This window comes from Diceros bicornis, chromosome 16, assembly GCF_020826845.1.
Source record: "Diceros bicornis minor isolate mBicDic1 chromosome 16, mDicBic1.mat.cur, whole genome shotgun sequence".
Taxonomy (NCBI): domain Eukaryota; kingdom Metazoa; phylum Chordata; class Mammalia; order Perissodactyla; family Rhinocerotidae; genus Diceros; species Diceros bicornis.
This window is the reverse complement of record NC_080755.1, coordinates 54,114,468-54,186,556: the sequence shown is the minus strand read 5'-3', so window position 1 is coordinate 54,186,556 and position 72,089 is coordinate 54,114,468. Positions and strand designations below refer to the sequence as shown.

Here is a 72,089-nt window from a genome sequence, read left to right as displayed (position 1 = left end):
AAGATGAATTATGCCTGTACCTGCCCTCTTGGCCCCATCACACTCAATAGATAACCATGAAGAAGTACAGTCTGGTGTCAATGGATTTCCCAGTATGTGGTCGGCTCAGATCACAAGATTCATGATCACATGGATACAAATACATGTCTTATAGTTATGGAAAATTAGCTCAACGGTTTCTCCTCAAACTGTTAAAAGTGATTCGTTTTGGCTAAAGGGATTGCTGATTATAGTGGGTTGAAGAGAACCACTCAAAAATTCATGTCCACCAAGAATCTCAGAGTATGAGCTCATTTGGGAATAGGTCAGAGGCATAATAAGTTAAGATAAGGTCACAATGGGTTAGGGTGGGTACTAATCCAATGATTTGTGCCCTTATACGAGGAGAAGAGACACACGGAGAAGATGGTCATGTAAAGATGGAGGCAGAGGCTATATACAGGAGCCCAGGAAGACTAGGAAACACCAGAAGCTGGAAGAAGCAAAAAAGGATTCTCTCCTAGTGCCTTCAGAGGGAGCGTGGTCCTAATGACCCCTTGATGTTAGGGTTCTGGCTTCCAGAAATGGGAGAGAATAAATTTCAGTCATATTAAGCCCCAGTTTTTGGTACTTTATGATGGCAGTCCTGGGAATCTAGCACGCTGCTTAAGAGTGGAAGAGGAGTCCCCAGTTGTACTTTCCTCCCTACATTTCTGAATTATCTTGTTTTACTAAAGAAAGGACCAAGTATTTCAGAAATTTTTTCCAAAAAATACTTTCAAAGAAGTAAAGGTAAGCATCATAGGAACAATATTGTAAATCAAAATGAATATTAACCAAATATTTAATTTAAGCTCCGGATTTCAAGAACAATTATTTTACATGAAGTACAGTTAATTAACACATGTCAAGTGAGCTGCTAGTGTAGGAAAGATATTAATGGGACAATTTCAGGTCAGGAATTTCTTGTGCCCTAACAGATAATTACTGGTACAAAAGGGAGTAGAGTTTATCAACCTTGGGCAGCTGGGAGACTGAAGGAGGTGATGATATATAATCCTGCCTGTCCTGGGAAGACACGAGTTAAAGACAGGATCATTTCCAGGAATACAGAGGCTGGGTCCAGAGGCAATGAGAGGGGAAATATATGGTGATGAGATGGGATGGGAACTTTGGTTCAGGAGATGAGTCTTAGCAAGTCAACTGTCGCCTAAAAGTAAAGGAACTTTGGCAAACATCCCTTGTCCATAAGTCCCTGATTCTGGCACTCTGCTAGAGACCTCTCACTTAGTCCACTACCAAGTCATAGAAAATAAGTAAGAATCCATTGTATGGAGAATGGATCACTAAATAAGCCTTAAAATTTGATGATCAAACACATGAGGTAACCATCCCTAACTTCAAAATGAATCTTCAGGAGCATTCATCCAAACGTAAGCAGCCAACAGGCATTCATTCCTGGTTACTGCCAGACTTGGTGCATAGAGTAAAATATCTCACTTTGTGTCCCAAGGACACACCTACATATTCTACTGAAATGTTAGCACAGCTGCATAACAGAAGTGGTGAAAGGCAGTGTAATTTTTCTAACATAAGAAGTTACAGAATAAAATTTTAACTAAAAACTGATTAAAACAATGTAAAATATCAACAATCATGTGTTAAATATCACTCCAAACTACCAGAGAGGAAGGGCTGTATGAATGGCCCTAGAGATGGGAGATGTCAGAGGAGGGATGGAGCAGAGAGCTGGGAGAGAAGGAAGGGAAGAGCCTTAAGCTGAGAGAACTGGACTAGGAAACTCCTGGGTTGACGGCCTGCCAGTGGACAGATGATGAGGTAGAATGTAGAGAGAAGAATGCCTGCGGTAGACACTAGGAAAAGCACAGCCTGCACTTCAGGGGTGGCAGTGGAAAGGGAGTTGAAGACAGGATTCAGAGGTAGAGGAGAACTAAAGATAGAATCCCAAGGAAGACAAATCAACAGTGACAAATAATGCAGAAAATTCCCAGGTAAGGACTGAAAAAGGAGTTACCAGGAGGCTATTAGGAAGACACTGATGGGCTTTAACAGGAATGTTTGAGAGGTATAATGGGGTTAGACCACAAGGTTTGCAGAAATAGACGTGGAATCTGCACTCATCTGGCTAAACCTCAAACATGCAAGGACAAACCACAGACACTCTTGATGTGACTCAGTGTTTCTAAGGACAAATCATACATAGGGCAGATGGCCCTCAAGCCTCATTATCATCAATCACAAACAGGCGTCACAGAATATCCAGCAACGTTTCTACATTTCTCAAGCAACCATGCCCTCTAGTTCCCCAGAATTACATTTCAATCATCACTCTCCCTATTTTCCCCACCCACACCGAACCAATGATAGCTACACATATTCTTTCAACATGTTTTTCTCCGCTGGACATTATGTTGGGACATCTGTGCTTTCTGAACCATGAATTTCTGGCTCATTAAAGTTCACTGCTGTAGGATATTCTATTGTATGAACATAGCATAATTTATTCTGCATATTCTTCTATTAATACACATCTAAGTTGTTTGTAATTCTTGCCATTGCCGACAGTACTGCGATTAATGCCCTATAACGTGATTAATGCTCAAGTCTCCTTGAGCACAGCATGTGAATACATCAAGGGTATATATTTAAATAGAGAACTGTTGAATAACCACACACTGCCAAATATTCCCAAATAAGTTGTACTAACAGTCTCAGTAGCATTTCATCAGTAATGCTCTTCTTCCACATCACACCAATCCTAAGTATTGAAGAACTGTCAGTATTACTGGAGTTAATCACACGGTTGTTTAATTGCATTTTGCTGACCTAGGAAGATCAATCATCTTGTCACTGTAAATGTATATAAGTCTTCAGAATTTATTTGTCAAGATCCACGAAAAATGTTTGTCAAATTTCAGTTGGAATTGAATTTCCCTGGCCCCTCATAAATATTCAGCAGATGCCACAGTCTTTGTAATCATTACTGTCACTATAGCAAGGAAGCAGCACAGCCACTTGATGTCCCAACATCTTTTCTTCTACCCACACTGCACATTTTGCCTCCATCACTGATAATCTGGCGCTACTGGTATCTGCTGATACCAATGTCCAATTTCCTCTCAGCATGCGCTTCTCAATATGTGAGCAACTTGATTCCAGAATTCCATTTGAAGATGTTTTCCCTAAAGCAATTTACTTATGGTATTAGTCAAGGGCCTAGCAGAAAATAAATGACACAGTCAAAATGGGGAATTAAGGAAAGTTTAATACAGGGACTGTACAAAGTATGGTTTGGCTAAGAGAAACCAAGAAAGGCTGGTGATGATCCCAGGGCTAGCAACAGTGGGACACATTGCTACCCTAGACCTAAATGGCAAGAAGTAGAGTGGTTACCAAAATCCAGAGAAAGTGGCTGTAGCTGCAGAAAAGGCAGCCCAGTAGGATCTGTGGCCTTTGCTAAAGGAAGGCAGCCACCCCTTGGCAACCGAGCTGAGAGAGAGCTGGGTGACTAAGCACCCTGAACTCCCTCAGCTGAGGATCAACTCATGTTGCCTCCCACGGGACAAATGCAAATGTTTGTCTGAGGACAAGACCTGGATTACGTCTCCCTGCAACTCAGCCTCCAGGGGTAAATAGGAGGTTCAAAGAGTGAAGGATGGAACAGGGGAAGCAAAACAAAGTCCCCAGGAAATTCACATCCCATGTAATCACATTTCTTTATCCCTCTAGAACTTTCATCTCCATGGGTTACAGACACAGTCATCCACAGTCAGTATTGCCTTTATATAAAGAGCATATTCAAATAGATAAGGAAACATCATGGATCCAGTGAAAAAAAGGGGAAAAAAATGACTTTTTTCACAAAAGAGGAGATTCAGCTAGAATAGAGATGTAAAATAAAACAAGAATGGAGTCCATTTGTTGCCTATGAAATGAAAGTTTTGAAGTAACCCAGAATACTGGAAGCAGCTAGGATGAAGACAAAAGCCATAAAACGGTGAAGAGGCAACAGATTAGTGAATATTAAGGAATAACATACAAGATAGTAGGTGGGCACGTAGTGATACACCTGTAATGGCCCAAAACTTGAAGTAAAGCATTGAAGACAGGGAAAGAACAATGAATAGAAAAGTCAGTGGAATAAACGAAAGAGAAGGCCAGTTTCCTGCTTCAGAGTTTGAAGACGGGGGAGTGAGGAGCTGCCCCTGAGAACAGATAGAGACCTGCAGTCTAGGAGAAATTCCACGTTTCAGATAAAGGAAAGAGGAAGAGGGAGAGTTCTAGGAATAAGGAGAGCCAACATTGGTCTTTCTTGGTGACAGAACAGAAATACCAAGATGAATCGTGGCGGTGGGGTGGGAGTTATAAGAGATCAGAAGGAACAGGGTTGGATATGGTTGAAAGCATCGAGTAGGAGGACTGCCCTGGCCGGTTTGGAGGCATGGGAATGGGGTAAGGGTGGAGGTAATATGCGTTTGTCTCAGTCTTCCGTGATTTACCTACATATGAGACCAATTCCCTAACTAACACCTTTCAAATCTTCATGCAACGAGTTCTCCTCTACAAAAATTAAACAAAATAAATTAACCCCATTCTCACATGATTCAATGTGCACATATGTATATCTACACCCATATCTGTAGGGAATAAAGTAATTGACAGATATTCTATTATTGGATGCTTGAAGAATCTTCTCCATTACCCATTTTCCATATAGACAGACACAACCACATACCTGGTAAGAAAGAAGAAATAAAATGTCCCCTAAGATTTGCAACTTAACAATGCTGATAAATCTTCACGCCCTTCACAAGGAAACACAGTTCAGGGAAGCCAAGGAGATATTTCTTAACCAACCTATAAAGGTATTATTAGTAGCAGGGTGGTTCCTGAAAATGTAATTTCCTCTTGGCTTTTATTGGGTATCTGGATTCCTGGAACCAATGGTGTTGGTTGTATATTTAGAAATAACTAAAGACATAAGCTGGCAAGTACTCACATGTAAAACCTCCTGAAAATTGCTGAGTCTTCTGTGACACTGTATGACATCAGGATGTCACAACCCTCCCTAGTAAATGCCAGGAGCACTTTTCAGAAACAGAAGAAAAGTATGAAATAATTTCTCATTTGAACAAACCCAAGCTCTTCTTCCACACCCAGGCTGAGCTTCTTGGTTCTGTCCTACGGGGTTTGGGTCCTTTTCTCTTTGAGCCCAAAGAAACTCATCCTGTTCCTGTTCTAGGAAACTCTGCTCTATTTGGAGACAGTGGCCTGTGACGCAGCCTTCACTGAGAAGCTCCTCTTCCTCATGTTTGTTAGTTTTCTTCCTGCACCTTTTCCCTCGTCATTTTCTTCTCCCTTTCAACTTACTCCTTAGTTGGTCAAAACTCCATTAGTCTACATCCTCCTCACCCCATCCAGTCTCAACGCAAGGATGTTTTATATAATAATCTGATTCAGGGATCACTATGCATATATTGTCAGAGAAGACCTAAGAGCAGCATGGCCTGGGGATGGGGGATCAGGCAGGGAAAATCTTTCAGCTTTAGAAACACAGATCATCTTCTCCCTTCTGCCTCCTACCTCCATCCTCTCTGCATCTGGGACCTTGTTGTTGGGGAATCTTCTAGTGGATTCTTGATGTTCTGGGACTGGAGACCCTGCTCATGCCTGATGTTAAAAAGGGCCACGACGATATCAAGTGCTGGAGAGGCGTAGAAAAATCAGAACTCTCATACATATTCCCACCACATTCTGGTGGGAACGTAAAACAGTCTGGCAATATGTCCACACAGATGGAATCTAAAAAAAATAATAATAACAAAATTTTTAAAATAAATAAAAATTTTAAAAATCAAACAGAGATATAGAGAACAGATTAATGCTTGCCAGAAGTAGGGGGCGAGGGATGGGCGAAATGAATGAAGGTGGTCCAAAGGTAAAAACTTCCAGTTATAAGATAAATAAGATCTGGAATGTAATGTGCAGCAAAATGATTATGGTTAACCCATGCTGTATTGTGTATTTGAAAGTTGAGAGTGGATCTTAATGTTTTCACCAAAAGAAAAAGTTTGAACTTCATGTCGTGATGGATGTTAGTGAAACTTATTGTGGTAATCATTTTGCAAAATACACATATGTCAAATCATTACGCTATACACTTTAAACTAGTACAATGTTATATGTCAGTTATATCTCAATTTAAAAAATAGTAGTAACCAAATAAATTTGTGCACATGAGTTCGTGTCAGCATTATTCACATATCCAAAAATTGGATGCCACTAAAATGTCCATTGATTCATGAATGGTTAAAAAAAAGTGTTATATCATACAAAAGAATATTATTTAGCCATAAAAAGAAACAAAGCACCGATACGTGCTACAGCATGGATGAACCTTGAAAACATTATTCTAGGTGTAAGGACCTTGATAGAAAAGGCCACAAACTGTACAATTCCACTTATAGGAAAAGTCCAGAGCAGACAAGTCCAGAGTGACAAGAAAGAGACAAGTGGTTTCCAGGGACTGGGGTGAGGGACAACTGTGGGGGAGTTTCTCTGAGGAGCTATGAATTGTTCTGGAACTAGGTCATGGTGACGGTCGCATAACCTTGTCAATGTACAAAAACGAGTGACTGGTACGTTTTATAAAGGTGAAGATTACCATGTATGAATTATATCTCAAGTAGAAAGTCGGTCCCAATACACACCCTCCTGTGATGGAGGAAGGGGACATATGGGGCTAGAAGACCTGGAACAACAGCCCTCTCCCCGACCACAGCCAGGCCTCAGGGGACAGTACACCCTGGGAGAAACAGTTCTTCTGTCCACCTCCTTTCCCTCTCAGAGTTTCTCATCTACTAAATCCCAGTTTGATACAGCTGTTTGGGGGAATGGAGGGTTGGGCATGGTTTCTCGCTCTTTCTGAGTCCCATGCTCAGAGGAAATCACCCCGATTCCATCCCCATTTACTGTTCTTGGTTGTCTTAGGATGGAGCCCTAAGACGGTGTCTGAAAGGCCAGCCTTCTCTCCTAGTGACCATGGGGCCCACAGAGGAGAGTTTAGGGGCTTAGTATTTGACCCATTCTGGCCGTTTTCCATTCTGGAGACTTGAAACAGGATGAAGGAGTTAAAATTTCCCTGGATTAGGCTGAAACTATGCCTTGTACCCACAAGGTTAACATGGGAAACAAAATAACCAAAGTTTCTGAACCTGCCTTGCAGAACAGCAGGAGCACTGCTGATAAGAGAGGGACTTGCTGACAGCCCCCGATCTGACTAAGCATCTTGTAGGAGCGTTGAGAAGCTAAAATGCCCGATTGTAAACTTTAGATGTCAAAGACTAAAAATCCACTGGATGCAACACAGAGAACACACAGTCACACCTGTGCGGAGGACTCTTAGAACATCAGCCACCGGGGCCACATGCTCCCCCGCGTCTACCTAAAATCCCAAAGGAAAATCCTTGATTCTAGCTTTTGGGAGGATTTCGGGACTACAGCGTTAGCTGAACATTCTCCTTGCTCAGCGCTTTGCAACAGAATTCCTACTTTCTTCCACTACACCCGGCGTCAGAGACTGGCTTACTGCGTGATAGGTGAGGGAACTCACTTCAAGTCCGATGAGATGAGGGAGAATGCTGAAGAAAAAGTTTTTTTGCATTTAAACATAAGGAGGTATGTCTTTTTAAACCAAGACTCTGTCTGACACAGCCTGGGTAGTGGATACACATGCAGGGTCTGAGCCAGACTATCTGCCTGGATATCTCACTGTGCACTTCCCTACCCATAGTAACCTGGGCTTCTATTCAACCGCTCTCTGCCTCATTTCTGTCATCTGTGAAATGGGGACAACAAAGGGACCTGCCTCAATGAGTTGTCAAAGATGTAAACAAACAAATATGTGTCCCAGTTTTTCATATTATTCTACCTATTGGAATACCATGCACATGGAGACAATAAGCCTCCAGTGATAAGAAATGTAACCATATATTTATCCAAAGAACACGAAAACACTAATTGGGAAAGAAATGTTCATCTCTATGTTCATAACAGCATTATTCACAATAGCCAAGACTTGGAAGCAACATAACTGCCCATCAAGAGATGAATGGATAAAGAAGTTGTGGTAAATATACACAATGGAATACTACTCAGCCATAAAAAAAGACAAAATCCTGCCATTTGCAACAAAATGGACAGACCTTGAGGGCATAATGCTAAGCAAAATAAGTCAGATGGCGAAAGACGATTACCATCTGAATTCACTCATATGTAGAAGATAAGCTAACACATCGATACAGAGAACTAATTGATTGTTACCAGATGAGAAGGGGTGGGTGGAGGGTAAAAGGAGTGAAGGGGCACATATATATGATGGCAGATGGCAACTAGACTTTTGGTGCTGAAGACAATGCAGTCTATACAGAAGTCTGAACACCTGATCACCTGTACACCTGAAATTTACAAAATGTTATAAAATAATGCAACCTCAGTGAAATAAAGAAAGAAATTTAACCAGAGCATTCAAAGAACACATTGTTCTCATTTTTTCTTACAGGTATTTGAGCCAAACAGTCATTCGATGAATCTGGAGGTGAGGTGCTGAAGGGCAGGGTGACAAATATCATGATTCTGGAGCTCAAACAATTTATTTCTACCTCACAGTGATACAAAATTTGGACTGCTGCCATGCAAAATGGCCTGTTTGCAACAATTGTTCTTCTCATTGTGAGCATGTTAACACTGCAAGGTAAAACAGCTTCCCACTGACCTTAAAAAAAACAGGGAAAATCAGGCACTGGCTGCAAGGGGGCAGGGGAGGTAACGAGGAGGACCTCTGTCAAGGCACAGCCTTTAGCGGAAGGCAATAGATTCCTCTTCTCTGTGTCCTGCTGCGACACCTCATCAGTATCTCTCTAGACTCAGAATTCCAGCTATTTTCCTGGTTATAGAGAATAATTACTACAGAAATTGACGGGTGGAACAGCCCTTTAAAAACATTAAATAGAAAATGTTAAGTTTTGTGATTGTGTTTGAATTAGGTCTTAAAGACAATTTAACATCCAAGAGAAGAAAGAGGGTTATTTTGGGGGTATTACTGGGTGACTGTAGCTCTGAACACATGAGAAAGTTGGATTTTAGCCTAATTCTCATTGGTGTTAGAAAGACACCTGCACGCATTTCATATGAGCCAGTGATTGCAGGGCCACAATTTTCTCTGCAGGTGAAAAGGAAGTACAGTAATAGAACAATAAGCATATTTTTTTCTGATAAATATTTCATGTTCATGAAGGTGACGGTTAGCCTGGTTAAGAAATCAAAAGTTGATTTACTTGAAATACCAGCTGCTCTGAGCAATGGGAGGTGGGCAGAGAGAGGTATATATTCAGGATCTCACTATTCACCTCACACAGGCTTCCAGGCTCCCTGCCCACCTCTGCTTCCTCCAGGAACACAGGTAAGTGCTTCCAGATGCTCCACTTAACAACATGAAGCATTTTTGAAAATTATAACAATAATACCTTTTACATCAAGTACCTGTTTTACTTGTTCTGAGGGGGCAAAATTGAAACACCCTCTTCGTCTGATTTACCCTTTATCTGATGTATTTCCTTCTGAGGAAACAAATGCTCTTTTAGGAGTACCTGTGGTGGAGCTGAGGGTGTTGGCACCCACGGAGCCTTGAAAGAAAAGGCAGAGAGGCGCCTCATGGGAGCTGGCTGGACGTTATCCACATGGATCATGGTCCTGCTATCTGTTACAAAACATTTTCTACCCACATCCAGGACAGCCAGTGAGGAAGGAAATATGAAGATGTTCCATTAATCTTGCACAAATTTTCTTTTAAATAGTAATTTTGATAATCTTCTAATTATGAAATTTATACAAGTGTATTGAAAAAGACTTGAAAACTAAAGAGATGGAAAACTTTAGTTGCCAGAATCCCACAACCCAAATATAAGTGATTTATTTTAAGGAAATTTCGTTACAGACTAACCTTCTCTTCAGTAAAGTCATTCTGAAATGAATCTGATGCTTTTCCAGGAGTTCCGGATCACACCAAGGCCGCCATGAATTCACTCAGTGAAGCAAACGCCCAGTTTGCAGTTGATCTGTTCCAACAGCTCAGAAAATCATACAAGGGCAACATCTTCTACTCTCCTCTCAGCATCTCATCAGCTTTAGCCATGACGTACTTAGGGGCCCAAGGAAACACTGCACTCCAAATAGGCAAGGTAGGTGTCAGTTCGCTTTGCGTTGACAGGTTTAGACTGATTTCTCTGTTGGCCTGTGTGCAGATGCTCACAGATCTGGCTGTCCCAGGGGTAGCACAGGAGGCTGAGCAAGTATTCCCATGACTGGGTGAGCACAGGGCTGTGGGGGGCATCCCCCTCCCCCAGTGCTCCGCCCCATCTGCTTCCCTGTGCCTAGCCTTCCTTTGGGAGCTGGGACGAACTCCTGCAATTGCCCGACAACCAGAGGCGACGCTTAAATGCAAGAGCACTGGGAGAAGTGATGCACTGACTTAACTCCATGGGAAACACCTTCACATGACTCCTCAGCCGTCCATCAGTCATGAATCAGGATTCTTTGAAGTGGCTGGTGATCCACCAGCTTTGCTGTAGTTTTTCAAGGAACAAATGCTGACACTCAAGTTTTCTTTATTCTCTTTCCTTTGCTTCTATATTGTTTTTTTTGGAGGAGGGGTTGGTTTGGTGGTTTTGTTTTGTGTATTAGTTTGGGTTTATTTCTGTTTTTCTTTCTTCCTTTAATTTCCTCTAATGGAGGCAGATCTTTTGAGTAAAGTTTTCTTGTCCCTCTTCCTGTCCCTTCCAGGTCCTTCACTTTAATGACGTCACAGACAGCACAAAGGGAAGAGCCTCAACAGCTCACGTGAGTCACGGAGCACTGGGGTCTAGAAGGAGAGTCACATGTCCAAGAGCGTCATGGTTTAAACTGGAAATTTCAGTGAAAAGTCCATTTTTAGGGGAAATTTTGAGCAAAATACACTGGACAAGCAGAGTTGTTTCTCATTTCATGTTACGTACTTAATTATTTCATATTGTTGTTTCCTGAGAGATCAGCATAGTGATTAAGAGCATGGCTTCTGGAACCAGAACACTAGCTTCAAATTCCTGCCCTGTTCTTCACGAACAGGGAGCGTGGGCAGGTGCAACTGTTCTGAGACCCAATGACTTGTGCCAGTAAACTGGCAGTAAGAAAAGATCTGCCTCAATACATGCAAATACATCCAAAACATCACTACTGTGTCTGGATTACTGGAATTCCTGATAAGTGATATGTATTATTATTATTATTATTATTATTATTATAGAATAACAGTAATTACAGTAATTCCAATAATGTTGATAAAAATAATATAATTTTAATTAAGTCATAGATGGGATTAAGAGGTGTAACCATACATCCAAGTATATTCTGGAAAATAATTGCATAACTGTATAGCTTATAGCCTTAATGGTCCAAGAGTGTTAGCTAGCAAGTGGATGGTTCTGGATTCAGACAGGCCTATGCTCAAAAATTGGCTCAGCTATCTTGTGTCTCTTAGGAAAGGCTATTTAATTCTCTGAGCTTCCTTGTTTTCATCTTAATTAGACTAAAGACTTAGAGATACCTGTGTAAAGCCATAGAGGGTACCGGGCATACACTGTTCCCACACTCAGAGTATGACCATCATGAGTGAAGAGACATAGATCACAGTCAACAGTCTCACAAGATAGTACCACCTAGGAGTGTACAGGGCTTCATGTCATAACCTCATTGAAATACACAAATTCAACGTTCTCATACCCTTGAGGGCTGTTAAAATGAAAATGATTCTAGCCCTTAAGGACCTTATGTTTAGCTGGGAAGCTTGTCCTAACCATAGTTAGCAATTAGAAGACATTCTGATGGTGGAATGGTGCTGCATCTGTATTTCAAAAGAAAACTGCAGATTATTTAGAGCAGAAACAAAGAATTGCCTGGAAGAGATTGAATGTAAAACTTCTGAAGAATATTTCAGGTAAAATACACTGATATCAGGGAATAATTAAACATCATCTGTGGGACTACCGAAATTGAGGGATGGATCTAACAGAGTTACGTGGGTTTAGTATTTACATTGACAGAGAATGCAATGAGTTCACTTTTTGATGTTTGAAGGTTGAAAAGTTGGGAAATGTGCATCAACAATTTCAAAAGCTTCTGACTGACTTAAAGAAACCCACTGATGCCTATCAGCTGAACATCGCCAACAGGCTCTATCGAGAAAAGAAGTTTCAATTTCATCAGGTAAGTTTCACTGGCCTGTCACACCTTTAATCTGTATCCTAGGTCCTCTGTCTCCCAATCACCAAATGGAGGAACGTGAGCAGATGAGCCTAGCTGACCCACATGAGGAACATTTAGCCAGGGTGCGGCTCCCTTGCCAGAACTATACCCACTGGCATATCCTAGAGCCTTACAATTCACCAATACAATGTGGGTTTAGGGATTACTTTATGAGCAAAGGGCAGGTTTTATAGCACAGTAAGTCACAAGGTGCCCCTAGTGATCTGACACCATTCAGTCACATGGCTTAAATTTTGTTGGGCAGTGACCCAGAAATGTATGGTTAATGGGATACTGATGGGCTAGGCAGACGTGATGGGTCCCTGGGGAAAGCTGGGGAGGTACCAGGGAATACCGAATGCCCAGGATGGAAGATACAAGCAAAGATGAGAACCTGATGGGGGGATATTACTGGAGAGGAGTCCCAGAAGCACACCATCTCTTTCGGAGCACTGAGCTTTCAGTTTATAGCCCACAGCTTCTTCTCCTCCAGGCCTTGTCAGGTGGTATTGCCCTTCAGAGACCACGTTCTTGTGCCATCCTGTACTTCCCTTTCACATTACCCACGTGGGAGCTGTATAAAAATACACATGGGCAAGAAAATGAGGATTTCTTTAGAGTCAGGATTCCTGTGATATATTTTGTTAAGGTGAGAGTAATTAACCTGGGAATACATAGTTAATAAGAAATTACTCTTAATTTCTCCTTTCTTCCTTCCCACGTCAAAGGAATACATGGATAATGTTAAGAAATTCTACCTAGCCAGTGTGGAATCTGCTGATTTTATAAACGCTGCAGAAGAAAGTCGCAAGAAGATTAATTCCTGGGTGGAAAGCCAAACGAATGGTAGAGTATGGGAGATCACCCATAAAGAAACACACTGAGTATCCACTGTGCTAGAAACCTGTGCTTGACACTGCGTGGGGTGCCAGGAGAAGGAGATGAGACAAGTTCGCGGAGAGGACAGAGGAGGGTACTGCAGCTGGTGGAATGGTCCAAATCAATGTGGAAAGAAAAAAGGGGAACCCTAGAGGGGTCACGGGACCAGCTACCTGGAAATATAGCTGCAGGTCTGTGTTTGACCATGGCCATGGATGGCAGGAACTTTTTGGACTCCAACTCTATGCTCAGACCCCATCTTGGGTTCACATCCTGTACTTTAAATCAGAGGCTTCATTTCTGGATTAAGATCCCTTAGAGAAACATTAGAAAGGTTTCCAATCTGCCTTTTCAACTGGAAAACAAGCAGCTCTCCTGTAAAACTACCCTCTTTGCCATCCGCTGCTGGAGCTGCCTGCTCATTTCTCCATCCCCAAATCCCGAGGGGTGATCCCAGCTGTCATCCCCATCCAGGGCAGAGAGCTTGACAAAGTCTTCACACCATATGAATCCCTATCCTATCTCCCACCCCCATTATAGGCCAAACCTACAGCAATTCAATGTGAAAAATGAAGAGGAAGACCCCCCAAGGAATGGTTTCTGATAGCACAGGGCATGTGTTTCAGATCATAGAGTTCATGCCATTTGTCCTAAACAATAATCAAGGCCTACTTCCCCCGAGTAGTGAAACCAAAGTTAAAAAAACAGAAAGGAAGGAACGAAGGGAGGGAGTAGTGAGAACTGGAGGTATGGTAAAACAAAGGAGGGAGAGAGGGAGCAAGGGAATGGATTTGTTGAAAGAGTACCTGAAATCCATTTATCCATATACAGTGTGAGATGGCTGAAGTCACCCACAGACAGAGACTCTGAACACCTTTCCAATGATAAGAAAGGGTGTCCACATCAGGGGTAACTCCATCTGGCTTCTGCCATAAGGAAAGCTGTACCTCATGAACTATCGGTCATAGAGTCCCCAGAGTGGTGCCTTGTGTGAATAATTAATGATCAACTGTATCTTTCAAATCATCTTCCAGACAAACCACTTGTACTTTTATTATGGACTTTTGTTTTTCTTTCTGTTGCAGGAAAAATCAATAACCTGTTTCCCAGTGGTTCTCTTAACTCCGCCATTCTGGTTCTGGTGAACGCAGTCTATTTCAAAGGGCAGTGGAATGTGAAATTTAATAAAGAATATACAGCGGAGGAAAAATTTTGGCTGACCAAGGTATTATCTATAATTTATTTATGGTAATAGTGTAGTTATATATGGAATATTAAATTTAAACTCACCTCTGCTAAAATGTAAAACTAAAGGTGAAAATAGAACTTGTCATGGCTGTATTTTCTTCTTGTTTTGTCTTTTTTACTTTATTTTGTTTGGATTACTTAAAGAAACTCTTCTCTCTAGTTCACAAATTTCCCAGATCATCTCTTAGAAAGAAGATGTGTTTGGTATCTCAATAGCAATATCTTTGTTTGACTTATGCCTCTCTTGGCATTTGTTTCCCACATTAATTACTGCAGGATACCAGTAAATCTGTGCAGATGATGAAACAAAGAAGTTTCTTTAATTTCACTGCACTGGAGGACATACAAGCCAAGATCCTGGAAATACCATACAAATGCAAAGATCTAAGCATGATCTTGCTGCTGCCAAATGAAGTAGAGGGTCTCAAGAAGGTAAAATCTTGTACCTACCATTATTCTTCCTATTGCCTGATTTCCTAGTGGTACAATGCTTGTACGGGCTGTTCATGGAGGTGGTGCTCACAGATTGTTGGTGATGTCTAGCAAAGCTCAAGAATACAGTACTTTTCTTCTCTGCATACAGCCTAAAGGAGAATTGTTAAGGAGAACCTGGCGGCTGTCACATTCCAAAAAATAAATATCTTAAGTATCACAGTGTGATATGGAAGACATATAAAAATCTTAATGTCACAGGTCTCATTAATATTCTTATGAAATTATGAAATGTCAGTTCAGAAAAAATTATAGCTAGGCGCATACATTATATTTGGCAACCATAAGAACCTGAGATATATTCCAGTGTATTCATTTGAGGACTAGGAAACTAAGACTCAGATAAACTAACACAAGGAAAATATACGCAAATTCACTCATAAACAAAACCAAGCAAATTAAGCTCAAAAGTCATTCAGAATCTCCTTCCTGTGAGTAAAAAAAAAGGAATTTTCCTCTTAGCACTGTTATAATGGTTAAAGTTAATGTGAAAAATACCAGTAACAATATCTGGCATTTTAAAGACATTCCACAAATGGCCATCTGTAATTACTGTAATAGTCGATGGTGATGCTGAAGTTGCAGTGAACTTGCTGCATGCAAAATACACATTGTGGTAACGCTGGAACTTGGAGATCCTCAGGGAAAGTAATTTGGCACTGTATATGAAGGGTGGTTACAACATTCACACTCCAGCTCAGCAATCCCTCCTATCAATGACGTCAAGAACCCCAGGCCTAGAATTTTATCCTAAGCTAACTAATGTAAACAAGACAAAAGCTTTTGGACAGAAGTGGCTCAAAATAATGAAAAATTCAAAACAAAGAACAAGACTGCATCTTTGTATTGCCAATAGTTTAGCTTAGGGACTGGCACACAAGGAATGCTTAAAAAATATCAAGTAAATATATACACATTGAATATCAATTTAATGGTGGTATTAAGTAAAAATGAAACTTGATGGACAAATATACAGTTATATGGGGAAAGTTTACAAATAGGTCAAGCAAGAAAAAGGAATAAAAAGAGATTTGTGCTAGAATTGCAGTACGTAAAAAAATATGTACCAAAGGACATTAACAATAAAAGTTGATTAAAAAATGAAATACGCAGTGGGCTGGCAGCTTAAGAAATGGGGACATACAGTTCACCATTTACAAATTAATTTTATTTAAAGGTTCTTTTATTTTATATGTATAATTATATGTTACAGAAGATTCCGTTTATTTTATAGGTATAATACAGAAGATTCAGTTTATTATATAAATAAATCTTCCATATTTACATTTCCTGTTAAAGATTTCCACGTGATTCAATCCAATGTTAAGCTATGTTCAATGTCCACGGAGAATCACTTCATTGTTCCTTTTGTCCATTGTCGCAGCTTGAAGATAAACTCACGGCTGAGAAATTAGTAGAGTGGACAAGCTCACAGAATATGAGTGAGAAAAAAGTGAATTTACATTTACCTCGCTTCAAAGTGGAAGAGAGCTATGACCTCACGGGCACGCTGAAGTCTATGGGGATGGTGGACGCCTTAAATTCACAGGACGCCAACTTCTTGGGCATGGCGGAGAGACGGGATCTCGAGCTGACAACAATGGTACACAAGTCCTTTGTGGAGGTGAATGAAGAGGGCACGGAAGCCGCAGCCGCTACAGGCATAGGAATTGGTGTCACATCAGCACCAATTTATGAAAGTTTCCGTTGCGATCACCCTTTCCTGTTCTTCATCAAGCACAATAAAACCAACAGCATCCTCTTCTTGGGCAGAGTCTCTTCCCCTTAGATGCAATTAGATGCCACTAATTTAGGGGGAAGTTCACAGTTTTCCAGTACGTTGATTGCTAGAAGTAACAGGTTCTCTTTACTTCTTTTTTTCCGTTCCAATCTCATACTCATCATTAAGAATGTAAAGGTTGAGATAGCATATCTGTCTGTCTCTCTCTGCGAACACATGTAAATCTACTTTATTTCTCCATGTTGATTCCCCACTTACAAAATGCTCAAGATAAGATAAAAAGATATTTCAACTCTCTATCTTCTCTTAAATTTCAAATATCATACCTGTTATTTCAAATATTACATATATTAATCAAACGTATTAACCTGGAAACCCACGTTTATTTTAATTTTGGTGATATCTGGGACCCTTACATGTCTAAACTTTTTAATTTTATGAAATACATTATCAATAAAGCAATGACTTTCTCGTATTGTTTGTTGATTTTCCTTTTTTCTTTCTCTTCAACGAAGTATAAGTGGCCCATCACACATAGGAAAGATAATTCAGAAATATATTATCACATAAAAAGAAAATTCAAAATAGGAGTAGAGCATGATGAGGCTGAAGAGTAGGCTGGTACCAGAACATGGAAAGCTTTGTAGCTCACATTAAGAACTTCCAATTTTATCCTAAAATAAATGGAAAGCCTTTACAGATTTTGTTCATTTCTTGTCCAAAGAGGAGACTGAGATCATCATATCTCCATCTTTAAATACATCTCTGGCTATAATAGTGTAAAATGACTAGAGGAATGAGCAGTGTGGATACAGTGACTTTAATTTGTAAACCATTAGAATGTCAGGAGTGGAGATTGAGAGAAACAGATACCTGTGAGAATTATTTAGCAAGTAAAATCCACAAAATTCTGGCAACACATTATATATGGTAGAAGCCAAGAATGATGCCCAGATTTCTGACCTAACAAACCAGTGGGATGGAAAAGATTTCGTTTTGGAGAGAAGAGAAGGCCCTGGATTTCAATTCCCACTTGCTGCATTTTACCTTTTTTGAGACACCCAAATGGAGTTGCCTAGTAAGCACTTGACTACCTGAATCTAGAGCTCAGATGTCAGATGTGATCTGGAACTCTAAACTTGTGATGCTCAATATGAAAGATTTAGAGTTACTGAATGAATATGCTTACCGTAAAAAATGGTAAAAAAAAAAAAAAAAAAAGTGGCTAAAGGCAAGAGTAGATCCTAGGGAGACACTGTGAAAAGATAAGAAAGAAACACCTAGAACCGACCTTGGAGTATGTCAATAAATAAAGGTCAGGAAGGGACAATTTTTATTTTCTAGAACACAGATTTTCTTAGGGGGTTGTATTCATTCCAAATCCTTCCCCGTCAGTCCTGAATCCAGCTGATTTCAGAAACCATGAATTTTGGAGTATTTGAGCAAGGTCTAAATTTTCTTGAGCAGAATTCGGCATCCCAAGAAGAGAACAGAGGAAGGAGATGTTTCACTAGATAAGTGTGAGACTTGGTCAAGGGAACTGACGGACTGGCAAGAGAGTGGATAACACGAGTAAACCATGCAGTGAACAGGTTGGGAAAGGAAGGCAAGGCAGCAGGCAATAGCCTTGAAGAACAGAGATGCAGTGGTGTACTTAAAAAGGCTGAAGAACAAAATTGATGGGAATCAGTTTATGACAAATATGAAAGGCTCAGAAGTTTGGTGCAAGACCTAGGATTTTGAGGTCTATTTTAAAATGAAAAATTTTAGGTAATAAACAAGCTCAAAGTGTCGTTATGGGTGTGAATTAATTTCTAATGGTTCAATGAAGTGCATTGGTTTAGAGTTTTGGGGGATTTGAAGAATTGATTGTTAGAATGCCTATAGACCATAACTTTAGATGACTTGTTATTTTAGTTGGGTTTTCAAAAGGAACTTTATAAAAGCAAACAAGTTAAGACAAAGGCTCAGAGGCATTTGAGTCATATCGGGTAGAGGAGCTGGTGGACATCTAGTTATGAGAACTGAGAAGCTTTGCCTATATTCTAGGCCAGTCAGAGAACCAACTACCCCTGCATTGTAGCCACATGTAAGAGAAATTGCAGGCAAATTCAAATCTTGTATTTTTATTTTTAAAGTCATAGATTATAAGTCATTGAATTAAACAGAATACAATGATCTACACTGATATAAAATAAAAAATGACTACATTAAAAGTTTTAAAAGGAATGAATATTTGTGTGATTTCAAAGTTCCTCTGCCAAAAATATCTCCCCACACCTGTTACAGTGGCTACAATTGTAACTAAGAAGACTGGCCACATCAAGCGCTGGAGAGAGTGTGGAGCAACGAGAACTCTCAGACACCACTGCTGGGAATATGAAGGGTGCAACCAGCTGGGAAATCAATTTGGCAATTTCTTATAAAATTAAATCGTTACTTACCATATGATCCAGCAATTCCACTCCTTCATATTTACCCAAGAGAACCTGAAAACATGTGTCTCCAGAAGGGCTTGTGTACAAAAGTTCACAATAGCTTTATTCACAATGGTCAAACACTGGAAGTAAATCAAATTTGCATCAGCAGGTGAATGGATAGACAAACAATGGAATAGTACTCAGCAATGAAAAGGAAGAAACTACTGATTCCTGCAGTACCATGGATGAACCTCTCAAACACTACTCTGTGTGAAAGAAGCTGGGCAGAAAGAGCACGTGTTATATAACTCCACACATAAGAAGTCCAGCCTGTGGGGACAGAAAGCTGATTAAGGCTTTCCTGGAGCAGGAGTTGGGGAGAAAATGGACTGTGACAAAATCCAAGGGAAATTTCTGGTTGACATCCATGCTCTAGAACTGGATTAAGTGGTGGTTACACAGGTGTTTACATTTGTCAAAAGTCAATGACCTGTTCACTGACAATGTGTGAATTTGTTTAATGAAGTGGACAGAGAAGGAGGAAGAGGAGGGAGAGGAAGAGAATGGTACAAAACACACAGAGTTACTTTGCCTCTGGAAATAGTTGAGCAAAGAAAACTTAATTAAACACGTTTTTACAACCTCATTCTAACGAACTTCTGGCCAATCTTCAATTTATTCATATACATTTAACCACACTTAATCATATGCCAATATCCCTGTCACATGGAGCAAGTCTCATAAATTGCAAGTTAAAAAATAAAGTTCTGTGATTTGGGATCTACCAAGTTGTCCTTATCAATCAGGAGGTTAAAAATGACTACATTTAGCGGCTGGCCAGGTGGTGTAGTGGTAACCTCCGGCAGCCCAGGGTTCGCAGGTTGGGATCTCGGCCATGGACCAACACCAATCACCAAGCCGGGCTGTGGTAGTGACCTACATACAAGTAGAGAAATACTGGCACAGATGTTAGCTCAGGGCAAATCTTCCTCACCAAAAATAAAGAAAATAATTTTTAAAAAATTTTAAATATCTTTTTATATATATTTAAAATTTAGTTTGAAATTTGGAAGAGTTTTACAAGATAATTCATTGCCAGATATCTTTCCATTAAATTGGATTGGATAAATTGGTCATTAGATAGAAAATGATATTGAAAGCTATTTTTATGTCAATTTTTGATATAATTTTCATAGTCAAAGATGAAAGTTAAGTCTCACAAACTACTTAGGTCATATAAGTGGAAGGATAGACACCTTCTTCCCTTGTGAAATGATATTTTCCTCTTCTGGGAAAAAACTCTCAATGTATAACGTGGTCGGCTCTTTCTGGCTCTGTCAGGAGTATCTCTGTTGTGTACCTAGAGCGCACACAGGTGGTCAGTAACTATGTGACAAATGAAGGAATGATTGATTCATTCTTCCTAAGTCACACAGGAGCTTATCATTTGTTCTAAAAGAACTCGTTTGTATTTCTATTACAAAAGATATTATAAACATTGAAAAACTGCATTATTGGCTTCACTGTGTGTAGTGTAGTGTAGGCCATTCAACAAACAATTATTCTGCACCTACTATGTGCAATGCTGGATTAGGCAGTGGGTTCTCAGATAGAGAGTGACAGGAAAAAGAAAAATAAACCAAACATCCTGAAGACCAGAAGATTGGAACGAAATTCAGAACACAAGCAGGCCATAACTTGGAAACATGCCCTAATGTTGAAGGTCAAGGCAGACATCAAGGTCTGGAACAAGAGCAGCAGTGTGGGAGCAATATATACGCAGAAGTACCTGAGATCAGTCAGAAAACAGCTGAGCTGGAGGGCAGTCAACAAACCAGAAATCCACAAAATGTAAGGATCTCCTAGAAGAAGCAAACTCAGAAATGCAGGAACACATTTGGCAACACACAAGAGACCAGAACTCAGGGAGGGTTCTGCACTCCCAAGGGGCTGTGTGTGTGTGTGTGTGTGTGTGTGTGTGTGTGTGTGATTCCCCAGAGGGTAGGGCTTCCCAGAGCATGGAAACCCAGGGCCAGGCCTTTGCCTTCTAGAATCTTAACGTCTAAGGCTGTAATCTTTCTGGTCCTGATAATTGTCTGCCCAAATGGGTAGAAATCAAAAACACTCATATTCCAAAATATTGTCTAAGATAATTTGGGACTAAGGCAATTGCTTCCTTCCTAAGAAGAACTTTTTTATCTATATTTTTTGTATCACAATAATTTAAAAAAAAAAAAACCTTGCATTATTTTTACACTCTAAGTTAGATGCTGATCAGACTAAACTGAAGTTCACCTTTAGATAAACTGCACATGACAAATGGAGCGATGTCTGCCTTTTTAACTACCTGCAGTGATGCTGATGCCCATTCCAGGGGTGGCACATCAGTGACCTCACAGGCAATGCTGTGGCAGCTACTGCTCAGGATCCTGGCATCTCTCTACTTCCACCACTGGGGATCTCTGCTTCCCAACAACTGTGATACATGCATCACAACATCCCTGATCCCTTATTCTCCAGAGCACATCCTGGATTGCACAAATGGTGGTGCTGGGGAGGCCATCCTCTCCATCCCAAGCTCCTACCTTCCAAATACACATCTGCACAAATACGGAGAGTTAGATAAGTACTCAGAGGTCCTGGGACCTTCTGCTGATCCCCAGAGAGGAGCATGGACAGGACGCTGGTAAATGTGTCAGGTATAAAAACAGTTATTCACCTCCTGCAGTGACAGATTTTGGGTGTGGCAATGACATAAAATCTGCTTGGAGAAGCAGAATGCATCACAAATATAGGATCACAGGGGAATATTTTAACAACCCAGAGGATTTGCCTGTGCAAGCCTAGTGAACCAGAGCTTTTGACCAATTTGAAGGGCTTAATACACACATTGGTGTACAGCTTCCTGGAACACTCACATCCAAATACTGACATGGAGGCATAAATCAAACAGGGAGAAAAATGCCTCTCTGACCTGGAATCCACCAAGAGTTTAGAACAGATAAAATAGCAGATCAGATTCTAAAATGGTGGCTAAGGACAGGATGGCCATGATTTGGCTTCCAAGTAAAGTTAGAGGATGCTGCTGTGGATGACGACGATGATGATGATTCTATTGATGATAGAGGTGGTGGTGGTGGTGGTTATGATATGACAGTGATGGCCGATATGACAGTGATGATATGACAGCAGCTAACATCTCAGTGGATGCATACCTTATTCCAGATTCTTTTTTTTTTTTTTGTGAGGAAGATTGGCCCTGAGCTAACATCTGCCAATCCTCCTCTGTTTTTGCTGAGGAAGACTGGCCCTGGGCTAACATCCATGCCCATCTTCCTCTACTTTATATGGGACACCACCACAGCATGGCTTGACAAGCGGTGCGTTGGTGCACGCCTAGGATCCGAACCGGCGAACCCCAGGCCGCGGCAGCGGAGTGTGCACACTTAACCACTTGCGCCACCAGGCGGGCCCCCAGATTCTTTAATAACCACATACTCTATTTATGCTTGCATAGCTCATTAAAGAAGTAACTCTTATAAAACCTACTTTTAAAATGAAGAAACCGAGGCTCAGAAAGATGAAGTAAACTACCAAAAACCATATATCTTTTCCCAAAGCCCAGATTTACATTCAGTTTGACTGATCCTCAAGTTGGCACATAGAAGGATGATTTATAAACGAACATGACAAAATTTTTTTTTGTTCCTTAAGTAGTTGACCTTAATTCCCTCTCCCTGTGTGAATTAAGTATATTCCATTATAATTAGATAGTGGATCATTTCTTAGGGAGTAGCCACCAGTTTAATGTTAGAAGTGATATTAGAGATCGTTTATACAATTCTCTTCATTTAAGTAATAAAAAAACAAAATTCCCAAGAAATTAACTGCCGTCCTTGACAACAGTCAGGTCAGGGGAGAGCTGGGATGGAAATTCCAGCTTCCTGACTCCAGGTCTGATGTTCATCGCTTTGCTTCCTTCCCTCCACCAGGCTGATCAATTAAATGTTACATGTCGTGTTGCCCACTCAGGCACTGATCTGTTGTCCTCAGAAAGCACTTACTGCACAGGTTGGGGTATCCACTCCCAGATCACTGCCCCTTGCCCATCATCAACAAGCCCACTGCTGACTGCACCGCAGTTCAGGCCTCACAGGTTATGTGGCAGTTAACCATTTCCACTTTCTTCAGGACGCTTGTATTCTTCTTTGATAACCTGCCATAGATGTTTTCTCCTTGCTCCCCCAATAAGTTTATGGATAGAACACTGGATATAAGATGTGGGGTAACCAGGAACTGATCAGATTTTTGAACACTTGCGTTTCCAGATAGTGATGTAGATGCTCAGCACACAAAGATGACCACAGTTGTTGGAGACTCATAAAAACAGAAAACTTCAATACAATATAGTTAGTAGTACGAATGAGGTTCAACAAGCACTCTGGGAGGACTGGCTTGGGAGAAACACTTTGGGAAGGGGAGAAACTGCTTTCTGAAGACGATTTAAGGTGACTGAATCCCAGAAGTGTCTGATTTACATATTTCAAATCCAGGATGTCAGTATATGATTTATAAAGGGAATCATACCACAAACTATGTCGAGTTATTCCCGGGAACTCCTTCCCGTTGCTTAAATTCACAGATCAAGTCGTGGATGAGAACTTTGCTCGGTCAATGAAGGAAAAACAAAAATTAAAATGAGATTTCCAGCATGAAAATGGCTCTGTATATCAGTATCTCTCTCCCTCTTCTCCTCTGAAAGTCATAATAAGTAAAAATAAAAATAAATAAATAAAAATATCGCTTTAAATTCCTTTCACAGTAAAGTAAGGAGGCAGGTATAATTCACAGTCTCATGATTCATGTCAAGGCTGCCAAAGGGGAAAGCAGCTGGGGGTGAGCAGAAGGCCCTGGAGGAAAAGAAGAGAAAAGCAGGAAGAGAGACAAGAGGGCTCAGCAGCAGCAGATTTCAGAAAGTCTCAGTGAAAATACATTTCTCACAGGAAAGAACCTCACCCTGAATACAGAAAACAGCACGCCTTCTCTGGAAATAACTGGTACAGGACCTGGGCACACAGGGTGGCAACAGGCAACTTCCTGGACCTGATCTGGTTCAGGAGCACAGAGGAGGTGGGTCACCCAAGGACTCACTCAACTTCACCTTCTGCTGTGATGGAGAAAGCTGGAAAGTGTGCTGCTCCACTCTAACAGAAAAATGTGAATAACACCCAATTTCTTGAAGCCATCAGAAAGCTGCCATTGCTGTCCAACCACCCAGCCTGAAATCTAAGGAAACACAAGTCCCTCCAAGAAGACAGATATGCAAGCACTGACTGCCTGGCGCAGAATATGGAGGGACAGGACCCCTTCAGCTGAGTGCTGAAGGTCAAGCATGGCTGGGACAAGGGTACAGAATCCTGGGAGGTACAGACTCCGGGACTTTATGCGCACTCAGTCTTCTCCACTGAGGGTCCCTGGGTGTTCAAGAGAAAGACTGGGGGCAGGTCACCCTCCGTGGTGTGTGTCTGGAGAAGGGAAGGGGCTGCCAAGGCAGAAAAGGCGAGAAGCCCCCCTGATTCTTCTCCCCAAGAAACAAATGTCTTTAGGGCTGAGATAGGGCAGCAAACCCTGTGACTCCCAGAGCAGAGGTGAAAACTCATGTGACTGAGTAAAAGAAAAAGAAAACACCCTCTTCTCATTGGGGATTGGCATGAAACTGTCCCAGGTGCAGACAATAAGAAGTCTCCTGTCTCTGGGGAGAAACAGAAAACACCTCCTTCCCCTCAACCCAGACTAGCCCCCTCAAGCACCAAGCAGGCAGAAAGTCCCCCTCTGAGGTCAAGGATCATAAGGAAGGCTGAAAGTTGAGGGTGGAGCAAGAACACGGGGAAAACCTTCCAGAATTCAGGCCTCTACCCTGCACACAAGGTAACCCTGAGGAATTAAAGCCAGGACCACACTGAAGGCCACCATTACAACAAAATCCAAACTCAGCTAAAATCCTATCTAGAAAGACTCCATATCCCGCACTAACTGCATAGCAGAGGAGAATCGTGCCTCTTTAAGCTGTGCAAAAGGAGCTGGACAGAAAGAGTCCGTACATGTAATTCCACTTCCATAATGTTCTACAGCAGGCAAAACTAGCCTGTGGTAACAAAGTTGTGATACGAGAAAGCTGATTAGCGGTTTCCTGAGGCTGGATTTGGGGGGGAGATTGATAGTAAAAGAGTCCAAGGAAAATTTCTGGGTGAGAGGAATGCCTGACAGTTTGACTGGATGGCGGTCACAGAGTGCTTACATTTGTCAGAAGTCATTGCACTGTACTCTACAATGTGTGGAAGACAAGTGTCTCCAGAAGAGAGACGAGCACTGACTTGCCTGGAGCAGAACCCGGAGGAGACAGGGCTCCAGACACGTGCTTCATGCTTTCATGTAAATTACACCTCGATAAACCTGGTAGAGAATGAGGAAGAGGAGAAGACTTGTATGAGCACACGTAGTAACTATTGTCTCTGGAAGTTTGTGTGTGGGGGGGACACGTCTTGATAAAATCTGTTTTTAAGAATAACCCCATACTTAGGAAGAAAAAATTTAAACGTTGCATTATATACACTTCCTGTTTCATCTCACCTAATTTTAAATGATGTGTACTCAAAGGTAGAGAGTCAATGAAATCTTCAGTTAAATATTTTTACTGATTCATAAAGGACATCAAGCCAAAAATGGTGTGTGTGTGTGTGTGTGTGTGTGTGTGTGTGTGTGGCAGTGGAAAATCTATACACAAATATGGTTTGGGGCTACAGCCTTGATGCATGCTAAGTTTTCAGTAGTTTTAAAAACCATTTCTTTTGCATCACTAGTGTGAATCTCAACACAGTGGGAAAGGCAAATAATGTCTTGAGTTATTATGAAACTGGTCCGGACTCTGTGGTTGGGGGAATTCCCAGGGTCTGCAGCGCACACAAGAAGAATCCTTTGTTCAGATGTGACCCCTGGAAAAGTCTACTGGATGAGGAATTCAGAAAGTCTATAGGGAACTTAAGAGAAAACTCTGCCAGGAAAATATTCAGGAAGAAGCCAGATTGCAGTAGATGAACAAGGAGAAATATGTAGTGTAGACTCTCAAAAACTTAATGTCACAGGAAGAAGTTTATATGCATTGAGTGACTAGAGGAAAGTGGTTTGTTTCCTTGCTTACGAATGAGAGAGCGTTTCAGTGTACTTATGCCAGGAGAGGGCTCCACTAGACATAGAGAGGTCCATCTAAGAAAGGTATGTTATTAATGAAGGCAGGTTCTAGAGACAATGGAAGATGGGAATAAGGACAGAGAGAAGAAGGAAGAGTGAAAGGGCGTGTAAGTCTAAGTTTAAAGGATGATGAAAAGTTGAAGAAGTACAAAGTAATATTCTTTCTTTTGCCTTTAAGGAAACAGGGAAAAGACATTAACTGAAAGTGATAAAGCTATAGAATTAGGAGAGAATTTGAAAAGGAAAAAAAATTTAAAGAAACTTTGAGGGTAATATTAAAAAGAGTTTATAATAAAAAGACTACAAAACACAGTAGGGAGAACAGCTTAATCAGTAATCATGGCTTGTGTGTGTGCGAGTGTGCTAAAATAGACATAAAATGAAATTTACCATTTTAATCTTTTTTAACTCTACAATTCAGGGGCGTTAAGTACATTCACATTGTTGTGCAGCCATCACCAGTACGATGGTTCCTCAATCTGTTTTCCACAGCAGCTGCACCATTTTACACTCCCACTAGCAATGCACAGGGGTTCCATTTTCTGAACACCTTTGCCACACTTATTTTCTGTTGTGGGCACTTGTATATCTTCTTTGAAAAAATGCCTATTCATGTCTTTCCCAATTTTAAAATTAGGTTTTCCTTTTTCGTTGTTGAGTTGAAGGAGTACTTGATATATCATGGATATTAATCCCTTACCAGGTATACGATTTGCAAATATTCTCTCCCCTTCTCTGGGTTGCTTACACTCTCTAGATAGTGCTGTTTGATGCACAAAAGTTTTGTTTTGATCAAGTCCAGTTTCTCAATTTCCTCTTTGGTTGCCTATGTTTCAGGTGGCATATCAAATATATCACTGCCAAATCCAATGTCATGTTTTTACACTATGTGTTCTATTAAAAATGTTAAGAGTTTTAGCTCTTACATTTGGGCTTTGATCCATTTTGATTTAATATTTGTATCTGGTGTAAGGTCAGGTCCAGGCCAATTCTTTTCCACATGGATATTCAGAGTTACCAGCACCATTTATTGAAAAGACTGTCCTCTTCCCACATTGAATGATCTTGGCATCCTTGTCAAAAATCATCTGACCATGTATGCACGAGTTTATTGCCAGGTTTTCTGTCCTATCCCATAGGTATATAGTCTGTCTCTATGTCACACTGTTTGAATTACTCTAAGTTTGTAGGAAATTTTGAAATCAGGAAATGTAAACTTCCAAATGTTTTCTTCTTTATCAACATTGTTTTGGACACTTGAGATGCCTCAAGACTACACATGAATTTTAGGACGGCTTTTCTATTTCTGAAAAAAAAAATGATTGGAATTCTGACAGGGATTGCATTGAACCTGTTCGTGGATTTGAACGGTGTTGTCATATTAGCAATGCTATGTTTTCAATCATGAACACAGGTTATCTTTCCATTTCTTTCTGTCTTCTTTCATTTCTTCCATCAACATTGTGAAATTTTCAGTCTACAGATCTTTTGCCTAGTAGTTAAGTTCATTCCTGGTATTTAATTCTTTATGATGCTATTGTATGTGGATATATTTTTCTTAATCTCTTTTTCAGATTTTTCTTGTTTAAGGTATTGAAATCAAAATAATTTTTGTTTGTTGATTTCATATCTTAGAAACTTTCTGAATTATTTGTCAATTCTAGGAGATTTTTTTGTGGACTCTTTAGGATTTTCTACATATAAGATCATGTCATCTGTGAATAGAGATCATTTTACTTCTTCCTTTCCAATTTGAATTCCTTTTATTTTTATTTGTTGCATAATTGCTCTGGCTAGAACTTCCAATACTATGTTGAGTAGAAGTGGGAATAGCAGGCATCTGTTCTTAGGGTAACAGCTTCCAGTCTTTCACTATGCAGTATGATATTCCCTGGAGTATTTCATAAATTTCCTTCATCGTATTGAGGAAATCTCCTTTGATTCCTGCTTTGTTGAATATTTTTATTATAGAAAGGTGTTGAATTTTGTCTAATGATTTTCTACATCTTTTGAGATGATCACGTGGTGTTCTTGCCCTTCATTCTGTTAATGTGGTGCAGTACATTGATTGATTTTTCTACGTTGAACTGTTCTTGCATTCCAGGTATAGGTCTTACTTGGTCATGAAGCATGATGCTTATAGCACCCTGCTGAATGAAGTTTGCTAGTATTTTATGAGGAATTTTGTATCAATATTTATAAGAGATATGGGTCTGTAGTTTTCTTACTACACTACCTATCTGGCTTTGACATCAGGGTAACGCCGTCCTCATAGCATGAGTTGTTCATTCCTATTCCTCTTCATTCATTTGTATTCCTCTTCAATTTTTTGGAAGAGTTTGAGAAAGATTGGTGTCAATTTTTTAAATATTTGGTAGAAATCAACAGTGAAGTCATTTTACCAGGGCTTCTCTCTGTTGGGAGAAACAATGAGTTTTTAGTGAATACAAAATAAGACCACATTCTTTTTCATAATCAGATGAAATGGAATCCATCCACCATCCTGTCTATTCAAGATGTCATTCTCTCGCCCTGGATACTCTCTCTCTTAATAAGTTTAGAACCCAGGGCTTTTACCCAGTTGGGGCGTGAAGATGAATGGTGTCCTTACACTGGCTTTAAAGAGGAAAAGCCACCCATCTATTTGTGCCCAGGAAATCTTGTACTACCGAGCTGCTGTTGCAGCCATGACCACATGGTGTCACTAGTGGTGTGGCTTGAATGTGCTGCACTTGGTAGCACACAGCAACACCATGGCCTGGATCTGGACCCTGCAACAGTGATCTCCAAACCTTCACTCAAGAACAACTCATAACTTTTGTTCAAACCTTCACACATTTTTTAGTTGACAACTAAAATTTTGTCCATAATATAAATAGTTATAAAGGATGTAATATATGTCATATCACAAGTCTTACTGTTTTCAAATATACTGTGACATCACTCTTTTAAATGCATCCAATGAAAATAACAAGATGATATCCACTATTAATCCATTTTTAAAACACAAGAACAAGCCCTTTAGCTTTCTAATATTTTACACCAATGCTTTTTGCATGGAAATTATATCTCCAGTCTACTTTCTCCAAGAATTTCATCCTAATTTAGTATTTGTATATTTTAAAGTCTTTTATTGATAATTTTGTCATCCTTCTCTCCAATGAAAATACTTATAAACTTAAACTAAGAAATATTCTTTTTTCCAATGATCATATCACTCTAAAAGTTTAAAATCTCTTTTGGATTGAGTTATTACTACATGTACTGTTAGTATAAAATTGAAAAAAATCAGAAGAAATACATTAAAAATTTAATATGTAATTATTAAACTCAAAAGCTATTTTTTTTCAGAGCAGCATCTCTTAATGAGATGACTCGACATAAAATTTCTCTGTGCTTTTTTAACTAAGATAAAAATGTATTCGGCTAAAGGTTCCTGAGTTCTGCATCTAACATAGAATTTATTTGGATTTTGTTAATAGTAGCCATTAAACATTTTTAGAGACGAGATAAAATGAGGAGTCACTATCACGGGAGGACACACTTATGATGACATTTGATAAAATAGATTTTATATACTAATTGAACATTCTACATCAAATCTGAAAAATTTCATAGGTTTTCTCCAATCCATCTTAAAAATAAATAACTCAGTAAATATTCCAGTGGTTTGGTGTTTTCTGGTGCCTGATATAAGTATTAGGAATAGCAGAAAAGAATTTGTCATTATGTAAATTCATGGGTAGAAAAATAATATTTAGTGTTGAGATGTTTTTCTGCTTTGGACTCCAGAAAAACACAATCTTGACAATAGTCAAATCTTCAAAGAGGCTGTGTTGTTATTATTTAGAAATAGTCCCTATTCTCATTGACAACTTGCCTTAATTTATATATATTTGTAATTCTGAACAACTAAATATGAGCCAAAAAATGTTCCCACCTGACATTCCTTTCTTCACAGTTTACAAGAGTCAGTATAAAATAGGGAATGCAGAAGCCCTAGGGGTGGCCTGGGGTATCTTGATTCATTGGTTTTGCCTTTCTTATTCCTGGGCATCTCGCTGAAATATAATTTGAGGTACATGAAAAACTTGCTTTTCTTTCCTGAAATGTGGAAGAATTGGGAAACCTGCCACTGTGAACATAGAATATTTTCAGGCAGACAAATTTTTGAGAAAAGAACACATGCATTTGAGATTTAGCAATTCACAGACAACTCAAAACTCTCTGTGGATAACATTAGCTTTACTCTAATTTGAAGACCACTGTTTTAGTGGGTGTTTTGGTTAGAGGGAGCCTCTCTTCCCCAGATACAGTCAGCTGTAATGGTTCCAAGACCCACCATCCACTTAAGTGGCATTCATTCTCTCTTTCTCTCTCCCTGACTCTCTCTGTCTTCCTCCCTTCTACAGTCTCTCTCACACTCTCTCTTTCTCTCTCTCCTTCCCTCCTGACTTCCCTGTCTCTGTCTTTCCTTCCTTCTCTGCCTCCATACTCTCATCCTTCCCATGGCCTTCCTCCCCACCTCTCTCTTTCTCTCTCTTTCTCTTTCACTAACCACAAACACACTTCATCAGACCAAGGGAGCTGGGTGAGAAGTGGTCCATCATTAAAACATCTTGCCTTTGGAACTAGTCTTCCTGTAAGGTCTTGGAAAGAGCAGCTCATGTGACATGCCAATTTATGGTACTGTCCTATCAACCTCCACCAGTGAAACTAGGTCGTAACCTTCATCATCTCTCAACTGCTGTCATCAGAAGCGATCCACAAAATAATGAAGAAGCAAGAGTACAGCTTCCCTGAGCTCATTTCACAAGGTCTAGGATGGATAAACACCACAGGAGCCACAACCTCAGTCACTCTGTACTATTCTGGCTGGCCTTTCAAGGCTGATGAATGCCCCACCTACTACCTGAGCCATGGCCTGCACATTTGCTGCTCCAGAATGATTGGCAGTCCTAATACAGGCATACCACAGAGATATTGTGGATTCTGCTCCAAACAACCAAAATAAAGCGAATATCACAATAAAGTGTGTCACATGAATTTTTTGGTTTCCCACCCCATATAAAAGTTATTTTTACACTATATTGAAGTATATTATGAAGTTTGGAATGGCAGTATGTCTAAAAAACAATGTACATATCTTAATTAAAAAATACTTTATTGCTACGAAATGGCAACCATCATCTAAGCCTTCAACAATTCGTAATCTTTTTGCTGGTGGAGGGTCGTACCTCAAGCTTGACGTCTACTGACTGATCAGAGTGTGGGTTGCTGAAGGTTGGGGTGGTTACACCAATTTCTTAAAATAGGACAACAATAAAATTTGTCATGTCCACTGACTCTTCCTTTCATGAACGATTTCTCTGCAGCATGGGATGCTGTTTGATAGCATTTTACCCACAGTAGAACTTCTTTCAAAATTGGAGTCAGTCCTCTCAAACCTTGCCATTGCTTTATCAACTGTTTATCTAATATCCAAACTTCTCTCTTATCATTTCAACAATCTTCACAGCATCTTCACCAAGAATAGATTCTATCTCAAGAAACAATTTTCTTTACTCGTCCATAAGGAGGAAGTCCTCATCCATGACAGATTTATCATGAGATAGCAGCAATTCAGTCACATCTTCAGGCTCCACTTCTGATTCTAGCTCCCTTTCTATTTCCACCATATCTGCAGTTACTTCCTCCACTGAAGTCTTGAACCCCTCAAAATCATCCAGGAGGGTTGGAGTCAACTTCTTCCAAACTCCTCTTAATGTTGATTTAGTGACCTCTTCCCATGAATCATGGATGTTCTTAAAGGCATCTAGAATGGTGAATCCTTTCCAGAAGGTTTTCAATTTACTTTGCCCAGATCCATCAGAGGAATCACTCTCTGTGGTAGCTATAGCCTTACAAAATGTATTTCTTAAAGAATAAGACTTGAAAGTCGAAATTAGTCCTTGATCCATTGGCTAAAAAACGGATATTATGTTAGCAGTTATGAAAACAAGAGTAGCATCATTGTACATCTCTATACAAGCTGTTGGGTGACCAGGCGCATTGTCAAAGAGCAGCAATATTTTGAAAGAAACCTTTTTTTGAGCAGTAGGTCTTAAAATTGGGCTTAAAGTGTTTAGTAAACCATGTTATAAACAGATGTGCTATCATCCAGGCTTTGATATTCCATTTACAGACCACAGGCAAAGCAGATTTAGAATAATTCTTAAGGGCCCTAGGATTTTTGGAACGGTAAATGAGCATTGGCTTCAACTTCAGTCACCAGCTGCATCAGCTTCTAACAATCGGGTCAGTCTCTCTTTTGAAGCAGAAGCCAGGCATTGACTTCTCCTCTCTAGCTATGCAAGTCCCAGATGGCAACTCTTCCAATAAAAGATTGTTTTCATCTACCTTGAAAACCTGTGGCTTAGTGCAGCCACCTTCGTGAATTACCTTAGCTGGATCTTCTGGATAACTTGCTGCAGCTTCTACACCAACACTTGCTACTTCACCTGGCACTTTTATGTTATGGAGATGGCTTCTTTCCTTAAACCCCAGGAACCAACCTCTGTTAGTTTTAAACTTTTCTTCTGAAGCATCCTTACCTCTCTCAGTAATCACAGAATTCAGTAGGGCTAGGGCCTTGCTCTGGATTAGGATTTGGCTTAAAGGAACATGGTGGCTGCTTTGATCTTCTATCCAGACGACTAAAACTTTTTCTGTATGAGAAATAAGGCCATTTCAGAGGCATAATTAGTTAAAATAAGGTCTCATTGGCTTAAGGTGGGTCCTAATACAATGAATTATGTCCTAATAAGAAGAGAGGAGACACACAGAGAAGAAGGTCATTTAAAGACGGAGGCAGAGGCTATACACACAAGCCAAGGAGACTAGAAAACACCAGAAGCTGGAAGAGGCAAGAAATGATTCTTTCGTAGTGCTGTCAGAGGGAGTGTGGTCCTAATGACACCTTGATTTTAGAGTTCTGGCTTCCAGAAATGGGAGAGAATAAATTTCAGTCACATTAAGCCCCAGTTTTTGGTACTTTATTTCAGCAGTCCTGGGAATCTAGCACAGGGCTTGAGTGTGGAGGAGGAGTCCCCAATAGTACTTTCCTCCCTACATTTCTGAATTATCTTAGTTAACTAAAGAAAGCATTCAGAAATTTTTACCAAAAAATCCTTTCAAAGAAGTAAAGATAAGCATCCTAGGAATAACATTGTAAATCAAACTGAATATTGACCAAATATTCAATTTAATGGCCGAATTTCAGGAGTAATTCTTTTACATGAAGTACAATTACTTAACATGTGTTGTCAAGTGATCCTCCTAGTGTGGGGAGGACATTACTGGGTCATTTTCAAGGTCTGGAATGTCTTGTGCCCTAACACGTAACTACTGGTACCGATGGGAGTAGAGTTTATCAGGCTTGGGCAACTGGGAGACTGAAGGAGGTGATGATAAATGCTCCTGGCTGTCCTGCGAAGACACGTGTTAAAGGCAGGATCATTTCCAGGAAGACAGAGGCAATGAGCTGGGAAAGCTATTGTGATGAGATGGACTGGAAACTTTGGTTCAGGAGATGAGGCTTAGCAAGTCACTTGTCACCTAAAAGTAAAGGAACATTGGAAAACCTCCATTGTCCATAAGTAAGTCCCTGCTTCTGGCACTGTGCTAGAGACCACTCACATAGCCCACTAGTAAGTCATAGAAAATAACCAAAAATCCATTGTATGGAGTATGGATCACCGAAGAAGCCTTAAAATATGATGATCAGACATATTATGTAATCATCTCTAAATTCAAAATGAATCTTCAAGAAGCATTCATCCAAACATAAGCAGCCAACAGTCATTCATTCCTGGTTACTGCCAGAGTTGGTGCATAGAGAAAAACATCTCTCTTTGTGTCCCAGACACGCCTATTCTACTGAAAGGTTAACACAGCTCCATAATAGAAGAGGAGAAAGACAGTGTAATTTTCTAGCAAGAGAAGTTAGAGAAGAAAATTTTAACCAAGATCTGACTAAAACAATGTAAAATATCAACAATCATGTGTTAAATATCAGTCCAAACTAATAGACAGGAAGGGCTGTATGAATGGCCCTAGAGATGGGAGATGTCAGAGGAGGGATGGAGCAGAGAGCTGGGAGAGAAGGAAGGGAAGAGCCTTAAACTGAAAGAACTGGGCTAGGAAACTCCTGGACTGATGCTGTACCAGGGATAGATGATCACATAGAATGTAGAGAGAAGAATGCCTGCGGTAGACACGAGGAAAAGCAAAGCCTGCACTTCAGGGGTGCCAGTGGAAAACGAATTGAAGACAGGAAGTCAGAGAGGTAGAGGAGAACTAAAGACAGAATTCCAAGGAAGACAAGTCAACAGCAACAAATAATTCAAAAAATTCCCAGGTAAGGACTGAAAAAGGAGCTATCTAGAGGCTATTGGGGGGCTGGCCCCGTGGCTTAGTGGTTAAGTGCACGCGCTCCGCTACTGGCGGCCCGGGTTCGGAACCGATGCACTGCTGCTCCAGCCATGCTGAGGTCACGTCCCACACACAGCAACTAGAAGGATGTGCAACTATGACGTGCAACTATCTACTGGGGCTTTGGGGGAAAAAAAAAAAAAAGGAGGAGGATTGGCAATAGATGTTAGCTCAGAGCCAGTCTTCCTCAGCAAAAAGGGGAGGATTAGCATGGATGTTAGCTCAGGGCTGATCTTCCTCACAAAAAAAAAAAAGAGAGAGAGAGAGGCTATTGGGAAGACACTGATGGGCTTTAACAAGAATGTTTAAGAGGTATGATGGGGTTAGACCACAAACGTGCAGAAACAGATGTGGAATCTGCACTCATCTGGCTAAGCTCAAACCTGAAAGGACAAACCACAGACACTCTCCGTGTGGCTCAGTGTTTCTACAGACAAATCATATGCAGACCAGATGGCCCTCGAGGCTCATTATCATCAGTCACAAACAGGAACCACAGAACACCCAGCAATATGTCTACATTTCTCAAGCAACCATGCTCTCTACTTCCCCAGAATTACATTCCACTCATCACTCTCCCTACTTTCCCCAGCCACACGGAACAAATGACGGCTACACATATTCTTTCAACATGTTTTTCTTCACTGAACATTGTGTATGGCGATCTGTGCTTTCCGATACATTAATTTCTGGGTCATTTATGTTCACTGCTCTAAGATATTCTATTGTACGAACATACCATAATTTATTATCCCTATTCTTCTATTAATACACATCTAAGTTGTTTCTACTTCTTGCCATTGCCAACTATACTGCGATTAATGCCCTTATATTGCAATAATGCCCCATAAAGTGACTAATGTTCAAGTCTCCTTGAGCACAGCACATGAGTCTATAAGGGGATACATTTAAATAGAGAACTGCTGAATCTTAACCACATACTGCCAAATATTCCCAAATTAGTTGTACTAACAGTTTCATTAGCATTTTATCAGTAATGCTCTTCTTCCAGATACACCAATCCTAAGTATTGAAGAACTGTCAGTATTACTGGTGTTAACCTCGCTGTTGTTTTAATTGCATTTTCCTGACCTAAGAGTATCAAGCATCTTATCACTGCAAACCTATATAAGTCTTTAGGATTTATTTGTCAAGATCCATGAAAAATGTGTTTCAAATTTCAGTTGGAATTTAATTTCCCAGTCCCAGCATAAGTAATCAGCTGATCCCACAATCTTTATAATCATTGTTGTCACTATAGTAGGGAGCACCACAGCCACTTGATGTCTCAACATCTTGTCTTCTACTCACACTGCATGTTTTGCCTCCATCACTGATAATCTGATGCTACTTCGTGCTGATACCACTGTCCCATTTCCTCTCAGCATGTGCCTCTCAAAATGTGAGCAACCTTATTCCATAATTCCATTTGAAGATGTTTTTCCTAAAGTCACTTAGTTTCTGTATTAGTCAAGGGCCTAGCAGAAAACAAACGACACAGCCAAAACAGGGATTAAGGTACGTTTAATACGGGGACCATACAATGTACGGTCAGGGCTAAGAGAAACCAAGATAGGCTCGTGACCATCCCAGGGCTAGCAACTGTGGGGAGACGTTGCTTCCCCAAGACCTAAATGGCAAGGAGAAGAGTGATTCCCAAAATCCAGAGAAAGTAGCTATAGCTGAGGAAAGAAAGTCCAATAGGATCTGTGGCCTTTGGTAAGGGAATGCAGCCAGGCCTTGGCAATGGAGCTGAGAGGGAGCTGGGTGACTACTGCTGTTGCAGATCTACTCCTGTTGCATCCCATGGGAGAGATGCAAATGTTTGACAGAGGAAAAGACCCTTATTATGTCTCCATGCCACTCAGCCCCCTGAGATCCATTGGAGGTTGATAGAGTGAAGGATGGACCTCGAGAAGCAAGACAAAGTCTCCAGCAAATCCACATCCCATGTAATCAAATTTCTTTATCCTTCTAGAACATTGCATCTCCACTGGTACTCCAGAGACAGTCATCCACTGTTAATATTAACTTTATACAAAGAGCACATTCAAATAGACAAGGAAACATCATGGATCCAATGAACAAAAGGGCAAAAAAAATGACTTTTTCCACAAAAGAGGAGATTCACCTAGAATAGCAATGTAAAATGAAACAAGAATGGAGTCCATTTGTTGCCAAGGAAATGAAAATTTGAAGTCACTCAGAATACTGGAAGCAGTTAAGATGAAGAGGAAAACCATAAAAGGGAGGAGAGGCAACAGATTAGTGAATATTAAGGAATAACATACAAGTTGGTAGGTGGGCATGTAGTGATATACCTGTATGTCACAAATCTTGAAGTAAAGTGTTGAGACAAGAAAGAACAATGGCTAGAAAAGTCAGTGGGAATAAAAGAAAGAGAAGGCCAGTTTCCTGCTTCATAGTGTGAAGATGGGGGAATGAGGAGCTGCCCTTAAGAACAGATCAAGACTCATGCAGTCTTGGGGAGAATCTGTATTTCAGATAACAGAAGAAGGAAGAGGGAGAGTTCTAGGAATAAGGAGAGCCAACATTGGTCTTTCCTGGCAACAAATCAGAAATACCAAGGTGAATTGTGGAAGGGGGGGTGGGAGTTATAAGAGATCAGTGAGGGACAGAGTTCAATTTGGTTGAAAGCATCGAGTAGGAGGACTGCCCTGGCGGGTCTTGGAGGTGTGGGAACGGGGAAATGGAGGAGGTAATATGAATGTGTCTCAGTCTTCTATGACTTACCTACACGTGAGACCAATTCCCTAACTAACATCTGTTCAAATCTTCATGCAATGGGTTCTCCTCTGTGAAAATTAAAGCAGTATTAGTTAACTCTGTTCTCACATTATTCACTGCATACATATCAATATCTACACCTGTATCTGTAGGGAATACAGTAAATGGCAGATATTCTATTACTGCATGCTTGAAGAATCTGCTCCACTAACCAGTTTCCTTGTAGACAGACACAACCACATATCTAGTCAGAAAGAAGAAATCAAATGTCCCCTAAGACTTGCAACATAACAATGCTGACTAATCTTCACACCCTTCACAAGGAAGTACGGTTCGGGAAAACCAAGGCAATATTTCTTAACCAACCGACAAAGGTATTAGAAATAGCAGAGAGGTTCCTGAAAATGTAATTTCCTCTTCACTTTTATTGGGTGCCTGGATTCCTGGGACCAAAGATGCTGGTTGTATATTTAGAAATACCCAAAGACATAAGGTGGCAAGTACTCACTTGTAAAAAATCCTGAAAATTGCTGGGTGTTCTGTGACACTGTATGACATCAGGATGTCACAACCCTACCTATTAAATGCCACGAGCACTTTTCAGAAACAGAAGAAAAGTATGACAGTTTCTCAGTTGAACTAAGCCAAGCTCTCTTTAAATGGAAGCAAACTCCTGGTCCTTAACAATTAGTGCGTTTTCCTCAAACTCAACCTCTGCCTGACAAATTTTGGCAGCTTAGTCTCAGGAGGATTCAGTGCTAGTCAGAAGCTTTCGTCCATAGCTCTGTCCCCCTGAAGGCCATTATCCTACTTTGTCACTCTATTTCTTCTTCCACGCCCAGGCTGAGCTTCTTGGTTCTGTCCTATGGGGTTTGCATCCCTTTCTCTTTGAGCCCAAAGAAACTCATCCTGCTCCTGTTGCAGGAAACTCTGCTCTATCTAGTGACATTGGCCTGTGATGCAGCCTTGACTGAGAAGCCCCTCTCCTCATGTTTGTAATTGTTCATCCTGCACCTTTTCCCTCGTCATTTCCTGGTATCTTTCTACTTACACCTTAGTCGATCAAAACTCTATTAGTCTACATCCCTCTCAGCCTATCCACTCTCAACTCAAGGAGCTTTTACATGACAATCCCATTCAGGGATCACTATGCATATATTGTTAGAGGAGACCTAAGAGCAGCATGGCTTGGGGATGGAGGATCAGGCAGGGAAAATCTTTCAGTTTTAGAAACACAGATTATCTTCTCCCTTCTGCCCCCTACCTCCATCCATCTGGGACCTTGCTGTAGGTGAATGTTCCTGTGAATTCTTGAAGTGCTGCAACTAGAGACCCTGCACACGACTGATGTTAAGACGGATGAACAACAATAACAAGTGCTGGAGAGGTGTAGAGAAATCAGAACTCTTATACATGTTCCCGCCATATTTTGGTGGGAATGTAAAACAGTCTGGTAATATATCCACACAGATGGAATCTAAAAAAAATAATAACAATAAAACTTTTAAAATAAATAAAATTTTTAAAAATTGAACTTAGAGAAACAGAGAATAGATTAAGGTCTGCCAGAGTTAGGGGATAGGGGCTGGGTGAAACAGGTAAAGGTGCAAACTCCCAGTCATAAGACAAACAAGATCTCGGAGGTAATGTGCAGCACAATGACTATAGTTAACCCATACTGTATTGTTTATTTGAAAGTTGTTAAGAGAGTAGATCTTAAAGTTTTCATTAAAAGAAAAAATTTGAACTATGTGTCGCGATGGATGTTAACTAAACTTACTGTGGTAATCATTTCTCAAAATATACATATCTCAAATCATTATGTTGTACACCTTAAGCTAATACAATGTTATATGTCTATTACATCTCAATTTAAAAAATAAAAATAAGCAAAAGAAATTTGTACACATGAGTTCATATCAGCATTATTCACATATCCAAAAATAGGATGCCACTAAAATGTCAATTGATTCGTGAGTGGATAAAACAATGTGTTACATCATACAAAAGAATATTATTTAGCCATATAAAGAAATGAAGCACCGATACATGCTACAACAGGAGTGAACCTTGAAAATATTACGCGAAGTGCAAGGACCCTGATAGAAAATGCCACACACTGTGCAATTCCACTTATAGGAAAGGTACAGAGAGCCAAGAAGTAGATGAATGGTTTCCAGGGACTGGGATGAGGGGAGAACTATGGAAGGGGTTTCTTTTGGGAGCTACGAATTGTTCTGGAACTAGATCATGGTGACAGTTGCACAACCTTGTCAGTGTACTAAAAATTAATGACTGGTACATTTTAAAAAGGTGAATCTTATGGTACATGAATTATTTCTCAAGTAGAAAGTCAGTCCCAGTACACACACTCCTCCCCCTGAGGTAGGGGACATATGGGGCTAGATGCCCTGGAACAACAGCCCTCTCCCCGGCCACAGCCAGGCCTCAGGGGATAGTGCACTCTGGGGAAAAACACTTCTTCTGTCTGCTTCCTTTCCCTCTCAGAGTTGCTGATTTATGAAATTCCAGCTTGATAGAGCTGTTTGGGGGAATGGAGGGTTGGACATGATTTCAGGCTCTCTCTGAGCCCCACGCTCAGAAGAAATCACCCCAATTCCATCCCCACTTACTGTGCTTGGTTGTCTCAGGATGGAACCCTAAGATGTATCTGAAAGGCCAGCCTTCTCTCCTGGTGACTGAGGGGACCACAGAGGAGAGTTTGGGGCTTAGTATTTGACCCACTCATGCCCCTTCGGATTCTGTGGGATTGAAACTGAGGATGAAGGAGTTAAAATTTCCCTGGATTAGGCTGAATCCTAATCCTGAATCCCTGAATTAGGTGCCTTGTGCCCTAAAGTTAACATGGGAAACATAATAACCAAAGTTTCTGAGTCTGCCTTGAAGAACAGCAGGACGACCGCTGATAAGAGAGGTACTTGCTGACAGCCCCCCACCTGACTTAGCATCTTGTAGGAGCGTTGAGAAGCCAAAATGACTGATTGTAAACTTTAGATGTCACAGACTAAAAATCCACCGCATGCAACACGGAGAACACACAGTCACCCCTGTGCGGAGGACACTTAGAACTTCAGCCCCCAAGGCCACATGCTCCCCCGCCCCTACCTAAGATCCCAAGTAAAAACCCTTGCTTGTAGCTTTCCAGGGAGTTTGGGATTACAGCATTGGCTGAACATTCTCCTTGCTCAGCACTTTGTAATAGAATTCCTACTTTCTTGCAATATACCCGGGGTCAGAGACTAGTTTGCTGTGCAATAGGTGAGCAAACTTACTTCAAGTCCGGTAACTGGAGGACCTTATCTCTTCCTAGAATGCAGAAGAAAAAGGTTTTTGCATTTAAGCATAAGGAGGTATGTCTTATTAAACCAAGTGTCTCTCTAACACAGTCTGGGTAGTGGATACACATGCAGGGTCCTGAGCCAGACTATCTGCCTGGATATCTCACTGTGCAATTCCCTACCCCTAGTTACCTGGGCTTCTGTTCAACTGCTCTGTATATTTCTGTCATCTGTGAAATGGGGACAACAAAGGGACCTGCCTCAATGAGTTGTTAAAGATGTAAATGAACAAATATATATCCCTGCTCAAAGTAGGTATGCACATGAATACAATAGAACAGCATGCACATGAATACAATAAGCCTCCATTGATAAGAAATATAACCACTGGGCGGGCCCGGTGGCTTAGCGGTTAAGTGCACGCACTCCGCTGCTGGCAGCCCGGGTTCGGATCCCGGGTGCGCACCAACCCACCGCTTCTCCGGCCATGCTGAGACCACATCCCACATACAGCAACTAGAAGGATGTGCACCTATGACATGCAACTATCTACTGGGGGGCTTTGGGGAAGAAAGAAAAAGGAGAAGGATTGGCAATAGATCTTAGCTCAGAGCCTGTCTTCCTCAGCAAAAAAGAGAAGTATTCAGCATGGATGTTAGCTCAGGGCTGATCTTCCTCACAAAAAAAAAAAAAAAAAAAAACAAAGAACACCTTGTTCTCATTTTTTCTAATACGCATTTGAGCCAGATGTTCATTCACGAATCTGGGTGTGATGTGCTAAAGGGCAGAGTGACAAAGAAATGTTGTGATTCTGGAGCTCCAACAATTTATTTCTATCTCATATTAATACAAAATTTAGACTACTACCATGCAAAATGGCCCCTGGTTGTATCATTGTTCTTCTCTTGTGAGCATGTTCACACTGCAAGGTAAGTCAGCTTCCCACTGACCTTAAAACAACAGGCAAAATCGGGGACTGGTTGCAAGGGGGCAGGGGAGGTAACAAGGAGGACCTCTGTCAAGGTACAGCCTTTAGGGGAAGGCGGTAGATTTGTCTTCTCCACGTCCTGCTGGGACACCTCGTCAGTACCTCTCTACACTGAGAATTTGGGCTATTTTCCTGTTTATACAGGATAATTACTACAGAAATTGACAGGTGGAACAGCCCTTTTAAAACATTCAATAGAAAATGTAAGTTTTGCCATTGGTTCGACTTAGGCCTTAAAGACAATTCAATATCCAAGAGAAGTAAAAGGGTTATTTTAGGAGTTATTTCTGGGTGACTGTAGTTCAGAGCATGTGAGAAAGTGGGTTTTCACATTTATTCTCAATGGTACTGGAAAGGCACATACACGCATTTCATATGAGCCACTGATTGCAGAACTACAATTTTTTCTGCAGGTGAAAAGGAAGTACAGTAATAGAACAATAAGCATGTTTTTGTTCTCATAAATGTTTCATGTTCCTGAAGGTGACGTTTAGCCTGATTAAGAAATCAAAAGTTGATTCACTTGAAATACTAACCACACTGAGCAATGGGAGGTGGGCAGAGAGAGGTATATATTCAGGATCTCAGCATTCACCTCACACAGGCTTCCAGGCTCCCTACCCACCTCTGTTTCCTCCAGGAACACAGGTAAGTGCTTCCAGCTGCTCCAGCTTAACAACATGAATCATTTTTGAAAATTATAACAATGAGGCATTTTACATCATGTACCTATTCATTCTCTATGTTTGTATTTTACTTGTTCTTCCAGGGCAAAATTGATATACCCTCTTCATCTGATTTATCTTTTATCTAATGTTTCCTTCTAAGGAAGCAAATGCTCCTTTAGGAGCTCGTGTGGTGGAGGGGAGAGTGTGTGGCAGCCGCGGAGCCTTGAAGGAAAAGGCAGAGAGGTGCCTCATGGAAACTGGCTGGACGTTACCCACATGGATCGTGGTCTTACTATCTCTTATAAAACATTTTCTACCCATATCTAGGACAGCCAGTGAGGAAGAAAAGATGAAGATGTTCCATTAATTTTTCACAAAATTTCTAGTAATACTGATAATCTTCTAGTTATGAAATTTGTACAAGTATATTTAAAAAGGCTTGAAAAGTAGAAAGATGAAAATCTTTAGCTGCCAGAATGCCACAACCCAAATATAAGTCATTTCTTCTAAGAAAATTTCATTACACACCAACCTTGCCTTAAGTAAAGTCATTATCCAATGAACCTGATGCTTTTCCAGGAGTTCCAGATCACACCAAGGTCGCCATGAGTTCACTCAGTGAAGCAAACACCCACTTTGCAGTTGATCTGTTCCAGCAGCTCAAAAAATCAAACAAGGACAACATCTTCTACTCCCCTCTCAGCATCTCATCAGCGTTAGCCATGACCTACTCAGGGGCCCAAGGAAACACCGCACTCCAAATTGGCAAGGTAAGTGTCAGCTCCCTTTACGTTGACCGGTGTAGACTGATTTCTCTGTTGGCCTGTGTGCAGATGCTCACAGATCTGGCTGTCCCAGGGGTAGCACAGGAGGCTGAGCAAGATTCCCATGACTGGGTGAGCACAGGGTTGTGGGGGGCATATACCCTCCCCCAGTGTTCCACCCCATCTGTTTCCCTGTGCCTAGACTTCTTTCAGAGGTGGGACGAACTCCTACACTTGCCCAACAACCAGAGGCGAGGCTTAAATGCAAGAGCACTGGGAGAAGTGATGCACTGACTTAGCTCCATGCGAAACACCTTCACATGACTCCTCAGCCGTGAATCAGTAATGAATCAGGATTCTTTGAAGTGGCTGGTGATCCACCAGCTTTGCTGTAGTTTTTCAAGGAACAATGCTCACACTGAAGTTTTCTTTATTCTTTTTCCTTTGCTTCTATATTGTTTTTTTAGGAGGCAGGGCTGGTTTGGCTGTTTTGTTTTGTTTATTAGTTTGGGGTTATTTCTGTTTTTCTTTCTTTCTTTTAATTTCCTCTAATATAGACAGATCTTTTGAGTAAAGTTTTCTTGTCCCTCTTCCTGTTCCTTCCAGGTCCTTCACTTTAATGACGTCACAGACAGCACAAAGGGAAGAGCCTCAACAGCTCACGTGAGTCACGGAGCACTGGGGTCTAGAAGGAGAGTCACATATCCAAGAGGGTCATGGTTTAAACTGGGAATTTCAGTGAAAACTCCATTTTTAGGGGAAATTTTGGGCAAAATATGCTGGACAGACAGAGTTGTTTCTCATTTCATATCACATACTTATTTATTTCATATTGTTGTTTCCTGAGAGGAGATCAGCATAGTGAATAAGTGCATGGCTTCTGGAACCGGAAGCCTGGCTTCAAATTCCTGCCCTGTTGTTCATGAACAGGGACCATGGGCAGGCACAACTGCTCTGAGACCCGGTGCCCTCATGTCAGTAAACTGGCAGTAATAAAAGATCTACCTCAATACATGCAAACACACGCAAAACAGCACTGCAGTGCCTGGATTACTGGGTACCTGATACATGTTATGTGTTATTACTATAGAAGAGTAAGTAATTAAAGCAATTACGATAAACTTGATAAAATAATATAATGTTACTTAACTCAAAGATGGGATTAACAGGAATAAGTGTACATCCAAGTATATTTTGCAAAACAATTGCATGAACTGTATAGTTTATACCCTTAATAGCATAACAGTGTTAGCTAGCAAGTGGAAGGTGCTGGATTCAGACAGGCCTAGCTTCAAAAATTGGCTCTGCTACCTTATGTCTCTTTGGAAAGGTTGTTTCGTTCTCTGAGCTTTCTTCTTTTCATTTCAATTGGACTAAAGACGTAGACATACAGATGTAAAGCCTTAGCAGTTTACCAGGAACACACTGTTCCTACACTTGGAGTATGACCATCATGAGTGAAGAGACATAGATCACACCCAACAGTCTCACAAGAGAAAACCACCTAGGAATGTACAGGGCTTCATGTCATAACGTCATTGAAACACACAAATTCAACATTCTCATACCATTGATGGCTGTTAAAATGAAAATGGTTCTAGCCCTTAAGGAACTTATGTTTAGCTGGGAAGCTTAACCTAACCATACGTACTAATTAGAAGACTTTCTAATAATGGAATGATGCTACATTTGTACCTCAGAAGAGAAAGGATCAGGTTATTTAGAGCAGAGAAAAAGAATTTCCTGGAAGAGATTGAATGTAAAACTTTTGAAGAATATTTGAGGTAAATTACACCAATATCAGGGAATAACAACAAATGTCATTCATGGGGTTACCAAACTTTAGGGATGGCTCTAACATAGTTACTTGGGTTTATTATTTACACTGACAGAGAATGCAATGAGCTCACTTTTTGATGTTTGAAGGTTGAAAAGTCGGGAAACGTGCATCACCAGTTTCAAAAGCTTCTGACTGAGTTAAAGAAACCCACTGATGCCTATGAGCTGAACATCGCCAACAGGCTCTATGGAGAAAAGAAGTTTCAATTTCGTCAGGTAAATTTCACTGGCCTGTCACAACTTTAATCTGCTTCCTAGGTCCCCTGTCTCCCAATCACCAAATGGAGGAGAGTGAGCAGATGGGGCTGGCTGACCCACATGGGGAGCATTTTCCCAGGGTGCAAGGCTCCGTTGCCACAGCTATACCCAATGGAGTGTCCTGGAGCCTGACAATTCACCAAGAAAGTGTGGGTTTAGGGGTTACTTTATTGTCAAAGGGCAGATTCAGTAGCAGACTAAGTCATCAGGTGCCCCTAATGATCTGACACCATTCAGTCGCATAGTGTGAATTTTGGTGGGCAGTGACCCAGGAAGTGTATGGTGAATGGGATACTGATGGTATGGGCAGGCTTGATGAGTCCCTGGGGAAAGCTGGGGAAGTACCAGGGAATACTGAATGCCAGGATGGAAGATATAAGCCAAGGTGAGAACCTGAAAGAGCTTACTACTGGAGAGGAACACTAGCACACCATCCCCTTCGGAGCAACCTGCTTTGCAGTTTCCAACCCACAGCCTCTTCTCCTCCAGGCTTTGTCAGGTGGTATTGCCCTTCAGAGACCTCATTCCTTTGCCAGGCTATACTTGCCATTCACATTACCCCCACAGGCGCTGTATAAAAATGCATAGGAGCAAGAAATGTAGATTTTTTTTTTTTGAGTCTGGATTCCTGTGTTATTTTGTTAAGACTGTAAATAACTAACTTGGGAATACATAGTTAATAATAAACTACTCTTGATTCTTCCTTTCTTCCTCCCCATGTCAAAGGAATACATGGATGATGTTAAGAAATTTTACCTCGCCAGTGTGGAATCTGCTGATTTTATAAATGCCGCAGAAGAAAGTCGCAAGAAGATTAATTCCTGGGTGGAAAGCCAAACAAAAGGTAGAGTATGGGAGATCACCCATAAAGGAACACATTGAGTCCCCGCTGTGCGTGAACCCTGAGCTTGACCCTGCGTGGGGTGCTGTGAGAGGGAAATGACATGAGTTTGCAGAGAGGACAGAGGAGGGCACTGTAGATGGTAGAATGATCTAAGTCAATGTGGAGAGAAACAAAGGGAACTGGAGGGGAGGCACAGGACCAGCTACCTGGAAACACTGCTGGAGATCTGTGTTTGCTCATGACCATGGATGACAGGATCTTTGTGAACCTCAAGTCTCTGCTCAGACCGCATCCTGTGTTCACATGCTTTACTTTATATCAGAGCCTTAACTTCTGTATACGGTTCCCTAAGAGAAACATTAGAAAGGTTTCCCATCTCCTTTGTTAACTGGCAAACAAGCAGCTCTCCTGTAAACTACCCTCCTGGCCACCTGCAGCTGGAACTGCCTGCTCACTTCTCCATCCCACATCCTGAGGGGTGATCCCAGCTGTCGTCCCCATCCAAGGCAGAGAGCTTGACAAAGTCTCCATCCTATGAACCCCTATCCTACCTCCCACGCCCATTGTAGGTCAAACCTACAGCAATTCAATGTGGAGAGTGAAGAGGAAGACCCCCCGGGGAATCGTTTCAGATAGCACAGGGCATGTGTTTCAGATCATAGAGTTCATGCCATTTGTCCTAAAAAATAATCAAGGCCTACTTCCTCTGAGTAGTGAGCCCACACTTGGAAAAAAACAGAAAAGAAGGAAGGGAGGGAGGAGTGAGACCTGGAGGTATGGAGAACAAAGGAGGGAGGGAGGGAGCGAGGGAACTGATTATGTTGAAGGGTAGCTCAAATCCATTTATCCATATTCACTGTGAGATGGCCGAATTCACCCACAGACAGAGATTCTGAACACCTTTCCAGTGGCAAGAAGGGGCGTCCCCATCAGGGGTAACTCCATCAGGCTGGTGCCACGAGGAAAGCTGCACCTTGTGAACTATTGGTCCCAGGGTCCCCAAAGTGGTGACTTGTGTGAATAGTTAATGATCAGTTGTAACTTTCAAAGCATCTTCCAGACAAACCACTTGTACTTTAATTACAGACTTTTGTTTTTCTTTATTTTGCAGGAAAAATCAAGGATCTCTTTCCCCCTCACTCTCTTAGCTCCGCCATTCTGGTTCTGGTGAACGCGGTCTATTTCAAAGGGCAGTGGGACAAGATATTTTATAAAGAATATACAGTGGAGGAAAAATTTTGGCTGAACAAGGTATTGTCTATAATTTATTTATGATAATAGTGTAGTTATATATGGAATGTTAACTTTAAACTCACATGTGGGGCCGGCCCCGTGGCTTAGCGGTTAAGTGCGCGCGCTCCGCTGTTAGCGGCCCGGGTTCGGATCCTGGGCGCACACCGACGCACCACTTCTCTGGCTGTGCTGAGGCCGCGTCCCACATACAGCAACTAGAAGCATGTGCAGCTATGACATACAACTATCTACTGGGGCTTTAAGGGGAAAAAAATAAATAAAAAATAAATAAATAAAATCTTTAAACTCATGTGATAAAATGTAAAATTGCAGGTAGAAAATAGAATTTGTCATGGCTGTATTTTCCTCGTTTCATTTTTTTTACTTTATTTAGTTGGGAATACTTGAAGAAACTGTTCTGCCTAATTCGCTAATTTCTCAGATCATCTCTTAGAAAGAGAATGTGTTTGGTATCTGAATGGTATTATCGTTTTTTGACTTATGCTCACTTGGCATTGTTTGCCACATTAATTACTGCAGGATACCAGCAAATCAGTGCAGATGATGAAACAAATCAGTTACTTTAATTTCACTGCACTGGAGGACATGCAAGCCAAGATCCTGGAAATGCCATACAAAGACAAAGATCTAAGCATGATGTTGGTGCTACCAAATGAGGTAGATGGTCTGCAGAAGGTAAAATCTTGTACTTCCAATTCTTCTTACTATTGCCTGATTTCCTAGTGGTACAATGCTTGTACGGGCTGTTCATGGAGGTGGTGCTCACAGATTGTTGGTGATGTCTGGCAAGGCTCAAGAACACAGTACTTTTCTTCTCTGCATACAGCCTAAAGGAGAATTGTTAAGGAGAACCTGGCAATATGTTTCATTCCAAAAAATAAATATCTTAATTACCACAGTGTAATATGGAAGAATATATAGAAAATCTTAACATCACAAGTCCCATTGATACTCTGGCGAAACTATGAAATGTCACTTCAGAAAAAAATATACCTAAGCACATACACGTTATCTTCTGCACCATAAGAACCTCTGATATATTCCAGCTGTATTCATTTGAAGACAAGGAAACTGAGACTCAGATGAACGTGACACATGGAAAATATATGCAAATTTACTCATAAACAAAACCCAGCAAATTAAAACAACAATGGCTACCCTTCTGCGTATTAAATCACAGCAGGTTTGTGGACAGTGGGAAAATAGATTTATCCTGATGACTACTGTTCAATTTAGAAGTATTCTGCCCCTAGGAGCTCAAATTCATTCTGGGGCGGCCTGGTCGCATGCATATCGGTTAATTTTCCGCACTCCGCTGAGGCGGCCCGGATTTGCAGTTTTGGATCCTGGGTGCAGGCCAATGCACCGCTTGTCAAGCCATACTGTGGTGGCAACTCATATAAAGTAGGCGAAGATGGGCACGGATGTTAGCCCAGGGGCAATCTGCCTCACCAAAACGGGGAGGATTGGCAATGGATGTTAGCTCAGGGCTAATCTTCCTCACACACACACAAAAAATAGTCATTTGGAGCCTCATTCCTGTGAGAGAAGAAAAAAGGAATTTTCTGCTTAGCACAGTTATAATGGTTAAAGTTAATGTGAAAAATACCAATAACAATATTTGTCATACTAAGGACATTCCAAAAATGGCCATCTACAATTACTATAATAGTCAGTGATGATGCTGAAGTTGCAGTGAACTTGCCACACTCAAAATATATATGCTGATAACACTGGAAATTGGAGATAGATCCTCAGGGAAAGTAATATGGCAACACATGTGGAGGGCCGTTACAATGTTCGTACTCCAGCTCAGCAATCCCCATTATCAACAACATCCCAGTCCTAGGATTTTATCCTAAGCTAACTAATGTCAACAAGGCAAAAGCTTTTGGACAGAAGTGGCTCAAAATAATGCAAAATTCAAAGCAAGGAACAATACTGCATCTTTGTCTTGCCAATAGTTTAGCTTAGGGACTGGCACACAGTGAATGCTTAAAAAACATCAAGTAAAGATATACACATTGAATATCAATTCAATGATAGTATTATGTAACAATTAAACTTGATAGAGAAACACATAGCTATATGCGGAAAGTTTACAAATAGGTCAAGCAAGAAAAAGGAATAAAAATAGGTTGTTTGCTAGAATTGCAGTATGTGAAAAATTAGGTACAAAAGGACAAGAAAAGACTATTAAAAAATGAAACATGCAGTGGGCTGGCAGCTTAGGAAATGGAGACATATAGCTCATATTTTATGAAATAATTTTATTTAAAGGTTCTTTTGTTTTATACATATGATTATATATTACATGAGATTCCATTTATTTCATAGGTATAATACAGAAGATTCAGTTTATTATCTATATACAGTTCTTCCATATTTACATTTACTGATTTTCACATGATTCAATCCAATGTTAAGCTGTGTTCACTGTCCACTGAGAATCACTTCACTGTTCCTTTTGTCCATTGTCACAGCTTGAAGATAAACTCACGGCTGAGAAATTATTAGAGTGGACAAGTTCACAGAATATGAGAGAGACACTCGTGGATTTACGTTTACCTCGGTTCAAAGTGGAAAAGAGCTATGACCTCACGAACACGCTGAAGTCCATGGGGATGGTGGACGCCTTCAGTCCACAGGACGCCAACTTTTTGGGCATGGCAGAGAGTCGGGGTCTCATGGTGACAAAAATTATACACAAGTCCTTTGTGGAGGTGAATGAGCAGGGTACAAAGGCCGCAGCTGCTACAGGCACAGGAGTTGCTGGTGCGACATCAGTACCACTTTATGAAAGTTTCCATTGTGATCACCCTTTCCTGTTCTTCATCAAGCACAATAACACCAACTCCATCCTCTTCTTGGGCAGAGTCTCTTCCCCTTAGATTCATTTAGCCTGCCACCAATCTAGGGGGATGTTTACAGTTGTTCTGATATGTTGATGGCTAGAAATAACAGGTTCTCTTTACCTTTTTTCCTTTCCAATCTCATACTCATCACTAATGATTCCCCATTGGACAAAATGTTCAAGATAAGATAAAATGATATTTCACCACTGTACCTTCTCCTAAATTTGAAATATCGTATCTGCTATCTCAAAAATTATATCCACTAATCAAAGTTATTAACCTGGACACCCACATTTATTTGAATTTAGGTTATATCTGGGACCATTACATGTCTAAACTTTGTAATTTTATGAAATACATTATCAATAAAGCAATGACTTTCTTGTACTGTTTCTTGATTTTCCTTTTTTTTTCTTTCTCTTCAACGAAGTATACGTGGCCCACCACACATAGGAAAGATAATTCAGAAATATATTATCACATATAAAGAAAATTCAAAATAGGAGCAGGGCATGATGAGGCTGAAGAGTAGGTTGCTACCAGAACATAAAAGGTTTTACAGCTCACGCTAAGAACTTTCTATTTTATCCTAAAACAAATGGAAAGCCATTACAGTTTTTGTTCATTTCTCATCCAAAGAAGAGGCTGAGATCATCGTTTGTGAATCTTTAAAATACACCTCTGGCTATTATGGTGTAAAATGACTAGAGGAAAGAACAGGGAGTGGATACAGGGAGTAAATTAATTAGTAAACTATTACAGTGTCAGGAGTGGAGACTGAGAGAAACAGATACCTGTGAGAATTATTTAGGAAGAAAAATCCATAGAATTCTGGCAGCGCATTATATGTGGCAGAAAGGTGAGATAGAAGCCAAGAATGATGCCCAAGTTTCTGGCCTGACAAACCGTTTGGATGGAAATGATTTTGTTTTGGAGACAAGAAAAGACCCTGGATTTAGATTTCCACTTGTTGCATTTTACCTTCTTTTGAGACATCCAAATGGAGTTGTCTAGTAAGCACTTGAATACATGAATCTAGAGCTCAGATGCAGGATGTGATCTGAAGCTCTCAACTTGCAATGCTCAATATGAAAGATTTAGAGTTACTGAATGAATATGCTAACTGTAAAATGATAAAAAAAAAAAAAAGTGTCTAAAGGCAAAAGCAGATCCTAGGGAAAGAGTCTAAAGAGATAAGAAAGAAACACCTAGAACTGACCTTGAATTATGTCAATATACAAAGGTCAGGAATTGACTATTTTTATTTTCTAGAACACAGCTTTTCCTAGGGGGCTGTATTCATTCCAAATCCTTCCCAGTCCTGAATCCAGCTCCTCTCTGAAACCATGAATTTTGGAGGATTTGAGCAAGGTCTAAATTTTCTTCAGTAGAATTCAGCAGCCCAATAACAGAGCAGAGGAAGGAGATGTTTCACCACATAAGTGTGAGACTTGGTCAAGGGAACTGACAGACTGGCAAGAGAGAGGGTAACATGAGTAAACCAGGCAGGGAATGGGCTGGGAAGGGAAGGCAAGAGGCAGTTGCCTTGATGAACTGAGAGGCAGTGGGGTACGTAATGAGGTTGAAGAACAGAAATGATGGGAATGAGTTTGTGAGAAATACGAAAGGATCAGAAGTTTGACTTAAGATCTGGGATTTTGAAGTGTATTTTAAAATAAAAAAATTTAGGTAATAAACAAGCTCAGAATGTCACTATGGTGTGAATTAATTTGTAACAGTTTGATGAAGTTGACTGGTATGGTTTTGGGGGATTTGAAGAATTGATTGTTAGAATGCCTTTAGACCATAACTTTCAATGACTTGTTATTTTAGTTGGATTTTCAAAAGGAACTTTATAAAAGCAAACAAGTTAAGACAAAGGCTCAGAGGCATTTGAGTCATATCGGGTGGAGGAGCTGGGTGACATCTAGTTCTGAGAACTGAGAAGCTTTGCCTATATTCTAGGCCAGTCAGAGAACCAACTACCCCTGCATTGTGGCCGCATGTAAGAGGAATTAAAGGCAAATTCAAATCTTTTCCCTTTATTTTTAAAGTAATAGATTATAATTCATTGACTAACACAGAATACAATGAGCCCATACTGACACAAAATAAATAAATGATTGAATTAAAAGTTTTAAAAGGAATGGATATTCACGTGATTTCAATGTTCTCCCCAAAGAATATCTCTTCATACCTATTACAGTGGCCCAAATTAAAATTAAAGAGACTGGCCACATCAAGCGCTGGAGAGAGTGTGGAGCAACGAGAAATCTCAGACACCACTGCTGGGAATATGAAGGGTGCAACCAGCTGGGAAATCAATTTGGTAATTTCTTATAAAACTAAACCTTTACCTACCATATGATCCAGGAATTCCACTCCTTCATATTTACCCAAGAGAACTGAAAACGTGTGTCTCCAGAAGGGCTTGTGTACAAAAGTTCACAATAGCTTTATTCACAATGGTCAAACACTGGAAATAACTCAAATTTGCATCAGCGGGTGAATGGATAGACAAATAATGGAACAGTACTCAGCAACGAAAAGGAAGAAACTACTGATTCCTGCAGCAACATGGATGAACTTCTCAAACACTCTTCTGTGCAAAAGAAGCTGGGCAGAAAGAGCACGTGTTATGTAACTCCACACATATGAAGTCCAGCCTGTGGGGACAGAAAGCTGAGTAGTGCTTTCCTGGGGCTGGAGTTGGGGAGGAAATTGATTGTAACAGAGTCCAAGGGAAATTTCTGGTTGAGATGAATGCTCTAGAACTTGATTAGGTGGTGGTTACACAGGTGTTTACATTTGTCAAAAGTCATTGACCTGTTCACTTACAATGTGTGAATTTGTTTTATGTAAATTTTGTCTCAATAAAATGGGCAGAGAAGGAGGAAGAGGAAGGAGAGGAAGAGAATGACACAAAACGCAGAGTTATTTTGCCTCTGGAAATATTTGAGCAAAGAAAACTTCCTGATTAAACATGTTTGTAACAACTTCGTTCTAGCCAACTTCTCTCCAATCTTCAATTTATTCATATACATTTAACCACATTTAATAATAGGCCAATATCCCTGTCTCATGGAGCAAGAAGCATCATGAAATTGCAAGTTAAAAAATAAAGCTGTGTGATTTGGGATCTACCAAGTTGTCTTTATCGATCAGGAGGTTAAAAATGACTATACTTAGGGGCCAGCCTGTTGGTGTAGTGGTTAAGTTCGCGGGTTCCCCTTCAGTGGTCCAGGGTTTGCGAGTTTGGATCCCGACCTACAGCACTCATCAAGCCCCACTGGGGTGAGTCCCATATACAAAATGGAGGAAGATTGGCACAGATGTGAGCTCAGGGCCAATCTCCCTCAAGCAAATGAAGAGGGTTGGTGACAGATGTTAGCTGAAGGTGAATCTTCCTCACTAAAAATTTAAAAATTCTTTAAAAAAATGACCATTTAAAATTTAGTTTGACATTTGGAAGACTTTAACAATGAAATTCATTTAACTTTCCATTAAATATCATTGGATAAAATATGCTATTGAAAGCTATTTTTATGTCAATTTTTGATACAATTTTCAATAGTCAAAGAAGAAAGCCAAGCCTCACAACTAGTTATGTCATATAAGTGGAAGGATAGACACCTTCTTCCCTTATGAAAAGATATTTCCCTCTTCTGGGAAAAACCATCAATGTATAATCTGGTCGGCTCCATCAGAACACAGTCCTGTCAGGATCATCTGTGTTGTGTTCCTAGAGCTCACACAGATGCTCAGCAACTATGTGACGAATGAATGAATGATTGAGTCATTCCCCATAAGTCACACAGGAGCCTACCATCTGTTCTATAAGGACCCATTTGTATTTCTATTACTAAAGACATTATAAACATCCAAAAACTGCATTATTGGCTTCACTGTGTGTAGTGTAGTGTAGGCCATTCAAATAACAATTATTCTGCACCTGCTATGTGCAATGCTGGAATAGGCAGTGGGTTCTCAGATATCGGGTGACAAGAAAAAGAAAAATAAACCTCACGTCCTGAAGACCACAAGAGGGGAAGAAAATTCAGAACAAAAGCAGATCCTAATGTTGACAGTCAATGCAGACTTTGAGGTCTGGAACAAGAGCAGCAGTGTGGGTGCAATACAGACATGGAAGTACTTGAGATCAGTCAGAAAACAGCTGAGCTGCTGGGCAGTCAGAAAACTAGCAATCCACAAAACTTAAGATCATAACAGAAGCAAACTCAAAAATTCAGGAAGCCATTGAAAACATGCACAAGAGACCAGAACTCAGTGAGAATTCTGCCCTCCCAAGTGGCTGTGTGTGGGTGGGTGTATGTGTGTGTGTGTGGCAGAGGAGAATCCATATACAAATATGGTTTGGGGCTGCAGCCTTGATTCATGTTAGGTTTCCAGCAGTTCTAAAATCCATTACTTTTGCATCACCAGGGTGAATCTCAACACAGTGGGACAGGCAAATAATGTCCTGGGTTATTATGAAACTGGCTCTGACCCTGTGGTCTGGGGAACTCTCGGGGTCTGCAGAGCACACAAGAAGAATCCTTTGTTCAGATATGATCCCTGGAAAAGTCTACTGGGTGAGGAATTCAGAAAGCCTATAGGGAACTTAAGAGAAAACTCTGCCATGAGAATATATAGGAAGAAGCCAGATTGCAGTGGGTGAATAAGGAGAAATATGGAGTCTAGACTCTCAAAAACTTCAATGTCAAAATAAGTTTATATTCATGGAGTGACTAGAAGAAAGTGGTTTGTTTGCTTGCTTAAGAATGAGAGAGAGTTTCAGTGTATTTATGCCAGGAGAGGGCTCCACTAGAGATAGAGAGGTTCATTTAGAAAAGGTGTGGTATTAATGAATAAAGGTTCAAGAGAAAATGGAAGATGGGAATAAGAGGACAGAGAGAAGAAGGAAGAGTGAAAGGCCACATAAGTCTAAGTTTAAAGGTTGATGAAAAGTTGAAGAAGTACAAAATAGTATTCTTTTCTTTTTTCTTTGATGAAATAGAGAAAAGACCTTAACTGAGAGTGATAAAGCTATGGAATTAGCAGAGAATCTGAGAAAGGAAATAAAAAGTTCAAGGAAACTTTGAGGGGAATGTAAAAAGGAATTGATAATAAAAAAAACTGGGAAACGGTTGCGAGAACAGCTTAAATCGGCAATCATGGCTTGTGTGTGTGTGAGTGTGCTAAAATACACATGAAATAAAATTTACCATTTTAATCCTTTTTAACTCTACAATCCAGGGGCATTAAGTGCCTTCATACTATAGTGCAGCCATCACCAGTATGGTGGTTCCTTCGTCTGTTTTCCACAGCAGCTGCACCATTTTACATTCCCACTAGCAATGCACAAGGATTCCATTTTCTACACAGCTTTTCCACACTTATTTTCTCTTGTGGGCATTTTTATATCTTCTTTGGAAAAATGACCATTCAGGTTCTTTGCAATTTTAGAATTGGGTTTTCCTTTTTTGCTGTTGATGTGAAGGAATACTTAATATATCGTGGATGTTAACTGCTTATCAGGTATGTGATTTGCAAATGTTCTTTACCATTCTGTGGATTGCTTTACACTCTCTAGATCATGCCCTTTGAAGCACAAGAGTTTTAAATTTTGATCAAATCCAGTTTATCAATTTCCTCTTGGGTTGCCTATGTCTAGGATGGCATATCAAACCAATTACTGCCAAATCCAATGTCAAGTTTTTCCGCTTTGTTTTCTAAAAATGTTAGGGTCTTAGCTCTTACATTTGGGCTATTGATCCATTTTGACTTAATATTTGTATATGGTGTATGGTAACAGTCCAAGCTGATTCTTTTCCACGTGTATATCCAGTTTTACCAGTACCATTTATTGAAAACACTGTCCTTTTCCTCCATCGAATGGTCTTGGCATCCTTGTCAAAAATCATCTGACCGAGTATGTAAGAGTTTATTACCAAGTTTTCTATCCTATCCTATAGATATATAGCCTGTCTCTGTGCCACACTGTTTGAATTACTCTACGTTTGTAGGAAGTTTTGAAAACAGGAAATGTAAACTTCCAAATGTGTTCTTTATCAACATTGTTTTGGCCACTGAGGATGCCTTGAGACTACACATGAATTTTAGGATGGTTTTTCAATTTCTGAAAAAAAAGAGTCATTGGAATTTTGATAGGGATTGCATTGAACCTGTTCATGGATTTGAACAGTGTTGTCATATTAGCAATGTTACGTTTTCAGTCATGAACACAGGATATCCTTCCATTTCTTTATGTCTTCTTTAATTTCTTTCATCACGAGTTTGAAGTCTTCAGTCTACAGACTTTTTGCCTACTAGTTAAGTTTGTTCCTTCTATTTAATTCTTTTCGATGCTGTTGTACATGGATATGTTTTTATTAATCTCTTTTTCAGATTTTTCTTGTTTAGGTATTTAAATCAAAATAATTTTTGTTTGTTGATTTCATATCTTAGAAACTTTCTCAATTATTTGTCAGTTGTAGGAGATTTTGTGTGGACTCTTTAGGATTTTCTACGTATAAGATCATGTCATCTATGAATAGAGATCATTTTACTTCTTCCTTTCCAATTTGAATGCCGTTTATTTTATTTCTCGCCTAATTGCTCTAGCTAGAACTTCCCATATTATGTTGAGTAGAAGAAGGAAAAGCAGGCATCTGTTCTTAGGGTAACAGCTTCCAGTCTTTCACTATGCAGTATGAAGCTGGGGTATTTCATAAATATCCTTTGTCATGTTGAGGAAATGTCCTTCTATCCGTGATTTGTTGAATGTGTTTATTATTAAAAGGTGCTGAATTTTGTCTAATGATTTTCTACATCATTTGAGATGATCATATGATCTTTTTCCACTTCATTCTGTTAATATGGTGCAATACGTTGAATGATTTTCCTATGTTGATCTACCCTTGCATTCCAGAAATAAGTCTAATTGCTCATGAAGCATAATGCTGTTAGTATGCTGCTGAATGAAGTTTGTTAGTATTGTATGAGGAATTTTGTGCCAATATTTATAAGAGATAAGGGTCTGTAGTTTTCTTACTGAAGTATCCATCTGGCTTTGACATCAGGATAATGCTGTCCTCATAGAATGAGTTATTCATTCCTATTCCTCTTCAGCTTTTTGGAAGAGTTTGAGAAAGATTGGTGTCAATTTTTTAAATATCTGGTGGAAATCAACAGTGAAGCCATTTTACCAGGGCTTTTCTCTGCTGGGAGAAACCATGACTTTAATAAATACAAAATAAGACCAAATTCCTTTTCATAATCAAATGAAATGGAATCCATCCACCATCCTGTCTATTCAAGATGTCATTCTCCCCCCCTGGACCTTCCCTCTCTTAATAAGTTTAAGAACCCAGGGTGTTTACCCAGTTGGGGTGTGAAGAGGGATGGTCAACCTTATACTTGCTTTAAAGAGGAAAGGCCATGCATCTATTTTGTCCCCAGGAAATCTTTTACTCACAAGTTGCTGTTGCAGCCATTGCCACACGGTATCACTAGTGGTGTGGTCTGAATGTGCTGCACTTGGTAGCATATAGCAACACCATGACCTGGATCTGGACCCTGCAACAGTGATCTCCAAACCTTCACTCAAGAACAACTCATAGCTTTTGTTCAAACCCTCACACATTTTTTAGTTGAAAACTAAAATTTTGTCCATAATATAAATAGTTATAAAGGATATAATTTATGTCATATTACAAGTGTTGTTATTTTCAAATATACTGTGACATCACTCTTTTAAATGTGTCCAATGAAAATAACCACATGATACCCACTATAATCCATTTTTAAAACACAAGAACAAGCCCTTTAGCTTTCTAATATTTTACACCAATGTTTTTTACATGGAAATTATATCTCCAGTCCACTTTCTCCAAGAATTTCATCCTAATTTAGTATTTGTATATTTTAAAGTCTTTTATTGATAATTTTTCCATTCTTCTCTACAATGAAAATGTTTATAAATTTAAAATATGAAATATTATTTTTTCCAATGATCATATGGCTCTAAAAGTTTAAAATCTCTTTTGGATTGAATTATCATTGCACTTACTGTCAGCATAATTTTGAAAAAAAATATAAATAAACACATTAAAAATTTGATAAGTAATTATTAAGCTCAAAAGCTAATTTTTTATCCAGAGCAGCATCTCTTAATGAGATGAATCAGAATAAAATTTCTCTGTGCTTTTTTAATTAAGATAAAAATGTATACTGCTAAAGGTTCATGGGTTCTGCATCTAACAGAATTTATTTGGATTTTGTTAATATCAACCAGTAAAAGTTTTTAGAGACGAAATAAAATGAGGAGTCACTCTCACAGGAGGAAATATTCATGATGACATTTGATAAAATAGATTTTATATATTAATTGAATAATCTACATTAAATCTGAAAAATTTCATAGGTTTTCTCCAATGTATGTTAAAAATAAATAACTCAGTAAGAAATTTCATTCATTTGGTGTTTTCTTGTGCCTGAGATAAATGTTAGGAATAGCAGAAAAGAATTTGTCACATGTAAATTCATAGGTAGAAAACTCGTGTCTAGTGTTCAGTAGCTCTTGAGATGTTTTTCTGCTTTGAACTCCAGAAAAACACAATCTCGACAGCAGTCAAATATTCAAAGAAGCTGTGTTATTATTTAAAAGATGTCACTATTCTCATTGCCACCTTGTCTTAACTTATATATATTTGTAATTCAGAACAGCTCAATCTGAGCTAAAAAATGGTCCCACCTGACATTCCTTTCTTCACAGTTTACAGGAGTCAGTATACAACAGTGAATGCAGAAGCCCAGTAAGTGGGCCTGGGGTATCTTGATTAATCATTAAATGAGGTTTTGTCTTATTTGCTCCTGGGCATCTCACTGATATAAGATTTGAGGGAGATGACAAGTTTGCTTTGCTTTCCTGAAATGTAGAAGAACTGGGAAACCTGCCACTGTGAACATAGGACATTTTCAGGCAGATAAATTATGGAGGAAAGATCACATGCCTTTGAGATTTAGTAATTCACAGACAATGGAAAAGTCTCTGTGGACACCTTTAGCTTGACTCCAATTTGAAGACCACTGTTTTAGAAGATGTTTCGGTTAGAGGGAGCCTCTCTTCCCCAGATACAGTGAGCTGTACTGGTTCCATGACCCAGCATCCACTTAAGTGGTGTTCATTCTCTCTTTCTCTCTCCATCTCTCCCTTTCTTCCTCCCTTCTATGCTCTATCACACTCTCACTTTCTCTCTCTCCTTCCCTCCATACTTCCCTGTCTCTGTCTTTCCTTCCTTCCCTGCCTCCCTACTCTCATCCTTCCCGTGGTCTTCCTCCCCACCTCTCTCTCTCTTTCTCTTTCACTAACCACACGCACACATCATCAGACCAAGGGCACTGGGTCAGAAGTAGTCCATCATTAAAACATCTTGCCTCTGGAACTAGCCCTCCTGTAAGGTCTTGGAAAGAGCAGCTCATGCGACATGCCAATTCTTGGTACATCCTCTCAATCTCCACCATTGAAAATAGGACTTAACCTCCATTATCTCTCCACTGCTGCCATCAGAAGTGATCCACAAAACAAGGAAGAAGCAAGAATGCAGCTTCCCTAAGCTCATTTCACGAGGTCGAGGTCAGATAAGCACCACAGGAACCATGACCTCAGTCACTCTATACTATTCTGGCTGGAGCTGCAAAACTGATGAATTCCCCATCTACTGCCAGAGCCATGGCCTGAGCATTTGTTGCTCCAGAATGATTGGCAGTCATAATACAGGCATAGCTTGGAGATATTGTGGGTTCCCTTCCAGACCACTGAAATAAAGCAAATATCACAATAAAGTGAGTCAGATTTTTTGGTTTCCCAACCAATATAAAAGTTATGTTGACAGTATACTGAAGTCTCTTATGAAGTTTGAAATAGCATTGTGTCTAAAAAACAATGTACATGCCTTAATTAAAAAATACTTGATTGCTAAAAAATGGTAACCATCATCTAAGCCTTCAGCAAGTCATAATCTTTTTGCTGGTGGAGGATTTTTACCTCAGTGTTGAGGGCTGCTGACTGATCAGAGTGGTAGTTGCTGAAGGTGGGGGTGGTTACGGCAATTTCTTAAAATAGGACAACAATAAAATTTGTCACATCCACTGACTCTTCCTTTCATGAAAGATTTCTCTGTAGCGTGGGGTGCTGTTTGATAGCATTTTACCCACAGTAGAACTTCTTTCAAAATTGGAGTCAGTCCTCTCAAACCTCGCAATTGTTTTATCAACTAAGTTTATCTAATATCCAAAATTCTTTCTTATAATTTCAAAAATCTTCACAGCATCTTCACCAGGAGTAGATTCTATCTCAAGAAACCATTTTCTTTGCTCATCCATAAGAAGTAACTCCTCATCCATGAAAGTTTTATCATGAGATAGGAGCAATTCAGTCACATCTTCAGGCTCCACTTCTAATTCTAGTTCTCTCGCCATTTCCACCACATCTGCAGCTACTTCCTGCACTGAAGTCTTGACCCCTCAAAGTCATCCACGATGGTTGGAATCAACTTCTTCCAAACTCCTGTTAACATTGATATTTTGACCTCCTGCCATGAGTCATGGATGTTCTTAAAGGTATCTAGAATGGTGAATCCTTTCCAGAAGGTTTTCAATTTACTTTGCCCAGATCCATCAGAGGAATCACTCTCTATGGTAGCTATAGCCCTACGAAATGTATTTCTTAAAGATTAAGACTCGAAAGTCAAAATTACTCCTTGACCCATGGGCTAAAAAAATGGACATTGTGTTAGCAAGCGTGAAAATAACATTAGTCTCATTGTACATCTCCATCCATGCTGTTGGGTGACCAGGAACTTTGTCAATGAGCAGTAATATTTTGAAAGAAACCTTATGTTCTGAGCAGTAGGTCTCAACATTGGGCGTAAAATATTCAGTAAACCACGCTATAAACAGATGTACCGTCATCCAGGCCTTGATATTCCATTTACAGAGCACAGGCAAGTAGTTTTAGCATACTTCTTAAGGGCCCTCGATTTTTGGAGTGGTAAATGAGCAATGGCTTCAACTTAAAGTCACCAGCTGCATCAGCCTCTAACAATAGGGTCAGCTTATCCTTTGAAGCTGAAGCCAGGCATTGACTTCTCCTCTCTAGCTATGAAAGTCCTAGGTGGCATCTCTTCCAATATGAGATTCTTTTCCTCTACCTTGAAAACCTGTTGCTTAGTGTAGCCACCTCCCTTAATTATCTTAGCTAGATCTTCTGGATAACTTGCTGCAGCTTCTACATCAGCACTTGCTGCTTCACCTGGCACTTTTATGTTATGGAGATGGCTTCTTTCCTTAAACCGCATCCTCCAACCTCTGCTATTTTTAAACTTTTCTTCTGCAGCATCATAACCTCTCTCAGCCTTCACAGAATTAAAGAGACTTAGGGCCTTGCTCTGGATTAGGCTTTGGCTTAAAGGAATATGGTGGCTGGTTTGTTCTTCTAACCAGACCACTAAAACTTTCTCCATATCAGCAATAAGGCTCTTTCTCTTTGTTATCATTCATATGTTCACTGGAGTAGCACTTTTAATGGTCCCTCAAGAACTTTTCCTTTGCATTCACAACTAGGCTAACTGTTTGGCACAAGAGGCCTAGCTTTCAGACTAAATCAGCTTTCGACATGCCTTCCTAACAAAACTTAACCATTTCTAGCTTTTGATTTCAAGTGAGACACATGCGGCTCTTCCTTTCACTTCAACATAGAGGCCAGTGTAGGGTTATTAATTGGCCTAATCTCAATATGGTTATGTCTCAGGGAATAGGGAGGCCCAAGGAGAGGGAGAGAGAGGAGGGAACGGCCAGTCAGTGGAGCAGTCAGAACACCAACAACATTTATCAGTTAAGCTCATTGTCTTATATGGGCACAGTTCATGGTGCCCCAAAACAATTACAATGGTGACATCAAAGATCACTGATCACAGATGACCATAACAAATATAATAAAAATGAAAAAATTTGAAATACTGCGAGCATTAACAAAACGTGACACAGAGACACCAAGCGAGCAAATGTGGTTGGAAAAATGGCGCCAATAGATTTGCTTGATGCAGGGGTGCCACAAACCTTTAATTGATTAAAAATATGCAGTTTCTTTGAAGCACAATAAGATGAAGTATAACTGTACCTGCTCTCTTGGCCCCATCACACTCAATAGATAATCATGAAGAAGTACAGTCTGGTGTCAATGGATTTCCCAGTATCTGGGCTGCTCAGGCTTGCTCATAATCACATGGAGACACATACATGTCTTATAGTTATGGAAAGTTAGCTGAAGGTTTCTCCTCGAACTGTTAAAAGTGATTAGTTTTGGCTCAAAGGATCACTGATTGTAGTGGATTGAACAGTACCCCTCAAAAATTCATGTCCACGAAGAATCTCGGAATGTGACCTCATTTGGGGATAGGTCAGAGGCATAATTAGTTAAGACAAGGTCACAGTGGCTTAGGGTGGGTCCTAATCCAATGATTTGTGCCCTTCTAAGAAGAGAAGAGACACACAGGGAAGAAGGTCATGTAAACACGGAGGCAGAGGCTATATACATGAGCCAAGGAACACTAGGAAACACCAGAAGCTGGAAGAAGCAAGAAAGGAGTCTCTCCTAGTGACTTCAGAGGGAGCGTGGTCCTAATGACAACATGATGTTAGAGTTCTGACTTCCAGAAATGGGAGAGAATAAATTTCAGTCATACTAAGCCCGTTTTTGGTACTTTATGATGGCAGTCCTAGGAAAATTGAGAGTGGAGGAGGAGTCCCAACTTGTACATTCCTCCCTACATTTCTGAATTATCTCAGTTTACTAAAGAAAGCATCCAGTATTTCAGAAATTTTTTCAAAAAATACTTTCAAAGAAGAGAGATAAGCATCATAGGAAATAATGTTGTAAATCAAAGTGAATATTAACCAAATATTCAATTTAATGCCCTGAATTTCAGGAGCAATTCTTTCACATGAAGTACAATTAACTAACATGTGTTGTCAAGTGATCCTCCTAGCGTGGGGAGGACATTACTGGGACATTTCAAAGTCAAGAATTTCTTGTGCCCTAACACATAACTACTGGTACCAATGGGAGTAGAGTTGATCAGGCTTGGGCAACTGGGAGACTGAAGGAGGTGATAATAAATGCTCCCGGCTGTCCTAGGGAGATACATGTTAAAGGCAGGATCATTCCCAGGAATAGAGGCAATGAGATGGGAAATGTGTGGTGATGAGATGGGCTGGGTACTTTGGTTCAGGAGATGGGGCTGAGCAAGTCACTTGTCACCTGAATGTAAAGGAACTTTGGCAACCTCCATTGTCCATAAGTCCCTGCTTCTGGCACTGTGCTAGAGACCACTCACATAGCCCACTAGCAAGTCATAGAAAATAACTAAAAATCCATTGCATGGAGAATGGATGACTGAAAAAGCCTTAAAATATGATGATCAAACGTATTATGTAACCACCCCTAAATTCAGAATGATCTTCAAGAAGCATTCATCCAAATGGAAGCAGCCAACAGTCATTCATTCCTGGTTACTGCCAGACTTGGTGTATAGAGAAAATATTCTCTTTGAGTCCCAAGAACACACTTATTCTATTGAAATATTAACACAGTTCCATAACAGAAGTGGTGAAAGGCAGTGTAATATTTCTAACTTAAAAAGTTACAGAATAAAATCGTAAATACGAACTGATTAAAACAATGTAAAATATCAATAATCATGTGTTGAATATCAGTTCAAACTAATAGACAGGAAGGGCTGTATGAATGGCCCTAGAGGTGGGAGGTGTCGGAGGAGGGATGGAGCAGAGAGCTGGGAGAGAAGGAAAGGAAGGGCCCTAAGCTGAGAGAACTGGGCTAGGAAACTCCTGGACTGATGCTGTACCGGTGGATAGATGATCACGTAGAATGTAGAGAGAAGAATGCCTGCGGTAGACACGAGGAAAAGCAAAGCCTGCACTTAAGAGGTGGCAGTGGAAAGGGAGTTGAAGACAGGAAGTCAGAGAGGTAGAGGAGAACAAAAGATAGAATTCAAAGGAAGACCAGTCAACAGTGAGAAAATTCCCAGGTAAGGACTGAAAAAGGAGCTCTCAGGCAGCTGTTAGAAAGACACTGACAGGCTTGAACAGGAATGTTTAAGAGGTGTAATGGGGCTAGACCACAAGGTGTGCAGAAATAGATGTGGAATCTGCACTCCTCTGGCTAAACCTCAAACCTGAAAAGACGAACCACAGACACTCTCCATGTGGCTCTGTGTTTCTACAGACAAATCATATGTAGAGCCCATGGCCCTCAAGGCTCATTATCTTCAGTCACAAACAGGCGCCACAGAATACCCAGCGACATGTCTACATTTCTCAAGCAACCGTGCCCTCTAGTTCCCCAGAATTACGTTCCAATCATCAATCTCCCTACTTCCCCCACCCACACCAAACAAATGACGGCTACACATATTCTTTCAACATGTCTTTCTCTGCTGGACACTGTGTTTGGAGATCTATGCTTTCTGATACACGAATTCTGGGTCATTTATGTTCACTGCTGTAGCATATTCTATTGTATGAACAGAGAATAATTTATTCTCCATATTCTTGTATTAAAACACTTCTAATTTGTTTCTACTTCTTGCCATTGCCAATTAAAGTATGATTGATACCCTATAATGTGATTAATGATGAAGTCCCCTTGAGCACAGCATGTGAGTAAATCAAGGGTATATATTTAAATAGACAACTGCTGAATCTTAACCACATGCTGCCAAACATTCCCAAATTAGTTGTACTAACAGTTTCATTAGCATTTTATCAGTAGTGTTCTTCTTCCACATCACACCAATCTTCAGTATTGAAGAACTGTCAGTATTACTGTTGTTAATCTCATCATTGTTTTCATTGCATTTTCCTGACCTAGGAAAATCAAGCATCTTATCAATGTAAACACATAGAAGTCTTTTAGGATTTATTTGTCAAGATCCATGAAAACTGTTTTGCAAAATTCAGTTTGAATTTACCTTCTAGGGCCCTGCATAAGTAATCAGCCAATCCCACAATCTTTATAATCATTGTCATAATAGCAAGTAACCACCACACCCACTTGAGGTCCCAACACCTTGTCTTCCACCCACACTGCTTGTTCTGCCATCACCACTGATAATCTAATGCTAATATATGCTGATGCCAGTGCCCCATTTCCTCTCAGCATGTGTTTCTCAATATGTGAGCAACCTGATGCCAGACTTCCCTTTGAAGATGTTTTTCATAAAGCCATTGACTTACTGTATTAGCCAAGGGCCTAGCAGAAAACAAATGGCACAGTCAAAATGGGGAATTCAGGTAAGTTTAATATGGAACCATACAATGTATGGTCAGGGCTAAGAGAAACCAAGATAGGTTGGTGACCATCCCAGGGCTAGCAACAGTGGGGACACATTGCTACCCATACACCCAAATGGCTAGGAGAAGAGTGGTTCCCAAATTCCAGAGAAAGTAGCTGTAGCCAAATGAAAGGCAGCCCAACAGGATCTGTGGCCTTTGGTAAAGGAACACAGCCACCCCTTGGCAACTGAACTGAGACCGAGCTGGGTGACTAAGTACACTGACCTCCCTCAGCTGAGGATCTACTCCTGTTGTCTGCCACGGGACAGATGCATATGTTTGTCAAAGGACAAGACCCTGGTTATGTCTCCCTACAACTCAGCCTCCTGGGGTCTATAGGAGGTTGAAAGAGCTAAGGATGGAAATGGAGAAGCAAAATAAAGTCCCCAGCAAGTCCACATCCCATGTAAACAAATTTCTTTAGCCCTCTAGAACTTTGCAGCACCATTGGGACTCCAGAGACAGTCATCCACAGCTACTATTACTTTTATATAAAGAGCATATGCAAATAGATAAGGAAACATCATGAATCCAATGAACAAAAGGGCAAAAGAAATGACTTTTTTCACAAAAGAGGAGATTCAACTAGAGTAGAGATGTAAAATAAAACAAGAATGGCGTCCATTTGTTGAAGAGGAAATGAAAGATTTGAAGTCACCCAGAATACTGGAAACAGTGAGGATGAAGAGGAAAACCGTAAAAGGGCAGAGAGGCAACAGATTAGGAACTATTAAGGAGTAACATACAAGGTAGTCGGGACATGTAGTGATATACCCCCATGGCACAAAACTTGAAGTAAAGCATTGAAGACAGGGAAAGAACAATGGCTAGAAAAATCAGTGAGAATAAAAGAAAGAGAAGGCCTGTTTCCTGCTTCATAGTGTGAAGATGGGGGAGTGAGGAGCTGCCCCTGAGAACAGATCAAGACTCATGCAGTCTTGGGGAAAATCTGTATTTCAGATAAAGGAAGGAGGAAGAGGGAGAGTTCTAGGAATAAGGAGAACCAACCTGGGTCTTTCCTGGCAACAGAACAGAAATGCCAAGATGAATCATGGCAGGTGGGGTGGGAGTTATAAGTGATCAGCGAGGGACAAGGTTGGATTTTGTTGAAAGCATCAAGTGGGAGGACTGTCCTAGCAGGTCTTGGAGGTGTGGGAATGGGGAAAGGGAGGAGGTAATATGAGTCCCTGCCAGTCTTCCATGATTTACCCACACATGAGACCAATTCCCTAACTAACATCTGTTCAAATCTTCATGCATTGGGTCCTCCTCTGTGAAAATTAAAGAAAATTAATTAACCCTGTTCTCTCACTATCCAATGCAAAAGAACATATCTGTATCTACACCTGCATCTGTAGGGAATACAGTAATTGGCAGATATTCTGCAATTGGATGCTTGAAGAATCTTCTACACTAACTAGTTTCCTTCTAGACAGACACAACTGCATATGTGGTAAGGAGGAAGAAATAAAATGTCTCCTAAGATTTGCATCTTAACAATCCTGACTAAACTTCACGCCCTTCATGAGGAAGTGCGGTTCAGGAAAACCGAGGGGATATTTCTTAACCAACCTACAAAGGTATTAGAAATAGCAGGGTGGTCCCTGAAAACATAACTTCCTCTTGACTTCTATTGAGTGTCTGGATTCCTGGGACCAATGGTGTTGGTTATACATTTAGAAATACCTAAAGACATAAGTGGGCAAGTACTTACAGGAAAAAACTCCTGAAAATTGCTGGGTCTTCTGTGACACTGTATGACATCAGGATGTCACAACCCTACCTATTAAACACCCGGAGCACTTTTCAGAAACAGAAGAAAAGTATGAAATAGTTTCTCAGTTGAAGTAAGCCAAGCTCTCTTTAAATGGAAGCAAACTCCTGGTCCTTATCAATTAGTGCCTTTTGCTCAAACTCAACCTCTGCCTGACAAATCTTGGCAGCTTAGTCTCAGGAGGATTCAGTGCTAGTCAGAAGTTTTCTTCCATAGCTCTGTCCCCCTGAAGGCCATTATCCTACTTTGTCACCCTATTTCTTCTTCCATGCCCAGGCTGAGCTTCTTGGTTCTGTCCTATGGGGTTTGCATCCCTTTCTCTTTCAGCCCAAAGAAACTCATCCTGCTCCTGTTCCAGGAAAGTCTGCTCTATCTAGAGACAGTGGCCTGTGATGCAGCCTTGACTGAGAAGCTCCTATTCCTCATGTTTGTAATTGTTCAACCCGCACCTTTTCCCTCATCATTGTCCTGTACCTTTGACTTACCCCTTAGTTGATCAAAACTCCATTAGTTTGTATCCTGCTCACCTGTTCCAGTCTCAACACAAGGATCTTTTACATAACAATCCCATTCAGGGATCACTATGCATATATTGTTAGAGGAGACCCAAGAGCAGCATGGCCTGGGGGTGGGGGATCAGGCAGGGAAAATCTTTCAGCTTTAGAAACACAGATCATCTTCTCCCGCCTGCCTCCTACCTCCATCCTCTGCATCTGGGACCTTGTTGTAGGTGAATCTTTCTGTGAATTCTTGAGGTGCTGGGACTAGAGCCCCTGCACGTGGCTGATGTTAAGAAGGGCCAACAACAATAACAAGTGTTGGAGAGGTGTACAGAAATCAGAATTCTTATACATATTCCCACCATTCTCTGGTGGGAATGTAAAACAGCGCTGGTGCTATGTCAACACAGATGGAATCTAAAAATAATAATAATAAAATTTTTAAAATAAATAAGAATTTAAAAAATCTGACTTAGAGATACAGAGAACACACTAAGGTTGCCAGAGGTAGGAAGTTGCGGGGTGGGCAAAATGGGTAAAGGTGGTCAAACTTCCAGTTATAAGATAAAGAAGACCTGGGATGTAATGTGCAGCACAATGATTATAGCTAACCCATACAGTATTGTATATTTGAAAGTTGTTAAGAGAGTGGAACTTAAAGTTTTCCTCAAAAAAAAAAATTTACACTATGTGTGGTGATGAAGGTTAACTAAACGTCTTGTGGCAATCATTTTGCAATATTTATATATAATTATTGTGTTGTACACCTTAAAGTAATACAATGTTATGTGTCAATTATATCTCAATTTAAAAAATTAAAATAAGCAACAGAAATTCGTACACACAAGTTCATACCAGCATTATTCACATTTCCAAAAATTGGATGCAACTAAAATGTCCATTAATGCATGAATGGATAAAAAAATGTATTATATCATACAAAAGAATGTTATTTAGACATAAAAAGAAATGAAGCATGGATACATGCTACAGCATGGATGGATTTGATATTATGCTAGGTGCAAGGACCTTGATACAAAACACCACATACTGTGCAATTCCACTTATAGGAAACGTCCCGACGACAAGAAGTGGATGAGTGGTTTCCAGGGACTGGGGTGAGGGGAGAACTGTGGAGGGGGTTTCTTTGGGGAGCTATGAATTGTTCTGGAACTAGATCATGGTAACGGTTGCACAACCTTGTCAATGTACTAAAAACTAGTGACTGGGACATTTTTAAAAGGTAAACCTTATGGTATATGAATTATATCTCAAGTAGAAAGTTGGTCCCAGTACACACAAACCCTACTCCTGTCATAGGGGACATATGGGGCTAGATGCCCTGGAACAACAGCCCTCTCCCCAGCCACAGCCAGGCCTCTGGGGACAGTGCACTCTGGGGAAAAACACTTCTTCTGTCTGCCTCCTTTCCCTCTCAGAGTTCCTCATTTACTAAATCCCGGCTGGATAGAGCTGTTTAGGGAATAGAGGGTTGGGGATGATTTCAGGCTCTCTCTCAGCCCCACACTCAGAGGAAATCACCCAGATCCCATCCCCACTTACTGTTCTTGGTTGTCTCAGGACGGAGCCCTAAGAGGGTGTCTAAAAGGCCAGCCTTCTCTCCTGGTGACTGTGGGGCCCACAGAGAGCAGTTTGGGACCTTAGTATTTGACCCACTCCCGCCCCTTTGGATTGGGTGGGATTGAAACTGAGGATGAAGAATTTAAAATTTCTTTGGATTAGGCTGAAACTGTGCCTTGTACCCACAAGATTAACATGGGAAACAAAAATAACCAAAGTTTCTGAGTTTGCCTTGCAGAGCAACAGGAGGAACACTGATAGGAAAGGAACTTGCTGAGAGCCCCCAGCCTGACTAAGCATCTTGTAGGATCGTTGAGAAGCTAACATGCTTGATTGTAAACTTTAGATGTCAAAGACTAAAAATCCACTGCATGAACACACAGAACACAGTCACCCCTGTGTGGAGGACACTTGGAACTTCAGCCCCCAAGGCCACATGCTCCCTCGCCCCTACCTAAAATCCCAAGTGAAAATCCTTGCTTATAGCTTTTCAGGGAGTTCGGGATTACAGCGTTAGCTGAACATTATCTTTGCTCAGCACTTTGCAATAGAATTCCTCCTTTTTCCACTACACCCGGGGTCAGAGACTGGCTTCCTGCACGATAGGTGAGTGAACTCACTTCAGGTTCAGTAACGGGAGGACCTCATCTCTTCTGAGAATGCAGACGAGAAAGGTTGCTTGTATTTAAACATAAAGAGATATGTCTTTTTAAATCAAGAGTCTGTCTAACACAGTCTGGAAAGTGGATACACATGCAGGGTCTGAGCCAGACTATCTGCCAGGATACCTCACTGTGCAATTCACTATCCATAGAAACCTGGGCTTCTGTTCAACCTCTCTGTGCCTTATTTCTGTCTTCTGTGATATGGCAACAACAAAGGGACCTGCATCAATGAGTTGTTAAAGATGCAAATGGACAAATATATTTCCCTGTTCAATAAAAGTCCAGAGTTTTTAATATTATTCTACCTATTGAAACACCATGCACATGAAGACAATAAGCTTCCAGTGATAAGAAACATAACCATATATTTATCGAAAGGACATGAAAAGACTAATTGGAAAAGAAATATTCACCTCTACATTCATTGCAGTATTATTCACAATAGCCAAGACTTGGAAGCAACCTAAGTGCTCATCAACAGATGAATGCATAAGGAAGATGTGGTAAATATAGACAATGGAATACTACTTAGCCATAAAAGAGAGAAAATTGTGCCATTTGCAACAACATGGATGGATCTTGAGGGTATAATGGTAGGTCAAATAAGTCAGATGGAGAAAGACAATTACCATCTGACTTCACTCATATATGGGAGATAAACAGACAAACACATAGACATAGAGACCTGATTGGTGGATACCAGAAGGGAAGGGGTTGGGGGCAGAGTGAAAGGAGTGAAGGGACACATATGCATGATGGCAGATGGCAACTAGACTTTTGATGGTGAGTACAATGCAGTCTATACAGAAGTTTGAACACCTATCACCTGTACAACTAAATTTATAAAATGTTATAAAATAATGAAACCTCAATAAAATAAAAGAAATTGAACCATAGCATTCAAGGAACAGCTTGTTCTCATGGTTTCTTCTAGGCATTTGAGCCAGATGTTCCTTCCATGAATCTGGAGGTGATGTGCTAAAGGGCAGGGTGACAAAGAAATGTCATGATTCCGGAGCTCCAACAATTTATTTCTACCTCCTATTAATACAAAATTTAGACTACTGCCATGCAAAATGGCTCCTATTTGTATCACTTCTTTGTCTCATTGTGAGCATGTTAACACCACAAGGTAAATCAGCTTCCCACTGACCTTAAAACAACAGGGAAAATCGGGGACTGGCTGCAAGGGGGCAGGGGAGGTAACAAAGAGGACCTCTGTCAAGGTACAGCCTTTAGGGGAAGGCAATAGAGTCCTGTTCTCCACCTCCTGCTGCGACACCTCGTCAGTGTCTCTCTAGACTGAGAATTCGGCCTATTTTCCTGTTTATACAGAATAATTACTACAGAAATTGACAGGTGGAACAGCCCTTTTAGAACATTAAATAGAAAATGTAAGTTTTGCAATTGTGTTTGAATTAGGCCTTAAAGACAATTCAACATCCAAGAGAAGAAAGAGGGTTATTTTAGGGGTTATTTCTGGGTGACTGTGGCTGGGAGCATGTGAGAAAGTTGGATTTTAACTTAATTCTCATCGGTACTGGAAAGGCACCTCCATGCATTTCATATGAGCCAGTGATTGCAGGGCCACAATGTTTTCTGAAGGTTAAAAGGAAGTACAGTAATAGAACTATAAGCGTGTTTATTTTCTCATAAATATTTCTTGTTCATGAAGGTGACAGCTAGCTTGATTAAGAAATCAAAAGCTGATTGACTTGAAATGCCAAAGGCCCTGAGCAATGGGAGGTGGGCAGAGAGAGGTATATATTCAGGATCTCACCATTCACCTCACACAGGCTTCC

The 72,089-nt window shown here is 40.4% G+C and overlaps 2 protein-coding genes across 4 annotated transcripts; both read left to right on the top strand.

Moving 5' to 3' along the window:
• The first annotated feature begins 10,072 nt into the window (after positions 1–10,072).
• On the top strand, positions 10,073–17,171 carry LOC131415181 (serpin B3-like). Its single transcript, XM_058556598.1, has 7 exons — positions 10,073–10,238; positions 10,840–10,896; positions 12,169–12,297; positions 13,065–13,182; positions 14,301–14,440; positions 14,740–14,895; positions 16,340–17,171. The coding sequence occupies exons 1-7, from the start codon at positions 10,074–10,076 to the stop codon at positions 16,742–16,744; spliced, it is 1,170 nt and encodes a 389-aa protein (XP_058412581.1). The 5' UTR covers position 10,073; the 3' UTR covers positions 16,745–17,171.
• Positions 17,172–43,129: 25,958 nt separating this feature from the next.
• On the top strand, positions 43,130–50,440 carry LOC131415180 (serpin B3-like). Of its 3 annotated transcripts, none has more exons than XM_058556597.1 (7): positions 43,130–43,309; positions 43,910–43,966; positions 45,230–45,358; positions 46,127–46,244; positions 47,356–47,495; positions 48,018–48,173; positions 49,982–50,440. In XM_058556597.1, the coding sequence occupies exons 1-7, from the start codon at positions 43,145–43,147 to the stop codon at positions 50,387–50,389; spliced, it is 1,173 nt and encodes a 390-aa protein (XP_058412580.1). In that variant the 5' UTR covers positions 43,130–43,144; the 3' UTR covers positions 50,390–50,440. The 3 variants fall into 3 exon arrangements, with proteins under 3 accessions (XP_058412580.1, XP_058412579.1, XP_058412578.1); XM_058556596.1 differs by having other exon boundaries at positions 43,145–43,309; positions 48,081–48,173; XM_058556595.1 differs by lacking the exon at positions 43,910–43,966 and having other exon boundaries at positions 43,145–43,366.
• Positions 50,441–72,089: the final 21,649 nt, after the last annotated feature.

What these genes read in the sequence shown, in the direction of transcription:
- LOC131415181 (XM_058556598.1), top strand. Translation starts at nt 10,074, where the DNA reads ATGAATTCACTCAGTGAAGCAAACGCCCAGTTTGCAGTTGATCTGTTC. An exon ending in GGTGGAAAGCCAAACGAATG is followed by an intron (nt 13,183 to 14,300) that starts GTAGAGTATGGG and finishes TTTCTGTTGCAG; the next exon opens with GAAAAATCAATAACCTGTTT. An exon ending in AAAAATTTTGGCTGACCAAG is followed by an intron (nt 14,441 to 14,739) that starts GTATTATCTATA and finishes TAATTACTGCAG; the next exon opens with GATACCAGTAAATCTGTGCA.
- LOC131415180 (XM_058556597.1), top strand. Translation starts at nt 43,145, where the DNA reads ATGAGTTCACTCAGTGAAGCAAACACCCACTTTGCAGTTGATCTGTTC. An exon ending in CCGCACTCCAAATTGGCAAG is followed by an intron (nt 43,310 to 43,909) that starts GTAAGTGTCAGC and finishes TGTTCCTTCCAG; the next exon opens with GTCCTTCACTTTAATGACGT. An exon ending in AAAAATTTTGGCTGAACAAG is followed by an intron (nt 47,496 to 48,017) that starts GTATTGTCTATA and finishes TAATTACTGCAG; the next exon opens with GATACCAGCAAATCAGTGCA.